Source organism: Sturnus vulgaris, chromosome W, assembly GCF_052056855.1.
Source record: "Sturnus vulgaris isolate bStuVul1 chromosome W, bStuVul1.hap1, whole genome shotgun sequence".
NCBI classification, from domain to species: domain Eukaryota; kingdom Metazoa; phylum Chordata; class Aves; order Passeriformes; family Sturnidae; genus Sturnus; species Sturnus vulgaris.
Genome location: NC_142282.1, coordinates 39,289,395 through 39,353,244, shown reverse-complemented (window position 1 = coordinate 39,353,244; position 63,850 = coordinate 39,289,395). Strand labels below are relative to the sequence as shown.

Below are 63,850 nucleotides of genomic sequence, written 5' to 3'. Positions count from 1 at the left end.
AGTGGAATCAAACAGAAATATCAAAGGGGAGTGTGTGGGAAGTTTAATAATTCTGAATGCTACTTAAAAATTAATGATAATGGTAATTACTAAAATTGCAGAAAAAATAAAACGAATAGCCCATGTACCTGTACAAACCTAAAACTCTATGCTTAATGATAATTACTGGAATAACCTGTTGAGGAAGAGCTTGGGGAAAAAAATTAAAGTTTATGTTAACATGGGCATTATTAAGACTAGTGTTCATCCCTTGTCTTGTTCCATGCTTCATTCAACTAATCCAGTCAGTGGTTCAAAGAATGCGAGTTGCTACAGTACCAATAAACCCTGAGAAGGCAACAAAATTAATGGCAGTAAATGAATTAAATCTAGTACAAAAGGTACTGACAAAATTTGAAACCAGAACACGAATCAATGAAATAAAAAAAGAGAAGTGGGGAAATTGTGACAATAGATAAAAGATTCGTGTTAATCACAAAAGCATTGGGGTTTGTATAACCCAAAATACTAAGCTCTGAAGTGAAGCATGGACACTAGATAAAGAAAATTATATGATAAAATCATTCTGTTTAAAATCACCTTGTTATGGTTCATTATGTTATGTTACGTTATATTATTTTATTATGTTATGTTTTCCAAATAAGTTGTATCAGCTACCAGCTCGCAAAATCAGCCTTCCCAATAGCCCTTCCTGCCTTTGTCTGATCAATGCTGCCTATCTCAAAAACCAGACTTCCAAAACTTCTCTGGTGGTTATCTACAAGAACCAGATGGCTATCTGTGACTATCTCCCGGAGGCTTTGTGAATTTGTGTAAGGATGTTTATTCAACCACCACTTCTTATGACAACAAAAAAACCAAAAATTATTGATTACAACAAGAAACCACAGTATAAGAAGAGGCTGCAAACCAAGGTTCGGTGGAGCGTGGAGTGGGCAGTGACCCCTCACGTCCCCCAGCATGCTGCTTGCTCTTTCTATATCAAATAAAGCAATCTAAATTTTGCTGAATATCGAGACTTTTGTCTCTCATTTATAACAGGGGTAAAACCCAAAAAAATTTGCTTCCGATGTCAGTCTAATGTTCTGAAAAATTCATGATGCCAGAGGTTTAAGTCCCAAAGGAGACAAAGGAGTCCTGCAACTTTATTCGAATAAAGGGAGTCCGCTGAGGCATACCCTGTGGGGTTTCTCTCTCTTGGTTTCGGAGGACGCAGCCTAAACTGCAGGCCGCATGTTGCCCTCCTGTTTTCCCCATTGGCTGAGGTTATAGGAAGGTACAGCCTTCCCAAACCACCTACCACATAATATCCCCCCTTGAACCTATCATTTTCCTCCAAAGTTGAGAAACTCAGGCTTGTGCCGACCCATTTCTCTGTTTCAGGAGTGAAATTGGGTTTTGTAACAAATCTGCGGCTTGAAGTGAGTAGAGACATTGTTATAAATTTACTTACCACAATCGGGTAGGTCAATCGATAAGGCAATTTATTAATTTTTTAAGGAACGGGCAAGCAGCGCTGGGGAAGCGGGGAGTCTACTCTCCACCAACACCTCCATCCTACCCCTGGTCACTGCCCCTTTTATAGGCAGTTTCTGGTGGGGTTGTGTCGTGCTTACTGTGCTGGGGTACAAGTCCGAGCAAGCCCGAGCATGTTGGTTGCCATTCAGGTAGCAGTAGCTACAAGTGCCCACCAGGTCTGGACAAGGCTCGAACATGTCAGGTTAGACTGCTAGCAAGCAGGTAACAGCAGTGACAAGTCTGTTCATGTCCACACAAGCCCGCGCTTCCTTGTACATAAAAAGTGGATACAACTCATAATTATAGTGACAAAATAAAAAATAGATAAAAGCAAAAAGGCAAACAATTTACAGCAAAGTGATTTAAACAAATACAATGAAATCGTTAGATTTTCCTGTGTCTCATTTCCATGCTTTACTTTGGATTCAGTATTCTTGTTTATATTGATCCCATGGTGCATTTTCATAATGACACGAATGTGACATCTCACAATCCCCCATCCTCTTTTTTACCTCATTGATTCGTGTTTGTTCTTTAAATCGAGATAGTGTTTTTTTGTGCGGGGGTCTGTTTCTTTTTATTTGTAGTTAATATCATTAGTCTGTGAGTTTTTTCTGAGTCAATAAGTTCAGGATTAATGGGGATAGCTGAAATTTGCATGCCTTGGATTATTGAGTGTATGAGTCGAGTAAAACATGGAATTAGACATGGAATTAGACATGGCAAAAACAGTAACCCTAGTACTGAACACAGTATCATGAGTCTTAGTTTTTTCCACTAGACTCCATCAAACAATTGGTTCCACCAAGTTCCTTGAAGGATGGAGTTCCATTTCTGAACTGGGACATGCACTAGTCGTTTCATGTCTTTTGCTAGCTGAGTAACAACTTCTCCATTATCATCAATTTGTAAACAACATTCAGAGATGTTAAATTTCCCACAAACTCTACCCTTTTCAGCTAACAAATAATCCAATGCTACACGGTTTTGGTACACTGCTGCTCAGGTTTGAGACATTTGTTTAGCTATTAGTTTTAAACCTTGGGCTGTTTTATTAGTTATTATTTCTATCACTGTTTGAAGTCTAATAATTCTGTTAAGCATATAAATGGGAGTTCTATATCTTCAACTGCCATCTTGTGCCCAAGTAGCAGGTCCATAAGTTTCTATTATACGCTCAGGAGGCCACTGTGTTGGTTTGAAAGAAAAACCAGTGTGAGATTTTAAGTCAGTAATACAATTTAATAGGAAAAAAGAGAAAAAATAAAATACATGCAATAATATAAAAGAAAAACCACCAACAGAGTCAGAATACAACCTGACACCCTGTCAGTCAGGGTGTTGGTAGCAGTTCCATTAAATGGCGGCTGCAGTTCGCATGGATGACAGATGCGGTTCAGTTGAAGCAGTGCTCCTGTAGAAGGTGCAGTTTTCCTCCAAAGGTCCAGCCATGATGTGGAAAAGGTCCGACTTCCCTCTGGGATCCAGTGGAAAGGGCTGTCTTCATGTCCCAAACCCCAGTTTTTTTATCTAGGTAGGAAAGGCTTGGCTCCTGCCCCTGGCTGGAGCATCTCCCAATGGGATGATGTAATCTTATCAGTCACACAATAGGACTTAATGGCCCATTAACGGAATATATCTTCTGGAGGAAGGATGGGTTGTGAAAAGATAACGATGATCATCCCCCTGATTTTATCAGATGACACATCAGCAGAGGATATCTCCCACAGAGATAAGGATCACCACCCCTCCCACATTTCAACAGATGGTGATAGAATACACATTTTTGCATTGTACCCCAGGACAGCCACTCATCATCCCCCCGTTTTCGGGTTCCCCGATGAGATACCTTTTTGAACATACTTCTAGCTGTTCATACAAAGGCCTCCCAAGGGTGTTTCCTTTTGTTCTGGGTAAGAGAAAATCTAGGTTGAATAATTTCTATGGTACAGCTACGGTTCCAATTTGAGGGTAACTGACTATATGCTTTTTCCCCACAAATCCAAAACATTCTGTCTGGAGCTTTCCAATCTCCTACAGTGTCTTGAGGGTTTTCCCAGAATCTTTTTAAAGTGTCTATTCCTTTAAAAGGGTTGGCATTATTCTTACTATACCAAAACAATTTTTTTGTTTCTTTATAGGTACAGTTAGCATTGTTTTGCATACTCCAATACCCATTTAGGCTTTTTGGCCACCACCAGGTAGTGCTTGAATTTGTGGTATACACCCTTTTACATGGGGTTTTGCCTACCCTTTTAAAAATTCTTGATTTTCCTTCTCTGGCTACACATTCTTGACCTACAACTGTGTTAAATGGAATCGAGCAGAAATTGCTGAACAAAGACATAGGCCAGAAGGGTAGGTTTTGATTAAGTATTTGAGTGATATCCAATCCTTTACCTTTTCACAGACATTGTTTGGCCATTAATGCTCCTTCACAAACCCAACAATTGGACATGTTTAGTTCTTCTGCAATCTTTTCTGCTAAGTTTATGAATAAATTCTTTCCTAGAGTGGGCAACTCTATTTTTGAAAGGTATTCCTGTACGTTGGAATATAGGTCATGTATTTTCTGGGGTTTATTATCATCTTGTTTTGCTATTTCTTTTAATCGTTTTGGAACATTTTTTACTAATTGTGCTTGAAATTCGTTCTGCACTCCCCTGTTGTCTGTAAGGCCCCACATGCCTTCTTTTGTAAAGCAAATATACTCTTGTCCCTTGAGACAAGGCAAACCTAGTTGCGTTCCTCCTGGTGCAAGATTTTGGGTTACCCAGAAGGATCGTCCGGCTATGTCACAAGATGCTAATTGATGCCAGTCATAACATACAGAATTCATGTGAGTGTTGGCTGTAAATGTATATTAGGTGTGCCGGCCAATATGTACAAGTTGGTAGCATTTGGAGCAGTCTCCATTAGCTTGTAGGGGTATTAAGCACATTCATATCTACCATTTAAGAGGTCCGGTATGATTTATTCTTCTACTTCCTCAACCTACTGGGTTTCTGCCAGCAGTTGAGTAATGCATCTTCTTGGTAGTAAGAATAGAGGTCAATCCGGTCTTGCCCTCTTGAAATTTATAATGTACTTTTACCCTTTTTTTTTTTTAACCTTGTCCCAATTTTAGCTTAAATATATATATAAATATTTAGGTACTCAATGCCCATTTGAATCACAATCCTAAGTGCTTTTTTAGTCTACCTTATTTTTTTGCTCAGTTTTTCCCATGTACTATATCTATACCACAAATTCTCATATGTAAGACAGTGAAAACATACTCAAAGTTTACAATTACAGTTAAGAGTTCGACAAGTTATTTCCTTGGAATACCTTAAAAGATATTTAACTGGTTGTTGAGATGTGAGCCAACTTTATCAAGGTTGTTTTTTGAATTTTACTTGTAGGTCCCCTGGGATGGAAGCCACTTTCCATTTAGGTTCAGGTGGAGGTTGTATTGGTCCTTTAACTTGAGAGGCGTGTGTCCATCCCTTTTCAGCAGTCTGCACAGCTGTTTTTGTAGTTAAAAGAGTTAAATACGGCCCTTCCCATTTAGGGGTCAAGTTTTCTTCTTTCCACCCTTTTATCAGTACCCAATCTCCTGGTCTGATATTGTGAATGTTAAAACTAAGGGATACTGATTGAGCTAATATCCCTTGCTTTCTTAAATAGTTTACATTCTGTCCAATAGTTTGTATATATTTTTGAATGGTGTAATCTTCGATTACTATAGGGTCATGTGGTATTTCCTGGGAATATGGCATTCCATATAGCATTTCATAGGCTGACAGTCCCGTGTTAGCATTTGGAAGAGTCCTTATATTTAATAATGCTAGTGGTAGGTACTTTACCCATGACATTTTAGTTTCAATCATTAACTTAGTCAATTGTTGCTTTAGGGTTTGGTTCATTCTTTGTACCCTGCCTGAACTCTGAGGATGCTATGGAGTGTGATATTCCCAGGTAATGTTTAATGCTTGTGCTAAGTTTTTAATAATTTTTGAGGTGAAATGCGTCCCTTGGTTTGAATCAATAGCTGTAATCATTCCAAATAATGGTATTATTTGTTCTAATAATATTTTTGCAACAAATCTTGCTGTAGCCCTTGTAGCTGGATATGCTTCTACCCAATAAGTAAGCTGATCTACCACTACTAATTAATATTTCCAGCGATTAACTTTTGGAAGCTCAGTATAATCTATCTGTATTATTTCAAAAGGATGGAATGCTACTTTTCTTCCCCCTAAAGAGGTCTGTCTCATTACTTTTTTATTCACCTTTTGACATGTTAAACACCCTTGGGCTATTTGTTTAGCTATTTTAAATACTCCTATACACCCGTAGAATTTCAAAAATTGGTCACACAAGGCCCTTGTTTTCCAATGGGTTCGTTGGTGTAATTGTTTTAAAATCCCTCTGGTCTGGGATTTTGGAAGTATTTCCCTTCCATTCATTAAATTAAATTAATTCATTAAATTAATTTTCCTTTTTCCTGTTCAGACCCTAATTTTTGAATTATATTTAATTCTTGAGAACTATAAATTAAATGTGTTTCCTTGTCTGGCTTTTCAATCAATACTTGTAATTTAGATATCTCACCAGGTTCCAGGGCTGCTTCCTTTGCTGCCTGATGTGCTAAGTTGTTTCCTCTAATCAGAAAACTCCTTCTCTTCTGGTGGCCTTTAACATGCACTACTGCGATTTCTTTAGGCTCTTGCAAAGCTTTTAAAATCTTTTGGATTAGATTTTCGTGAACTAATCCTTTCCTCTGAGTATTTATTAGTCCTCTTTTTTCCAAAATTTTCCAAAAGTGTGTACTATTCCAAAAGCATATTTTGAATCAGTATAAATTGTCCCCTTTTTTTCCCTTTAATAATATTAAGGTCTTGTATAAGGCATACAACTCGCATGCCTGAGCTGACCAGCTGGGGCTTAAATTCTCCCTTTCACACACTGACAAACTCTGCCCATTAACTATTGCATATCCTGATTTTCGTTTCCCTTCAACAACTCGGGATGATTTATCTACAAAATATTGATACTCTTCCTCAAGTTCTACTTCACTCAAATCTGGTCTAACCTTTGTCTGTAGTTCTATCAAATCAGCACAATTGTGAGCCAAACCCCCATTTTTAATGGGCATTCCATAAATAAACTGAGCCGGATTTTGTGAGGTAGTTACTTTTAACTCCAGCTCGGGAGAATGTATAAGGATAGCTTCATATTTTAGAATTAGACTATCCATGAGCCATTTTTCAGCCTTTTGATGTAATATGCTCCTAACATTATGGGGAGTATACACAGTCATAGGAGCCCCAAAGGTGACTTTTCTTGCTTCTTCTATCAAAAGTGCTGTGGCTACTAAGGCCTGTAGACAAATGGGCCATCTGCGACTAACTGGATCTAATAACTTTGAATAAAATCTTACTGGTTTCTTATTTCCTCCTCAGTCTTGAGTAAGCACCCCATATGCTACCTGATTTGCTGAGCTTACAAACAATTGAAAATTTTTATTTAAATCCAGAAGAGTCAATACTGGGGCCTGTATTAATGCTGCCTTAACTTGTTCTGGCTTATCATCATCTTCATTGTTCCATTTAATAACATGCTGAGTAAGTTTTTTATACAAAAATTTTACTTTCTGACTGTATCCCTCTATCTATTGCCTACAATATCCTAAAAGTCCTAATAATTGTCTAACTTTTCATTTTGTCTTAGGAGGTGATAAGGCTAAAATTTCAGAAACTTGTTCAGGGTCTAGTTTCTTTGTTCCCTTACTTAGCCAATGCCCTAAATATTTCACTTTGGGTTCTGTAAACTGTAATTTGGATTTTGATACCTTTAATCCCTTGTTTCCTAAAAAGTTTAACAACTTTATTGTTGCCTCACGTGCTTCTTCTTGAGTTTTTCCTGCCACTGAAAGATTGTCTACATATTGAACCAATTTACTTCCTTTGGGTTGTTCAAATTCCTGTAACAATTTTTCCAAAGCCCACATAAGTTAGGGGATTCTGTAAACCCCTGTGGCAATACAGCCCATCTTAACTGTTGTTTCCTTCCAGTGTCAGGGTCCTCCAATTCAAATGCAAAAATATTTCGGCTTTCCTCTGCCAGTGGGCATACCCAGAAAGCATCCTTTAGGTTTACTACACTGTACCATACAAAGTTAGGGGGTACTTGGTTAAGCAAGATATATGGATTTGCTACCACAGGAAATCGAGTTAACATTCTCTGATTCACAGCTCTTAAATCTTGGACCAGACGGTAACTGCCGTCTCCCTTTTTAACTGGTAGTATTGGGGTGTTATGGGGAGACATGCATGGTTTTAACGTACCTTGCTTAATCAATTAATCAATTACAGGTTTTAGCCCTTTTCTTCCTTCCATGGAAATGGGATACTGCCTTACCCTTATTGGGAATTCAGGGTTAATAATATTCACAATAATAGGTTCGATGTTTAATTTTCTGATTTCCCCTGGAGTAGACCACACCTTAGGGTGTATTTGTTCCTCATCTTGCACAGTTAATTTATACACTCATACTTTTAGCTCACTGCCTTTGGGGTATTACCCCTAATTCCAATGCCAACATTAGATCTCTCCCTAGCAAATTAAAATCTGCTTTTGGAACTAATAGTAGATTATTTAGAACTATTTTATTTGCTGACTCTATTGTTACATCTTTTATTACCAGGACTTTAAAAGCCTCTCCTTTTGCTCTAATCATATCAACCTTTTCCTTGCTTGGTCTGCATCCACTTGGTAAGATTTGAACTGTAGATTTTTCCGCCCCGGTATCTACTAAAAATTAAAATTCTTCCCCTTGGGGACCTAGCTTTAACTTTAAGAGCTCCTTCGATGTTCTAGTCCCCAAGAGATAGAGCCCCTGACACCCCTATTGTTGTTTTTTAAACATTGTTTTATCTGTTTTCTGTTTTTTGCAGTCTTTCCTTAAATGTCCTTTTTTTTTTTACAATAGAAACAAGTAGGAGAAGGATTACTACTCCTCTTAATTGTCCCATCACTTGGGGAACTTTTTCTCAAGTTATTGTGATTTGGGGTTCCCTTTTGAGTTTCTTTCACTGCTGCAACAAATACTTTTGCTTTGGCTTTTGCTTTTTCCTCATCCCTTCTCACATACACTTTCTGTGCTTCTCGCAAAAGTTCTTGCAATCTTCTATCTTGCCAATCATATAATTTTTCTAATTTCTTCCTTATATCACCCCACGATTTTGCAACAAATTGAGTCTTTAATAATGCTTCCCCTATCGCTGTATCTGGGTCCACCCCTGAATATATCTGTAAATTTTTTCTGAGTCTTTCCAACCAATCTGTGGGAGACTTATCCTTCCCCTGATGGTCACTGAAGGCTTTATTAATATTTTGATTTTTAGGAACTGCCTCCTTGATTCCCTGAATTATTATATTTCTAAGATCTATCATATTTTGCAGATCAGGGGCTGCATTATGATTCTGATTGGGGTCTATGTTTGGCCATTTTTGATCACCTGGTGGCCCCTGCTGGTGTGTCTTTTCCCATACCCTCATTCTAGCTTGCCTAATCATTTGCCTTTCCTCTGTGGTGAATAAAATCCCTAATATAGATTGGATCTCTCCCCAGGCATAGGTATTTGGCCCTAAAAACTGGTCTAACCAGTCTGATATTCCTAAAGCATCTTCCAGCAACTTTCCCATTTTTTTCTTAAATGCTCTCACATCCCCGGTATTGAGGAGTACACTTACGTATCCTATCCCTCCCAAATTTCCTCCTAGAGGGACTTCTCGTAGTGGATATAACTGACCCCCGCTTTCTTCATTACTCATTTCTTCTTTTAATTCCATAATTCTGGCTTTACCTTTCCAGCGAGTTCTTACTACAGAAGGCGTGGTTTTCATTGGGAGAGGGGAGCTTGGAAGGGCCACGGCCTGTGCGGGGTTCAGAGAAGGAGGGGGAAGAGTGGGGCTTGGAAAAGCTGCGGACAGGGTGCTGCTCGGGGGAGAGGGAAGATTATCTAAAGGGTCTCAGGCCTTTATGTCCTTTTCTGCCTCCCTTTTAGTTTTTAAGGGATATAATAGCGACAGCCCGTTCCCCCGCCAACACATTGCATACTCACATTCTTCTCGATTAAAAGGTTTTTTTATGATTTACGTATTTGTTCAGTGCCTGACATATCCAACCCTCAAAAGACCCATACATGGGCCAAAACAAATTGTCAGGTCTTATCATTTCCCTAGTCCATGTAATCATACAGCACTGAACCATTCTTTCCTTACTTTTTTCTCTTCTCTCTTCCCAATAGTCCCAATGTTGTAACATAACCCCCAGCGGACTGTCCTGAGGAATATCTGGTAAAGTGCTCCCTTTATCCTTTGTACCCCGGTTCATATGTGAACCCCTGGTACCTGGGATTCGAGGTTTCTTGCAAACCTGACCTATTTCCAACTGGTCCCTCGGTGCCTCCAACCCCCGACCTTTTAAATAAAATCTCTTCGACAAATGCCTCCGGCCCCTGACTTTATTATAAGTCCTTTCAACAAGCGCTACCAGCGCTACCAGCCCCTGATTTTATTTAAAAGTCCCTTCTTCACTCACTTCGTTTCTTCGCCTGGGCTTCTCTCGAGAGAAGGCGGAACCGAGGCTACAGGAACTCCGCACTCACTTCGTAACAATGTTATGTCTCAAACAGACACCTGGATTTCGTGCACGAGAAATTATGGGTAATTTACTGCAGTCTTCCTCCAGGAGCTCAAATTCGTTGCCCGTGCCCGATCTTTTCCCAGCGGAGGCCAGCAGTCACACGAGGCCACCATCTCAATAAGGCAATTTATTAAGGAACGGGCAAGCAGCACTGGGGACACGGGGAGTCTGCGCTCCATCAACATGTCCGTCCTACCCCTGGTCACTGCCCCCAGCAGCTGAGATAAATAAGGGCAAGGAGACCAGCTCCTCTTTTAATGCCTTTATTGAGAAATCAGCTCTGGGTGGGAGCCCGACGGGTCACACGCACTACCGCTGTTGCTCCCAATGGATGATCCAGAGGAGGAGGAATTCAGCTTTGCTGTGCAGATCTGGGCATTCTATCCTCACAGGAGTCCCTCAGAAGACACTGGCTGACTCGTAGTCTAGGGGTGTCATGTCGATCGGGTGCTGTTCAGGTCATGGTGACAAGGCAAGAGAGTTCTGTTTGGTGATTTCATTTTCTTCACTGTTTTTCTTACTTGGGAGTACCATTTTTAGCTTTCGATGTTATATTGGCTCGTTGTTTTTAGGGGTTTTTTATTACTGAGTTTTGTCCCATAAGCACTTGCGGTTTTCTTATTTGCCAGGCACCATTTTTGGAGCAGCGAAGGCGTTGCGATGGGACGGAAAGAGCACAAGGGCAAGGCAATTCCAGGGAGTGGGAATCAGAACAGAACAACAGCAACAATTAACATAAAAACAGGGTGTTTTCCACAGTTAACAGAACATTAACAGAACAAACAGGAGCTTGTTCTTAACAGTAGCTACAAATGCCCACCAGGTCTGGACAAGGCTCGAACATGTTGTCAGCAAGCATGTCTCTTAGCAAGCAGGTAACAGCAGTGACAAATCTGTTTATGTCCACACAAGCCCGTGCTTCCTTGTACATAAAAAGTGGATACAACTCATAATTATAGTGACAAAATAAAAAATACATAAAAGCAAAAAGGCAAATAATTTACAGCAAAGTGATTTAAACAAATAAAATGAAATCATTAGATTTTCCTGTGTCTTATTTCCATGCTGTCCTGGTTTAGGGCAAATTTTGGGGGAAAACCTCTGGAAGGAGCCCCCAGAAAGCAAACCCCCACGACTCCTCCCCCCCCACCACCGGGTTCGGGAAGAATTTCCTCAGAGAGGAGCGGAAAAAAAAACCTGTTTATTTAACAAGCAAAACCACTCCCCAGCACAAAAAACAACACCAGCTGACAAAAAAACTCTTTCACCGTTCTGAAGGGACGACAAACTCAGAAAGTCTCTCCGGTGAGTGGTCGCCCAGTTATCAGTCTCTGGCGCTGGGGAATGACTGCTGCAGATCACAGAATGCAGACTTCTGGTGTTTCCCAGGTCCCCGTCTGGAACAGTTTCAGATGTGTCCTGAGGTACAATGCAAAAATATGTATTCTTAGTAATTCAAGGAATTTATCTACAATTTGTCTTAAAGGTGTAAGGAATATTTATTCTAAGTACCCAAAGTTTCACTTGAAAGGGTTAAGATGCAAAGTTACCAATAAAGATTGTCTTTATTTAAAACATTAACATAACAGTTAATCAGCAAAACCAAATAAAACGCAAAATTTCAAATTATTCAAGTAAAAATCCCTTTCAGCTTTCACAGGTTGTGTTTTCAGTTTTTTCACTCTTTTCCAGTCATCATAAAGTACTTCAGTCTAGATAGGATTTGATTTTCTGACGTTAGAAATAAGCAAATCATTTAAATATATATTGAGGTCTTTGTTGATAAGTGACACTATCAGTTGTATACCATAAAACAGCAGTATAAAGGAATTAATAATTGGAGTTCTTTTTTTCTGAGAAAACATAAATAATTATATTCTCCTAAAGACTGCCTCACATAAAGTCTGTGGTAGCTGAAGACAAGGGCACCATATAGAGAAATTGCTTCCTTACCTCCTGCATATCCCAGAGTTCAGTTTCTCTTCTGACACCAACATAGAAGCGCAAAAAAGAGACAAAAGAGGCAAAGCTAGTATAGTTATGCTTATTTATGCAAGGAAGCCAGTAGGTTGGAAAATTTCTCTGAGGCAATCTGCTGAAGTTATATAGCTTGCCTTGAGCAGGGGACAGTAGGAAGAAAACTTTTCCTTGTTGTATAGTTCGCTGCTGTTGGAGGTTAGGACTGTTTTTTTTCTCTCAGAGAATTTTCTCCCATCTGTTGCCTAAGAGACAATAGCAACCAGTACTGTACTCAAGAGACAAAAGAAGTGACTAAGATAGGGGGAAGGGTGCAGCTGCACTCTCGTAGCTGAGGGGCTTTATTTTGGAAGGGCAGAGGTATCACGAGACTTTGGCTAGGGGGAGGGGCTGGGCTCGGCTAATCTCTCTCTCGGGATCGGAGGGGAACGGTCGAGTTGCTGCAATCGCGGAGTCCAGCTCGGCGCTGCTCCTTCTTTACCGTGGGTGAGCCTCTGCTCATAAGAGCAGCCGGTGAACTGGGACCTTATTAACACCCTACCTCACAGATAAGGGCCCTTACTAACCCGAGACTCCAGCCCCTCTCCCCTCTGATGGAGCCTCTCCCGGGTGCGTTCGGGAGCCCGGCTGCCGCTGCCCAGCCCCGCCGTTTTCTGCCCCTGCTTCGGATTTTTCACTACACTGTAACCCAGCACCCCAAGCCTGCCAGAACACCCCCCGGCTCCTGCTACAGCTGCGGAGTTTCTGCTACACTTTGTTTGCTACCCTCAGGTGTGCCCACCTCTGCCGTTCCAGCCGCTGCTCCGAGGTCCCTGCTACAGGTTATTTCACCAAACGGAAGGACACCGGAACTAACTACCCCTCTGAAGTTGTAAAGTAAGCCCCTTTTCTATCTCTTCCGCCGGCCTGCTCACCATTAACCACGTGAGCGAGACGGCTGAGCTCGCGCCACAGCGCCCCCTGCAGCCGCGGGAAATCATCTCACTTACCCTACCTCACCGGGAGCCAACAGCGCCCCTGCCAGCTGTGACCATAATTACACTAAAGGGGAAAGTACCTGACAGCTGAGAGAAGATTCTTGTTGGGTTTTCTGGTTTTGTCTGTTGTTGCTGCCGTTGTTGTTGTTTGTTTGCCTTGTTACACATATACATACTAGTAAAGAACTGTTATTCCTTTTCCCCATATCTTTGCCTGAAAGCCCCATAATTTCAAAGCTATAATAATTCAGAGGAAAGAGGGGGTCATATTCTTCATTCCAAGGGAGGTTCCCGCCTTTCTCGGCAGACACTTGTTTTTCAAACCAAGACAACTGCACAACCTGATTACTCAGGCTTCACATAGGCAACTGCAGCTTGAAGGCATACACTGTACACATTGTACTGAATAATGAAATGTGCTAAACTGCAGCTGCCTATCATCTGCTAAAATCTAACCCCAAGCTCTCAAAAAGGATACGAATTTGATGCTGAATTGATTTTTTGCTTTTATATTTCCTTCATATATATCCATAGTTCTATTGTTGTATAGTTCCTAGTTAGCTTCACTACTTTTTCCCTACCCTGATAGGCTGAAAGACAAAACACATTAGAGAGGCTCCAAACCCTGGGGGTCCAAGGCCCCTATCCTATTGTCCTGGGGTACAATGCAAAAATGTGTATTCTTTCACCATCTGTTAAAATGTGGGAGGGGTGGTGATCCTTATCTCTGTGGGAGATATCCTCTGCTGATGTGCCATCTGATAAGATCAGGGGGATGATCATCGTTATCTTTTCACAACCCATCCTTCCTCCAGAAGATATATTCTGTTAATGGCCCATTAAGTCCTATTGTGTGACTGATAAGATTACATCATCCCATTGGGAGATGCTCCAGCCAGGGGGAGGAGCCAAGCCTTTCCTACCTAGATAAAAAACCTGAGGTTTGGAAGGCCAAGGCAGCCCTTTCCACTGGATCCCAGAGTTAAGTCAGACCTTTTCCACATCATCGCTGGATCTTCGGAGGAAAACTGCACCCTTCTACAGGAACACTGCTTCAACTTAATCATATCTGTCATCCAGGAGTACTGCAGCCACCATTTATACAGACTGCTACCAACACCCTGACTGACAGGGTGTCAGGTTGTATTTCTGACTTTGTTGGTGGTTTTTCTTTTATATTATTGCATGTATTTTATTTTTTTCCTCTTTTCTCCTATTAAATTGTATTACTGACTTGGAGTCTCGCACTGGTTTTACTTTCAAACCAACATACCTATCTTGATTCTTCCTGGGACCCAAGGTTGAAAACAGCTCTTTGAGACACATATTCATAAACAAAAGTTTAGTTCCTATCTAAAGGAGGGCTACAAAAGATGTGGAACAAAAATGGGGGAATTACTCCATCACACTTCTAATGGGTGATTCTTGTCAGTTCTGCTAATTTGCTAAACTTATAAAACTGTATTCACTCCATGCGGGGGTGGGCATTTTCCATATCTGCCTCTTGAAGGCCTCCAAAAAGACCAGCCTTTATATTACCTCCTATACTAATATTATCTCAAAAGTGTGCTGTTAAATTTCTAGGTTCTTTAAGGTATCAAACTGGGCTACATTCAAGTTAATATTTATTTAAATGGCTTATATATTTGTTCTTTGCAATAAATTAATTATGAAACCACTAAGTGTACTTAAGAAAGCTTTAACAATATGGGAAGAGCAAGTTTTGAGGACGGAACAAGTTCTATTTTAGTATATAATACAATCAAGCCACCTCTTACTTCAAAATAGGAATTTACAACATTACAGCAATGGTGATAAGGTTTGTTAGGCAAAACCTTCAAGGATTTACAAAATATGCATGGATTACTAAGGTAATTTCCAAATGCATGCATGACAATTCATAAAAAGTTGAATTTTTTGTGGGTTTTGACAAACATGCACAAAACAGATGCACTGCAATATTTTGAAAGTGGATACTTGCCACAGAAGAGCCCTTAAATTTGGTCTTTAAACATATAGAACGTATTGATTTACACTTTTCAAACAGGTACTACAAGGCTAAGAAAGTTTCTTATAAGGAATCTTTGTCCTGAAAAATAAAACTACTTGAGTCTCAAATAATAGAAAGCTCCAACTTCTACTTTGCTGATGACGCTGTATTTCAGGCCTTATTGAGGAATTTGTATTACTCTTCCTTAACAGGGCAAATTGTAAATAAAATCAAAACTAGGAGTTATTTAGAAAAATTAGAATACATCTGGGAACAGATGGAACCACTTCTGATGTTCACATGTTACAAAAATATGTGAAAAATAATGCTATGTGTGTATGGTAATGAAAGAAAGAAAGAAAGACAGAAAGACAGAAAGAAAGAAAGAAAGAAAGAAAGAAAGAAAGAAAGAAAGAAAGAAAGAAAGAAAGAAAGAAAGAAAGAAAGAAAGAAAGAAAAAAAAAGAGAAAGAAAGAAAGAGAAAGAAAGAGAGAGAAAGAGAAAGAAAGAAAGAGAGAGAAAGAAAGAAAGAGAAAGAAAGAGAGAGAAAGAGAAAGAAAGAAAGAGAGAGAAAGAAAGAAAGAGAAAGAAAGAAAGAGAGAGAAAAAGAAAGAAGGAGAAAGAGAGAAAGAGAAAGAAAGAAAGAAAGAGAAAAAGAAAGAAGGAGAAAGAAAGAAAGAGAAAGAGAAAGAGAGAAAGAGAAAGAAAGAAAGTTAAAGAAAGAAAAAGAAAGAGAGAAAGAGAAAGAAAAAGAAAGAAAGAGAAAGAAAAAGAAAGAAAGAGAAAGAAAAAGAAAGAAAGAGAAAGAAAAAGAAAGAAAGAGAAAGAAAAAGAGAGAAAGAAAGAAGGAAAAAGAAAGAGAAAGAAACAGAAACAAAATAAAGAAAGAGAGAAAGAGAAAGAAAGAAAAAGAGAGAAAGTTAAAAAGAAAAAGAGAGAAAGTTAAAAAGAGAAAGAGAAAAAGAAAGAGAAAGAAAGAAAGAAAGAGCGAAAGAAGGAAAGAGAAAGAAAGAAAAAAAGAAAGAAAGAGAGAAAGAGAAAGAAAAAGAGAAAGAAAGAAAAAGAAAGAGAGAAAGAAAGAAAAAGAAAGAGAGAAAGAGAAAGAAAGAGGGAAAGAGAAAGAAAGAAAAAGAAAGAGAGAAAGAAAGAAAGAAAGAGAAAGAAAAAGAAAGAAAGAGAGAAAGAGAAAGAAAGAGAAAGAAAAAGAAAGAAAGAGAGAAAGAGAGAAAGAGAAAGAACGAAAGAGAAAGAAAGAAAGAAAGAAAGAAAGAAAGAGAAAGAAAGAGTGAAAGAAAGAGAAAGAGAAAGAAAGAGAGAAAGAGAGAAAGAGAAAGAACGAAAGAGAAAGAAAGAAAGAAAGAAAGAAAGAAAGAAAGAAACAGAAAGAAACAGAAAGAAAGAGACAAAGAGAAAGAAAGGGAAAGAAAGAAAGAAAGAAAGAAAGAAAGAAAGAAAGAAAGAAAGAAAGAAAGAAAGAAAGAGAAAGAAAGAGAGAAAGAAAAAGAAAGAAAGAAAGAAAGAAAGAAAGAAAGAAAGAAAGAAAGAAAGAAAGAAAGAGAAAGAAAGAGAGAAAGAAAAAGAAAGAAAGAAAGAAAGAAAGAAAGAAAGAAAGAAAGAATGAAAAAGAAAAATAAAACCATCTATACAAATAGATAATGGGATGAAACTGCTTTAGGGGAGGTTTATGTTGGCTATTAAGAAAGGTTCTTCCCCTAGAGGGTGGCTCGGCACTGGAAAAGGCTCCCCAGGGAAGTGGTTACAGCCCCAAGCTTGCCAGAGCTCAAGGAGCATTGGGACACCACTCTCAGGCACATGGTGAGATTGTTGGGATGTTCTGTGTAGAGCCGGGAGTTGGACTTGATGATCCTTGAGGGGCCCTTCCAAGTCAGGACACTCCATGATCCTACTTGTTGCTAGAAATGCCTTGTTACGGTTTAGGGCTTGATATGTTTCAATGGTCTCAGTCCTAGAGGGAGGTTAACAAAGCTTGAGAAGAAGGATGTATTGCTGATAGTGGACACAAAAAATGCAGAATTTACAGACCACAAGGGCATCTGGCATAGCTCCCAAGATAAAGAAGAAACTAATAAAGCCACTGTGCTGAAATCAGCTCCAACTGGGTAAAAGGTAATTCTGGCAGGGGGAGATTGTGGCTACTGATTCACAGACCACTGACTCAAGAAACCCACCAACCCAAAAGAAGTGAAAGACTGATCATGCAGACTAATTAGCATGAGACGCAAGATAATAATTTAACCAGTAGAAGATAGGATACTAATTAATAGAACTATGTAATTTGCAGCCAATTAACATTAATGCCTTTATTTGCTAAAATGTATAAATAGTGAAAAGTTTTGAAAGTCATCGTGCTGGCTTTGTGCATTTGCCACCCAACCCCCTTTTCTGCAGAGGTCTGTAAATAAATCAAACCTTTATTCTGTGGGGGGATTGGCCTTGTGCACACCAGGTGAAAGAACCCTATATTGGGACAACAGTTCAAATGCCATGTTTCTAGACAGCAATTAAATAAACTGATTTTTCTTTTCACTAAATTTTCACCATTCTGTATTCTTGTTAGAGATGAATGCTGACATCTGCTGAAAGGGTTCTTGTACTTTGTTCATCTGTAACAAAAGGTGTGGTCTGTGGATACTGCAGGCTCTTGTCCATAACCTGTCTGTATCAAGAAACCTAACCCTCATGGAGTCTTGTGGCTGGGATATAGAGATTCTGCAGGCTGCACTTCCACATTAAAAATAGAGGAACTACTGAATCATATCTCTCAGCTTTGTTGTTATCTGCTGCTAACAAATTTATATCTGATATAATACTTTTAAAATTCTCCTGGTAAACTATATATTTAGTTAAGTTTTAATTCAATTCAATAGGCTTTATGTGGATTTTATTTTCTTCTATTTTGTGTGGCAAATATCAGCTTTTGTTTTTTGTCTTTTTATGTCATTGTTAAAAAAACATCTTGACTTATGCATAAGATTGTGGTACTAACTTTCCTAATATCTAACACTAAGGGGTCTCAGGATCTTGCACGGACACTTCTTATTTGCTGGTATGCACAATGTTTCTAATGAAATAAACTATCTATAGCAGGTCTCTATTTACAGATGTGAAGAACTTTACATATTTTTGACATTGTTGGAGGTTGAATTATGCCCTTTTCTTTCAGTGGAATTTTCTCCCATTGTTATGCTAAGTAATTGTGGCTACACCTTAAAACGACAGATAATGTTCTCTCGTAGGGGGGTGGCTGGAGGGGGAGGGGGGGGGAACCGGAAAAGGAAAGGTGGGATGGGGGGGTCTGGAGCTGGGCTCTCTCTCTCGCTTGGCTCGTGGAGTGGGAAGACAACCTGGGCTCTGCTCTGGCATCTTCCCCTGCCATTCCAGCACTGAGATCCATGCTCCCTGCCTTTGGACATCGCTCTGCTGCTCTCCTAGCTCACCCTACTACCTCCGGACACTCTGCTGAGCACCACGACCGACACCGTGAGGGGGGAGTAACTTTCCCCATCCCCTCTCACCCCTGGGCCGCGGCCGCCATCACTCCAGCCCTCTTCAACTGCGCGGGACCTGCCCTGCCCCCACAGCACCGGTAACAGCACAGGGAGACGGCCTGCGGCCAGAAGGGACTGGAGCGGAGCTAGACTGTTTCTGTTGCCAATTTTTATAGCTGTTGTTGTTTTTCTGCTTTGTTAGATACCAGTAAAGAACTGTTATTCTTATCCCCATATCTCCTGCCTGAAGGTGTCTGAATTGGACCTAAAATAATTAAAAGGGAGGGGGGTTGCACTCTGCATCGCAGAAAAGGGGCTCCTGCCTTTCCTTAGACCATACCTGTCTTTCAAACCAAGACAGACATGGTATAATTAATGGGAAAATCCAAATCAGAGAGAAGGAAACATGAAGATGAAACAGCAGAAATAAAACCTGTAAATGCTCAGTTCTTCCAGTTGATAATTTGACTCCTCACTGATTTGATTAGGATTACACAGCAATAATTCTTCATATAAAAATTATTACCGATGATTTCACTCTGTAAGGACAAGCATAATTTTGGTCATAGTGATTGTTATAATTCTATTCTGAGGAACTGTATATGTCTCTATAACAGACCAAATGTTTAAATTGTATGGTCTATTTTTGAGTTGTAGTGGGTTGACCCTGGCCAGCAGCTAAATACTCACACAGTCCCTTGTGGGTTCTCCCCCAACACAGCACCAGGATGAGGGAGAAAAAAGGAAGAACAAAAGGGAGAAAAATCATGGGTTGAAAGAGTTTAATAAGTGAAAGAAAAAGATCAAGTGATGCAAAGGCAATCACCACCTTCCAGAAGCAGACTGATGCCCAGACAGTCTCTGAGCAACAGCCACCTTGGAAGACAAAAAAATCCAACCCTCTACACTCATATTTTATTGCTGAGCATGACGTTACATGGCACAGAATAGGCCTTTGGCCAATTCATATCAGCTTTCCCCTCCCAATCTCTTGCCTACCCCTAACCGACTTGCTGGGGGATAACAGAGTGAGAAACACAGAAGGCCTTGATGCTTTGAAAGCACTGATTAGCAATAGCCAAAACGTTGTGTTATCAACAGTCTTAGCCACCAATCAAAACCAGCACCATATGGGCTGATATGAAGAAAGTTAACTCCATCTTAGCTAGACCAAGTATATTAGTACACCCGGGTATTGAGTAAAAAAACACAATTTCATATATATGCGATTCTTAGGAAATCTATTTTTGAGGATGTGGAAGAAACTTTCAACATAAAGTCCACTTTTATTATTTATAGTAGATATGTAGAAAATCTTGGTTTGATCTGATTTCCCAAAAACCACGTCTTTCAGGAAGTGTTTAAGATGCTGAATTCAAAAGGAAAAAAGATAATTTGTCTTCTTAATTTCTTATGCATATAGAAATTAAATAGTGGTTTATAAGTGACCATTTAAAATTATACATGAAAACTGCATTTTTATCAAACTGTGGTTATACCGTTGCTTACACTGAATTAACATAACATAACATAAGGCAGATCCAATTTTTATATGTTTAGCAAATTAGCATAACTGACAAGAATCCCCAATTAGAGACATAGGTGATTAGGTAATTCCCCCCTCGTTCTAGCCTTTTCCAAATCCCCCCCCCTCCCCGACAGGAACTAAACTTTGTTTATGAAAGTGTATGTCAGAGAACTGGTTTCAACCTTGGCTTCCCAGAGATCCTAACCTTGGACCCCCAGGGCTTGGAGCTGCTGGGGAATTTATTTTGTCTTTCTGTCTAATAGAGTAAGTAAAATGCTAGCTATGAATAATATATATGTAAAGAATACAGAGAATATATAAAAGCAAAAAGGCAAAAATAAAATCAGCATCAGCACAAGAGGTCTTCATCTGCATGTGTAAGAAATCAAGCAAGGCAGGCCCGAAACTAGCATGATTGAGCAAGGACCTGCTCTTCAAACTGAGGAGTAAGAAAGAAATGCACAACTAGTGGAAGCAGGGTCATGTCCTGGGAAGAATACAGGGATATGGTTCAGATGTGTAGGGATGGGATCATGAACACTAATGCACAGATGGTACGGGACTTGGCAAGGGATGTGAAGAATAACAAAAAGGGATTCTATAAGTACATAGGTCAGAAAAGAAAGGCCAAGGAGAGTGTACCCCCTAATAAATGAGAAGAGAGTACTGATGACAACAGATATGGAGAAGGCTGAGCTGTTCAATGAGTTCTTCACCTCATTCTTCACTGTCGGTCAGGCTTCCCACATCTCTCAAGTTCCTGAACTTCTAGGTGAGAGCTGGGAGAGAGGTCCCTCCCACTCAATGAAGAGCAGGTTTGAGACTGCATGATTAAACTGAATGTACACAAGTCTATGGGGCCCGATGACATGTATCCAGGGTCCTGAGGGAACCGGCTGATGTTGCCAAGTCACTCTCCATCATATTTGAAAAGTCATGGCAGTCAAGCCAAGTCCCCAGTGACTGGAAAAAGGAAGACTGACTCCTATTTTTAAAAAGGGGAGAAAGGAAGACCCAGAGAACTACAGACTAGTGAGCCTCACCTCTGTGCCTGGGAAGATCATGGAACAGATCCTCCTGGAACCAATGTTAAGGGACATACAAGACAAGGAGGCGATCTGTGACAGCTAGCACAACTTCACCGAGGGAAATCATGCCTGACCAATCTGGTGGCATTCTATGATAGAGTGACTGCAATAGTCAACAAGGGAAGACCAACTGATATAATCTACCTGGACTTCTGTAAGGCCTTTGGAACAGTCCCACAAGACATCCTTATCTCCAAACAGAAGAGACATGAATTTGAAGGGTGGACTTTTCGGTGGATAAGGAATTGGCTGGATGGACGCAGCCAGAAAGTATCGATGATTGCGAAAGAGACGGGGACTACTGATTCGTAATCAGAATCAGAATTTTACTGTGAGCTGCATATGCTTATATAACATTTACAGGAAGGCTAGTAATCTTTTACTACATTCGTTGGGTTAAATATCACAACAGACAAACTTTACATTTCTACTTAGTTAAATCTTCTTTCCTGTCAGCCAGACATGATCCAGTCTTCTTGTAATCTTCAAAGCTCTGCTCTTGCCAAGGCATCTTGGTTATCAAACTGCATATGCTAATTAAATCCAGTGCTATCAGTTTCAGTTACCACATCTCCTCCCTTCCTTTCAACCAAAAATACACTCTTAAGTGACTTGTCCATTAATTTTTTCACACACTGTAAAATACAAGAAATAACTACTACAATACATAATATAATGCCTAACACATACAAGCCTACTTTAACTAAATTCCTAACCCAGCCACTGAGTCCCCAATCTCCCAGGAGTCGATTTAACCAATCATACCCATCATCTACTTGCAGTTTGTTTACATCCTCTTTCAGGGCTTGAATGCTGGCATAGATGGACTGGGAGTGGTCAGAAAGGTTAAGGCAACACATTCCATGGAATTTGTCACACCCACGTCCCTGTGCAAAAAGCAAAATATCTATTGCTGCTCTATTTTGCAAAGTAGCATGTCTAACAGAATCAACATCAGTTAAAAGTCCTGTTAATGCTAAGGATGTAGCATTAGTTTGTTTAGCTAGCCAACAGCCTAATCGGTTAAGTAAACCTAAGGCGTTTGCTGCTGCTACACCAGGGATAAAAAATGATGCTGCCCATTGCTGTCCCCTAGACCAAAAATCAAACTGGTCATCACAATCTTTGTCAAAAGCATGTAAGATTCTTTTAATTCTAGAGGGATATTTATGTTGAAAAATCATGGACATGTTTGGGGTTAAAAGGGATAATCGCCCAAGGCTACATGGTCCTCCTTTAATGTACTAAAAACACTCCAGGAGGTAAAAGTAATGGAGTATTGGTGGACCGAGAAATTATCCCAGATGTATAATTACACCAAGCACTCACATTTTTATACACAGGGTGGTGAGGGGAAACATCCCATGCCTTAGACTGATTTTTCCCATAATAATTAAACCTTACACAAAGATCCATTTTCACTGAGCCCAAAAGTTCTAACTCCTGAGGCTCAAGGCACTCCAGGGAAAGATAAGGGGTCCATTGGTCCCAGGTGTCAGCATGATTGCTGTTTTGCAACATTTTATTTGCCTGAGGCAGGCAAGGCCAATGATCTAGGGGCAGAGCAACAAGGCAGGTTGAAAAGGGGTTATCAGGGGATGCAGTGGCTAAACACAATGTATCTTGGCCTGTAACATTTGCTAAGGTTACCCAGACATTTGGTTTTGGTTGGTTAACAGGCCGGGTCTAAGCACTAGAAACAATTCCCAGTAAATATCATAATATTTGGGAAGTAATTGTTTTTCCTTATTCTCAGTGGCAGTAAGCCACTGCTCTGGAGTAATTTCCAATTGTTCAGGTAAACCAAACTTATACCCACACACTAGCTGTTAAATTTGTGCACTATATAAACCTCCTCACGATGTATGGAGTACCGGTTCTCCCAGACGGGACAACCTAACCCTGTAAACCCTGATACATTTGGGTAATCCAAACCATTTTCCCAAGGGCATAAGTCAGTCAGAGGTTAAACAGGTGCTGATGTAGTGGCCTGCTCACAAGGATCTTCCTCCGATGTTGGTATTAAAGGTGGATCCTCAGGTGATGCAGTCAAGGGTTCTCGAAATGGCTTCACATTCTTTGCTGGAATCCACTTGGGACCATTCTCTGTGGAGACACAAGAAAAGCCTCTTCCCCAGGTGATCAAAGGATAAGGCCCCAATACCTTACCGGATTCTGGATCCTTTACTAAAACAGGGGGATTTTCCTTTTGTTGCAATTGTGAATTACAATTAAAATGTCTAACAATGGGTGGATTTGGGTCCATAAAAGAACAATTCAAAAAGTTAAAAAAAGAAAGGGTTTTCTGCAGTCTCTCGGCAGGGGTGCCCATATCTGCCTCCCCCCCCCTTTTTGTTGTATTAAGAGATGCTTGAGAGTGAGAGGAATGTCAAATTTGTCTTTACAAACGAGCTGTGGATATGCTTGTAGATAAGACTAGCACTGAGAGATAAAAGAAACAATGGGATGGATTCCACTGATTGATGAATGGAAAGAGATATTTGCCTTTACAAACAAACTGTAGGGCTGCTGATAAATGAAATTGGATATCGAAAGATGAAAGAAGCAACAGAGAAAAACTATGAATTCTATAAGAATTAAAAATTAAAAGGGAGGGTTATACATTAGAGGGGAATTTCAGGTATCAGGCGTTCCGGGAAGTCTGTGCCTCTCAAGTACCTCAGCCAATGGGGAAAGAGAGAGGGAAATGCGGCCGGGAAAATAGGATAAAAAGGAGGCTGTGTCCTCCAAAAATTTGAGAGATCCTAGGGGAATGTCCCATGGCCTCTCCCTTTATTTGAATAAAGCAAAAAGGACTCCTCTGTCTCCTTTTTGGACATAAACCTCTGGTGTTTGTGGATTAATTTTCCTGACAAGAGAGCTGTGAGCCTGTTCAATGATAGATTGGCCTGTTGGGGAATGGGGAATACCTCTTTTGTGAGTAATTCCCCATAGGGCAAAAAAGGCAGCAGCTCAGTGGGAAGTACAAGCTGGGCTGTTATATGTTTTCACCTCAGAAGGTATACCAAGAGTTGCAAAAGCAGCAGTAAAGTGTCTACAGACATATTTAACTGTTGCCCCTAAATGGGCTGATGCAAAAAGAGCACCAGAAAAGGTGTCAATAGAGGAATTAATGTATTTTAAATGGTCAAACTCAGAAAAATAAGTAATGTCTGGCTGCCAGATTTGAAGGCTTTGAAGCCCTCTGAGATTAACACCTCCTGCAACAGAGGGAAAAGAGCACCTTTGGCAATCAGGACAAACAGCGATAATCTCTGAAGTTTGGGCTTTAATAATGCCAAAGTTTCGAATCAAAGCAGCAGCATTCTGGTGAAAAAATGAATGGATCAATTTAGCTTGCTCCATCTTATTAGGTAGGACAGAATTTTGTACAGCCATTGTTAAAAGATCAGCCTGCCTGTTCCCTTCAGTCAAAAATCTGGGAAGGGTTGTATTCGATCGAATATGCATAACAAAGTAAGGATATGTTCTATTTTCTAAGGAAAAAACAAGGAGCTGCCACCAATAAAAGAGTTGTGAATTTTCAACCTCTTTCAAAACTGATGCTTCAGCTCTCATCACAATTCCTGCAACATAAGCTGAATCTGTTACCAGATTAAAGGGATCCAAAAATTTTTGAAAAGCTCTGACAACAGCAGCTAGTTCAACTATTTGGAGGGACCCCTCTACTATGGATACATCTGATTTCCAGGTACCAGAATAGGGGTCTCTCCATACCACCACTGATTTATGAGAGCGACCAGAACCATCTGTGAATACTGCTAAGACTTTAAGTAGAACCTCACTTCTCTTTGATTTTTCAATTTTTTCAATTCAAAAAAGGTGTTAAAAGCTTATGTTTTGGAGGGTGTATTGAAATTTGTCTGCTCAATTCAGCAAAGGCCATCTGAATAGCCTCAGATTCCTGAAATATCCAATCCAAATAAAAGGTGATAAGAGACACGAAAATAGTGGGGAAATCCACTCCTGCAAGAGAAGTGAGTCTCTGCCGGGCTTTAACAACCACTTTTGCCATCATTTCATGTTGGATACTGGTAGTTTTGGTCACTTGGTGTGGTAAAAAAATCCAGTGATAAGCAAAGAGTCTGGTGCATTAGGGTTCCATTAAAGGAAAGGTAGTTGAGGTGCCCTCTAAGGCATCACAGATGCCCTGCGGCTCTTGCTGAGCTTGTGAATTGAGTCGTCTAGGTGAAAAAAGGTCTGAGTCTCCTTTTAGCAGTTCAAACAAAGGACTCAGCTCTGCATTTGAGATTCCTAATAAGGAGCCCTCCCAGTTATCCCTCCCAAAAGTTTTTGTGCACCATGTAAGGTGCGAATGTTAGTCTGAATTTGTAGATTTTAGTGAGAAATTGAATGGACTCCAATGTGCCACCCCAAATACCTCCATGGAGGGTGTTTTTTTACCTTTTCAGAAGCAATGCAAAGCCCCGCCTGACTCATAGCTTCGGTGACAAGGGCTAAGACTTCCTCCATGACCTCCTGTTGTTCAGTTGCTACTAGAATATCATCCATGTAATGATACAAAAGAACATCAGACATTTGTTGACGAACAGGATTAAGGACCTTAGGAACATACCACTGGCAATTAGTAGGAGAGTTTTTCATGCCCTGAGGTAAAACAATCCAGTGATATCGCTGTAAGGGCGCCTGCATATTTGTGCTAGGAACTGAAAAAGCAAATTTTGGAGCATCATTAGGATGAAAAGGAATGTACAAAAAACAATCCTTCAAATCAGTGACTGTCAAATGCTAGGAGAGGAGAGCTCAGGCTGCAGGGCTCCCATTTCTTCCATTACAGAATTAATTTTGCGCAGGTCTTGGAGGAAACTCCACTTGCCTGTTTGTTTTTTAATAACAAACACAGGAGAATTCTAGGGCTGGTAGAAGGGACTATATGCCCTTTCTGGAGTTGTGGTTGAACCAATTCTGTTAATGCGAGCAGTTTATGCAATGATAGGGGCCGATGACTCATCCACACAGGCTCAGAAGTTTTCCAAGTCAGTTTGAGGGTGCCACGTGTTCCAGTGACCCCTATGCAAAATTTGACTGCATAAAAATTTCCCACTGAGTCAACACATCCCTCCTCCACAAAACCAGGGGGACAGACAACACAAAAGGTTTGACTGCAGCAATCCGTCCCTCAGGTCCTGTAATCTGTACCAAGTGTTGGCTCTGCAGGCTTTGACTATTCCCCCTCACACCTGAGAGCATCTGAGGCACAGTCGTTAATGGCCAATCACCGGGCCATTGATTTTTAGAGATAACAGTTATGTCTGCACCAGTGTCAATAAGGCCTGTTAAGACTATGTCCCTGCCTTTCAGTCACTTTGCATTGGCATGTGGGATGTGATACGTTGTGTCCAAAGAATCTGTGGGACTCCTGTGGAACCAAACCCGCCTCCCCTCTGTTCAGCTATTGGGGGTGCAGATAGGGATGCTGCCGAGAAAGTTATGAGTTGGACTGTATTGGTCCCGACTGGGACCACATGGGGCAGGTGGGGGGTCAAATTCATTATCTTTATCTCCCCAACCGAGTCAGTCAATGACTCCTGGCAGCACAAACAATCCTGTAATCGAGGTAGATGATCTACCTATGAGCAAGATGTGGTAACCGGGTTCCAACGGTCCATAGATTCCTGTAGGGAGACAAAAAACTGTGCAGTCAGACAACGTTACTGTGTTACTGGTTGATATGTCCACTCCTGCTCTGCCTAGGGTGGCTGCACGTAGGTCGGTGATGGTCCAGTGGGTGGGGACAGGGCCGGTTGAAAGCTGAAAGTTGCTCCTGGTTGCTGCATCGGCTGTGGGATTTGTTTCTGCACAAGTTGCAGCACCGCGTTCTGAAAGAAGTTTCCCTGTTGTAAAGGCTGGCCATTCTGGTGAAACTTAGAGCGGCATTGACTGGCAAAATGAGGGCCTTTCTGACAGCGAGGGCACATATCTGGGGTCTTCGATTTTTGTATTCATGCTTTTTTGCAGTCTCTTTTAATGTGCCCAGGTTCCCCGCAACCAAAACAAACCAACTGCTTTCAGGGACTAATTTGAGGGCAGCAAAAGCCTCAGCTATGCCTTGCCCCACAGCCTCATAGGTGACTGCCGTGGTGTGCTGCAATGTTCCCAAGCAGTTACAGACTTCTATCATTTGAAGCAATGTGGGCTCAGGTTCAGGGGGCAGGGATTTCAAGAGATGCTTACAGTCTTCATTTGAACTTTCTATAGCCAGTTTGAGGAATACAACCTCCCTTGCTTGATCATTATCAATTTGTCTCTCCAGTGTTTGTTTTAATGTGTCCACAAACTGCATATAGGGCTCCTGGGGAGCCTGTTTAATATTTGTGAAGGACTGTTGCAGGGATCTCCCTCCATGCAGGAAGCATTTATAACTCCGGCTCATGGCCAGGGAGAGTGGACAGGTCGTAGAGCAAAATGCCGACTTTGTCCCAGTAGCAGAGGGTGACAATAGAAGAAGGAGTGGTATTGGGAAACATGCGTGACACCCATTGTAAAAGTGACTTAAGGTCGTGCTTGGGGATGGGGGGAGCAATGCTTCCCCAGTGTCACAATCTACTGTTAATACAGGCAGGGGCGGTGATGGTTCGTTTTGATCTCAGGGGTGCAAAAGACAACAGCAAGGGACAAAATCAGTTTGCTCACAGCAAAATGCACTTTATTGAGTGTCAACAACTCAGTTTTGTGATAGAGGGAGAGTTAGAGGAAACAAAGTAAAGAGAGAGAGAGAGAAAAAGGGGGGAATGGGGAATAGCTACCAACAGATGAGATGGTCATCCTGTGGTCTGGTCAATAGACTCCGGTGTCCTCATGGTCCCAGCCAATAGACGTGTCTTCTGTGGGGAGATCTCAAAAATCTTCTTCAGAGAGTCACTTTTATAGTCCTTTTCCAAAGCAAGTGGTGTCTGGCCAAGAGGTGGGGAGATTTATGGACTATTGTGAGGGTTGCTCCAAGAAACAGGTGTACAGAACCTGCCATTCCAGCTAGTGCCTGCTCAAGAGCAGTGTACCATGAAGCACAGCAAGCACCTGCAAACAGTCCCTTGGCAAGCACCCACCTCGACCAGGCCAGAAACTCTTGTCCAAAGCCAACCAGGCCAGAACTGGGTGGGGGGTCCTCGGGGTCTTAGCCTCTATCCTTGCAACTGTTGTGAGGCATATGAGGGAAAAATTCTGGACCGACTCTTACATCCAGATCAGCGAGCATGGTTTTATAGACATCTCTCTGTCCCATAGTTCAGTTCCCCCAGCTCACCTGTCATGTCACAGCAGGACAGATGATTGTTGGCCCAGACGCAGTTTTCTCACTGACACGATCAGTTCCAGGGGCTTGCCGATTGCCGTCAGGTAGGCTGGTTCTTCTCCTCACAAGGGAGCACCAATTATCGACGATTGCGAAAGAGACAGGTGCGGAGGGAGCAGAAAACATTCCCAAAGTAGAAAACCTCTCTGTGTCCCTAGAACAGGCCCCATGGAAGACGATATCTTAAAGATAAGAAACTGCTTGCTTAGTGACAAATACCAAAAGGCATCCAGCCCCCCCCTTGGTAGACCCCTCTGTTATCTTTCTGTAATATTAGTGATTCATTTTCCTTTTGTATCTATAGGCTAGTTTTGAATCTAAAATCCTTCGTGGATTGGTTAGTATTTAGAACTCCCTTGGTAATTGGTGCAAAATGTAAGACCCCCCAAAACATATAAAAGGCCCTTTAGAAACCCCACCCATTGAATATGCTAGACTGGATACCTTCATAGAATAAACTATGGAATTGTGCCTCTCTTCATGTTCCGATCTTTTCACTCTGCTGGCCTGAGGGCATGCTGCAAACCAGATTCTATCTGGGCAAGGCTTGGAAGCGTGCCCTGTCGCTGAGGACTGCTGAGACAGTCTTGGGGGGTCTCTCGGAGACCCAAATCCCACCAGTGACAGACAGGGACTACTAATTCGTGATCAGAATCCAAATTTTACTGTAAGCTACATGTGCTTATATACCATTTACAGGAAGGCTAGTAATTTTTTACTACATTCATTGGGTTAAACATCACACAGACAAACTTTACATTTCTATTTAGTTACATCTTCTTTCCTGTCAGCTAGACGTGATCCGATCTTCTTGTAATCTTTAAAGCTCTGTTTGCTCTTGCCAAGGCATCCTGGTTATGAAACTGCATATGCTAATTAAATCCACAGTGCTGTCAGTCTCAGTTACCACAGGAGAGTTGTGGTCAATGGCTCTATGTCCAAGTAGAGGCCAGTGATGAGTGGTGCCCCTCAGGGCTCTGTCTTGGGGCTGGTGCTCTTTAATATCTTTAACACAGAAAGTGAGATAGAGTCCATCCACAGCAAATTTACAGGTGAAATTAAGCTGAGTCGTGCAGTTGACACAACAGAAGGAAGGGATGCTATCCAAGGGGAGCTGGACAAGCTCAAGAAGTGGCCCCAAGGACCCTGTGAAGTTCAACAAGGCCAAGTGTAAGGTGCTGCATCTGGGTCAGGGCAATCCCAAATATGAGTACAGACTGGGAGAAGAACTCATTGAGACCAGCCCTGCAGGGAAGGGCCTGAGGGTTCTGGTGGACACAAAAGTGGACATGAGCCAACAGTGTGTGCTTGCATCCCAGAAGGCCAAATGCGTCCTGGGCTGCATCAAAAGAGGTGTGCCCAGCAGGTCGAGGGAGGTGATTCTCCTCTGAGCTGCCCTCATGAGATCTCACATGAAGTACTGTATCCAGCTCTGGGATCTCCAGCACAGGAAGGCCATTGACCTGTTAGAGTGCATCCAGAGGAGGACACAAAGATTATTTGAGGGATGGAGCACTGTTGGTGATGAGTTTAAATGCAAAGGAAAATCTAAATATAAAAATATATATATATCAACCATGAAAATAATACACTGATGCAGTATAATAGTGTTTGGCTTGGCAGGTGTTATCTTTCTCCTTGTCTCTGTCTTTTTCTTATGCAAGTTCCCTTTTATTTAATTTTGTTACAGATAAACAATCACCTTCTCATTGGTCTCTATGATGCTAAAATAATTTTTACTTTTATATATTCTTCATATATATTCGTATCTCTGTAGACTGTTATTATATAGTTATATAGTTTCCTAACTTCAGTACTTCAGTACTTTTCCTATTAGATAAACAAATTCGTGATCTCACTTTTTATGGGAATCTAGGACAAGACACCTTCCCAAGACAATTTCCCATAAACAACTAGCAAGAAAGAGGGACTTCAGAAAGGGGTTGAACCAAGAGGGGGAATTACTTCATCATCTGCATTTATTGGGGATTCCTGTCAATTATGCTAATTTGCTAAACTTATGCCTTGATTTGAAAGACAGGTGTCTGTTAAGGAAGGCAGAAGCCTCCCTTGGAATAGAAAATATGACCCCTTTCCCTCCAAATTATTATAATTTTGAAAATAAGGGGCTTTCAGTCAGAGGTATGGGAAAAGGAATAACAGTTCTTTACTAGTATATATAAGAAGAAAAAACAAACAACAACAATGGCAACGACAACAACCAGAACCAGAAACCCAGTAACAGCCTTCTTGGCTGCAGGCACTTTCCCCTTTGGTGTAGCTATGGTCACAGCCAGCAGGGGCCCTGGCTGGCTCCTGGTGGGCAGAGCGGAACCATGCGGTAATGGCGGGGCGCAGCCGGTGGGATGATATGGAGGAGGGGTTTCCTTTATGAACCTCCGGGGGTGTCACTGGTGGGGTTTGGGGTCCCTTTGGGATCCCTGAGGCTGCTTTCGCAGCCCTCAGCGACGGAGCAAATTCCCGAGCCTTGCCCAGATAGAATTGTGGCTCGCGGTGAGCTCTCAGACCAGCGGGGAAAAGAGATCAGCATATGCAGAGAGGCACAAATCCATAGTTTATTCTATGAAGGCATCCTATCTAGCATATACCAACGGCTATTGTTTTACAGGGGTTTTGATAACTTTTGAGGGTTTTACAATTTGCACCAATTACCAAGGGAATTCTACTTTCTGACCAATCCCTGAGGGATTTTGCATTCAAAGCTGGCCTATGGATACTAAAAGAAAATGGACCACTAATATTAAAGACAGATAAGAGGGTCTTCCAAAGGGGGGAAGCTAAATTCCTTTTGTATTCATCATTTCACAATCCATTTCTTATCTCTAAGCTATGATTTTTTCCAAGGAGGTTGTTCTGAGGATGCAGGGAAACTTTCTTCTGTGTTTTCTGCTCCCTCCACACGGGGGCAGCCGATCCCAGTGCCCTCTCGATAGCAAAAGGAGCTGTAGCAGGAAACTCAGGAGAAGCAAGCTGGAATGGCAGGATCTCTTGGCAGGCAGAGGGTGAAAGGCTACAGTGTAGCACAAAGCTGGAGCAATGGTGGAGGTATGGTGGGGGTTGGGCACTAGCAATCTGGTTCCCGAATGCAGTATGGAAAAAGACTCCTCGGGCTTTTCTCACCGTCACTGGCTGGTCCTTCGGATCCGGGTTGTGTAGAGGGTGGGGCCAGCCCCCTGGTGGGAAAGGAGGACAGTCCCAGCTCCTGGCGGGGCACACACTGGCTCTGGGCTTCCCTACAGCAGAGCAGCAAAAGAAGCCCAACTGAGAGGAATGTTGAATTTGTCTTTACAAATGAGTTGTAGATCAGCCTATAGATAAGGCTAGCACTGAGAGATAAAAGAAACAATGGGATGGATTCGACTGATTGATGAATGGAAAGAGATATTTGCCTTTACAAACAAACTGTAGGGCTGCTGATAAATGAAATTGGATATCGAAAGATGAAAGAAGCAACGGGGGGGGGGGAAACTATGAATTCTGTAAGAATTAAAAATTAAAAGGGAGGGTTATGCATTAGAGGGGAATTTCAGGTATCAGGCGTTCCGGGAAGTCTGTGCCTCTCAAGTACCTCAGCCAATGGGGAAAGAGAGAGGGAAATGCGGCCGGGAAAATAGGATAAAAAGGAGGCTGTGTCCTCCGAAAATTTGAGAGATCCCAGGGGAATGTCCCATGGCCTCTCCCTTTATTCGAATAAAGCAAAAAGGACTCCTCTGTCTCCTTTTTGGACATAAACCTCTGGTGTTTGTGGATTAATTTTCCTGACAATTTTGGGGGCTCGTCCGGGATCTTTCCACCTTCCGGGGCGGCGGGCGGCGAGCGGAGCTGAAGGCGCGCCTCACCCAGTTTCGGTGATCAGCTCCCCTTGGTGCCGGCCGGCACCGGGCGATTGATTGGGTTCCCGAGACTGTCCAGGAGACAGACGAGTGGCGGACCAGGGGGGTCCGTGAAGAGTCCGCAGGGAAGGACCACTGAAAATCTCACCGGTGAGTAAAATGGGATCTTCGGGGAGCAAACCTGGGAGGGCACCCATGGTGGGTAGCACAGGTAAAACGGGGCACCCAGAGAGGGTTGGAAAGGTGAAGCCGCGAAGGGGCCCCGGCAAATGGGATGACGATCCCATAATACCCCCGGAGAGTCCCTTGGGGTGAATGCTGAGGTCTTGGGAGAGATTGTATATTCACCCAGAAGTAACTATGGAAATTATGGTAAAATATTGTTATTTTGTGTGGCCAGAGTATAAGTTGGCAAGGGGACTTATATGGCTACTTATAGAACAGATAAAATTCATTTGTGTCGAATTTTGTGAAGGTATTTAGAGGAAAGTGGTGAGGATTGGAATGTTTTTCAGCACCTTCCCCCGTCTTGTCCTCCAGTGTTGCTAGCTGACCCAGAGCCAGCTGCAGGTCGTCTGTATCCTCAACTTTCAGAGCAAGGGGATCAGGGAAATGTTATTCCTACAGCCTCACCTGAGAAGGATGATGGTGTAGGGGGAGGGGAGCAGCATGTTGTATCATCCCCCAGAACTAGAAGAGGAACTCAGTTTAGGGCATCAGAAGCCCCCCAAGAGACTGGGGTACACCAGATGCCACTCTGTCAAGTTCCTTTGGGGGGTCAAGGGGGAGGATTTGGGTTTATAATTGTACCACTTACTACCCAGGATACAAGAGGGTTGAAAAAAGAATTACCCCCATATTTGAATGATCCCATAGGGGTGGGGGAAAAGATAGAGGAATATTTGGGAAATGCGGATTATACATGGAAAGATTGGGATTTTCTTTTGGGAATTTTGTTTGGGTCATCAGAGAAACGAATGATTTTGCAGAAAGCTCGGCAGCTGTGGGAGGATGAACATCCACAAGCAGCAGGGGGGGCTGGACCCAATGCACCTACGGTGGATGATGCCATCCCCCAGGCAGACCCCCAGTGGGACCCAAATAACCAGGCCAGTCTGGCTCACCGTGATTACCGTGCTTATTTGATTAGGGCAATCAAGTCAGTGGCTCCCAGAACTAACAACATAGCTAAGGCTATGTCGTTAGAACAGGAGAAACAGGAAAGCCCTCATTGGTTGGAGAGGATTAGAGATGCCTTGAGGAAGCACGGGGGGATGGATCCTGAAGGGCCAGCCTTCAACACATTGCTTAAGGTGCAATTTGTTACTAAAGCCTGGCCTGATATACGGAAAGGAGTACAGAAGGATGAAGAGTGGCAGAATAAGCCTCTAGAGGAATTGGTTAGAAAAACACAGCAGATATATGTAAGAAGGGATGAGGAAAAGGCAAAAGCTGAAGCAAAGATGATGGCAGAGTTTTTGCAGCCCCGGAGGAAGAAATCACAGGGTCCAAGGGGTCCCCAGGGACAGAGGGGACGGGGTCGGCCACAAGGAAGGGGCAGAGGGATTCCCTCCTCGGCAGGGGACAGCCGACCCAAACAGCGGCCGGTGAAGAACCAGTGTGCTATCTGCAGGGCAGAAGGGCATTGGAAAAACGAGTGTCCGCAGAAACAACTGGACCCTCAGGAGGAGGAAGTCCAGAGGATAATGGAAATGGATTGTTAGGGGTGTCAGGGGCTCCTATTATACCAAGGACCCACCACTCAGGAGCCCTTGATAACTTTTAAGGTGAGTCCGGATCGAGAGGAGGTGTGTTTTTTGGTAGACACGGGGCCTCTCGGTCCACCTTAAATTTTATACCTAAGGGGGGGAAATTGTCAAAAAGATCCTTGGTTATTCAAGGAGTGAGCGGGAAGGATGAGCGAGTGCATTTTATTCAACCGCTGTTAATAGATGTGGGGGACAGATTTGAACTGCGTGAATTCTTGTTTGTTCCTAATTGTGATTGTAATTCACTGGGAAGAGATTTGATGGCTAGAATGGGAATGCAAATTAGCCTTGTAAGAAGTGACACTGAGTCTGAAACTGTGATATCTTTGTGTAAAATGTCTGAGAAGGCTTATGCTAAAATAAATCCGGAAGTATGGGCAGCTCCAGGGAAATATGGGAAACTGGACATAGAGCCTCTCCAAATTACTTTGAAGCAACCAGGACAAGTGGTGTCTAAAAAGCAATACCCTCTTTCAAGGGAGGGAAAGAGAAGGGGTTACAGCCTGTTATTGAGTCCCTGCTAAAAGCAGGTCTTTTAGAGTCGTGTATGTCTCCCTATAACACTCCTATCCTGCCAGTTAAGAAACCAGATGGAACCTACAGAATGGTGCAGGATTTAAGAATAATAAATGAGATTGTCAAACCAAAGCATCCCACAGTTCCAGATCCATACACAATCCTGAATCAAATCCCTTCTTCACATCAGTATTATTCTGTACTGGATTTGAAGGATGCTTTCTGGGGGTGTCCAATCACAGAAGATAGTAAACAGTATTTTGCTTTTGAGTGGGAACAGGAGGAAGGAGGGAAAATGATAAAACAACAATTGACATGGACAGTACTCCCTCAAGGATATACAGAGTCACCAGTTCTGTTTAGGCAAGCTTTGCAGAAAATATTAAGAGAGTTTACTCCACCCTTAGGAGTCAAGTTGTTGCAGTATGTAGATGATTTGCTCTTATCAGGGGAACAGGAAAAGGTGGTTGAAGAGGCTACTGTAAAGCTGCTTAATTTTCTTGCAAAAAAAGGGACTTAGAGTATCCAAAAAGAAAGCACAGTTAGTAAAAAAGAAGGTCAAATATTTGGGACACATTCTGTCCGAAGGGTTACGGTGTATTGATCCAGAAAGGATACAAGGGATTTTCCAGGTACCATTACCCCAGACTAAAAAGGAGTTACGGCAGTTTTTAGGGTTGGTGGGGTACTGTATGTTACCGTATGGACTAGAAATCCTGAATATTAGAATATAAAGTGTATAAACCATAATAGTAGTAGTAATGCTAAGGCTTGAAGACTGCAGTTCCCAGAGTAGGCCCTGGGAAACTAACTTAGGAATGTGCTGTGCTGAGAGCATGCAGAACCGTTAGTGATAAGGTTAAAGTATAAACATAAATAAAGTACTGGTGGTGGGCAGTGGCATAAGAGAGAGATTGAGGGGGAGAACACTATAGTCCTAAGATAAGCAACCATGTAAGATTTATGACGCAAAATGCTATCTTCAAGGTGAATGTATCTATAGAAGAATGTGTACTTCTGCACATAAACCATTTGTAAAAAGGGTATAAAAACCCTCTAAAGAGGGAACCAGTGGGATCCTGACTTGGGACGCGAGTCCGCATGTCCCCGGGCCCTGAATAAAGCACCGCATAAACTGACACTCTGTTAGTTTGTGTTTTACTTGGGGTTTCGGGCAGCAGTTTTGGCGACCGCGGCAGGACTCCGGGGGCGACAGGGGCGGTTCGCGAGCTGATCTACTCCACGCCGGCACCAGGTGATTTCTGGGGAGACATCAACCCGTGCCCGACCCCGCGCCTGACGGACGACTGTGAGGTAAGCCCGCAAGGTGCTTTATTCTTTATTGAAAGGGAAAGCCCACCGATTAAGACGGGACGGTGATCCCGCACCGGGGGCAAAGGACGTCTTAAAGGTTGTGGAAAAGGAAGCCTAGGCGCTGGTCGTCAGACGCAACAGTGATTGCGCAGATCCAGCACTTGCCACTCGCGGCGACGAGAAAGGCAAGAATTGTGGTAAAGGGTGTGTGAGTGTGGAAATAATAGTAAAGTGTGTGAGTGTGAGTGTTATGATGCCTTTTAAAACCTTTAAAGCTCTGGCTAGTTCGGGGATGGAAATTCCGAATGATTCACCCTTGGGCTGTTTGTTGCAACATTGGAAGGTGGGGAAATTTGGTCAAGAACTGAGTAAAAAGAAATTGATTGATTTTTGTAATCATGTGTGGCCCCAATACGAACCTGAGGGTATGCAATGGCCCAGAAATGGTACTCTAAATCCTGATATTATAACTCCTCTTATGCACTTCTTACAAAATAATGAGAAATGGGAAGGAATTCCGTATCTTGATTTGTTTTATTGTTTGAAAAATAAGCCAGAATGGCAGAAGGAGTGTGGCATTATGGTCTTAAAAACAGCAACAGATGGTTGTGCGGGCTGCAAAGGGTGGCAAAAAGGGAAGGAGTATTCTGTTAAGTTGTCAGACCCTGAGGAGGATGTTTCTCTGTTGGTAGCACCTAGTGCCCCCCCCCCCGAAGGAGAGTGAACCGAGTGAGTCGGAAGAAGAGGTGAATGGGGAAGAAAAGGGAGGGGATTTAGAGAAAGGAAAAGTCGTTGATAAGCCGCGTGCTCCTCTATGTGAAAGGACCCGTAGCGGGCGGGAGAAGAAGGGAAAAAGGGGTGCACAATTGATGGCTCCGTTGCGGGAAGCGGTTGGACCCCACGGGGAACGAGTAATGGTGAAAGTTCCTTTTTCTCCTAATGATTTGTTAATTTGGAAGCAGTCTGCGGGGGCTTATCGGGAGGATCCTGAACGGACGGCAAGGGTAGTGAAAATGGTGATTAAAACACAGAATCCAGACTGGAATGATTTACAGGTCTTACTGGATACAATAATGGACTCTACTGAGAAAGAGATGGTGTTTAAAGCTATGAGGGAAAAGGCACGAGAAATGATTAGGTTGCAAATAGCGGACGGTACATTAAATGATTTGGTGCCGCGGAAGGATCCAGAGTGGAATGTTAATTCAACAGGGGGTTACCATAGACTTAAGGCTTATCAAGAATTGTTGATAGAAGGAATACGGAGCGGGATACCTAAGACGTTAAACTGGTCCAAGTTGTATTCAGTAAGGCAGGAGAAAAATGAGTCCCCGTCAGCTTTCTTAGAAAGGCTTAAGGAAACTGCTCGAAAATATACCAGTTTAGAAATTGAAGGGGAATCAGGGAAATTGCAGCTAGCTTTAATTTTTATGGGACAATCCCAAGAGGATATTCGGAAAAAGTTGCAGAAATTAGAAGGGGAAGATACACGGAATTTGGATAAACTTTTAGAAGTTGCGTGGAAGGTGTATAATAATAGGGAAAAAGAGACTGCTAAGAAGCAACAAGCTAGTATGTTGGCAGTACTACAGCAGATAACGGGGAATGGTATGTGGGGAGGTGGCCGGGGGCGCGGACGGGGGCGAGGAATGGCTAGGGGAGGAATTTCGATGGGTGGAAGGGGATTCCCAAACCAATTACAAATGGGACAAGGAAAAATGAGATTGGGATTGGATCAGTGTGCCTTGTGCAAGAACAGAGGACACTGGAAAAACGAATGTCCACTTAATCAAGGTATGGGATTCGGGCTGAATAGCAGGGAGGGGTTGATAAATAATTCAAGTGCAGTTCAGGGAGGGCCACAAGGTGTCGCCCAAGCCTTTATGATGGGAAGCTACCAGAATCAAAGCTGACTAGATCGGGATCTGAAGGTAGTTTTAGAAGTAGACGGGGAACCATTGGAATTTAGAGTAGATACGGGGGCTACATATTCTGCAATTAACACCAAATTAGGACCTCTAAGTGATTCTACCATTCGGGTGGTAGGGGTTACAGGACAGGTGGAAGAAAGGGCATTTTTACGTCCGTTGGATATAAAGTTTGGGGGGAAAGAATTTGATCATCAATTTTTATACATGCCAAATAGCCCAGAATCATTAATGGGGAGGGATTTGTTATCAATGTTAGAGGCAAAAATAATCTTTGAAAAAGGAAGAGTAAAATTAGAAATTCCAGAAGATAATATAGCCAAATTATTTACAGTGAAAGAAGTAGAGGCAACAGAAATCCCCACAAAAATAGAACAGGCTGTGGTACCATGGGTATGGGAAACAGGAATTCCTGGAAAATCAAAAGCAGCACAACCGGTAGTTGTGGAATTGAAGGAAGGAGCACAACCCGTACGGATAAGGCAGTACCCTCTGAAACTAGAGGCTCGGAAAGGAGTAGCACCCTTAATAGATCAGTTTGTTAGTTTAGGGATATTACAGGAATGTGAATCAGAATTCAATACCCCCATATTTCCGGTAAAGAAGTCCAATGGTAAGTACAGGTTAGTTTAAGATCTGAGGGCAATCAATAATATAACAAAGGATATTCATCCAGTAGTAGCAAATCCATATACATTGCTAACAGCTGTCTCGGAGAAATTTAAATGGTTCACAGTAATTGACTTGAAAGATGCATTCTTCTGTATCCCTTTGGCATTTGAAAGTAGGAAAATTTTTGCTTTCGAATGGGAAAACCCTGCCACAGGACGGAAAAGACAGCTCACCTGGACACGTTTACCACAACGATTCAAGAATTCTCCAACCATCTTCGGAAACCAACTAGCCCGGGAACTGGAAGAATGGAGACTAACCCAGGTAAAGGAGTCACCTTTCTCATTTATTCTTCTACAGTACGTAGATGATATTTTTCTAGCCTCAACAGAAGAAGACATCTGTCGAAGACTCAGCATTGAACTCCTCAACATGCTTGGACAAGCTGGATACCGAGTGTCAAAAGAAAAGGCCCAGCTGGTAAGAACACAAGTCATTTATTTGGGATGCGAGATATCACAAGGAGTTCGGAAATTAGGGGTGAACCGGATCCAGGCAATATGTGCTATACCGACACCTCGAAATCCACAAGAGTTAAGGTCCTTTTTAGGAATGGCAGGGTGGTGCCGGTTGTGGATTCCAGAATTTGGACTAAAAGCAAAACCTCTGTATGAGGCAGTCAAAAATCCTGAATTTAAATGGAATAAAATACAAGAAAAGGCATTTCAGAACTTGAAGCAAGCTCTAAAAGAGGCACCTGCATTAGGGTTGCCAGATCTCACAAAACCCTTTCAACTATATGTAAATGAGAGGCAAAGACTGGGGATTGGGGTGCTGACACAAAAATTGGGAACATGGAAGCGCCCGGTGGGATACTTCTCAAAACAACTGGATCCAGTAAGCGCTGGATGGCCTGGCTGCCTTAGAGCTGTTGCTGCAACAGTGCTTCTGATACAAGAAGCTAGAAAACTAACTATGGGGCAGAAAATGGAAGTGTTTGTCCCACATATGGTAATAGCAGTTTTGGAACAAAAAGGGGGGCATTGGCTCTCCTCTAGCCGTATGCTGCAATACCAGGCAATCCTTAGAGAACATGATGATGTTGAAATAAAGGTAACTAACCATCTCAATCCGGCCGAATTTCTTAGAGCCACCCAAGAAGAAGGCAACCTGGTACACGACTGTGTAGAGACCATCGAACAGGTATACGCTACCCGCAAGGATCTAAAGGATGAGCCCTTAGACGAACCTGAATGGGAGCTGTATACCGATGGATCTAGTTTCGTGGAAAATGGAACCAGGTACGCCGGGTATGCAGTGGTAACTCTAAGACAGGTTATAGAAGCCAGAGCCTTGGCTCCCGGAACATCAGCACAAAAAGCTGAAATCCAAGCCCTCATCCGAGCCTTGGAATTGAGTCAAGGGAAAAGAGTAAATATTTGGACTGATTCTAAATATGCATTTGGGGTAATACATGTACATGGGGCATTATGGAAGGAGAGAGGACTATTAAATTCACAAGGTTCGTCAATTAAACACCGAGAACAAATTGTGCAACTACTGGAAGCAGTACATAAGCCCCAGGCGGTAGCAGTAATGCATGTAAAAGGACACCAGCAGGGAGAAGAAAGAGCATTCCAGGGAAATCGTCTGGCTGACAGAGCAGCCAGACAGGCTGCTCGCGAGGTATGGACCCAAATGGCGTTGCTACCAGCACGTACCAACCCTGCAGAAGCTTTTATGGACGAAGTACCAGTATACCTACCAGAAGACGAAAAATTAGCACGGCTAGTACAAGCTAAGAAGAATGTGGCCGGATGGTATGTAACTGCCGTAGGACAAGTGATATTGCCAACAAAAATAATGAAAATTATATTAGAAATTGAACATAACAAATGCCATTGGAGAGCAGAAGCTTTAGTGCAATTTCTAAAACAAGAAATAATCTCCAATCAGATGTTAACAATGGCCAAAAGGATCAATGCAATGTGTCCAGTTTGTATTAAGAACAACCCAGTGACACGTAGGCAAGTGCAAATGGGAAAATTGCAAATAGGCCCACAGCCAGGAGATTATTGGCAGATAGATTTTTCAGAATTACCAAAAGCACAGGGGTATAAGTATGTTTTAGTCTATGTATGTACCTTCTCAGGCTGGCCAGAGGCATTCCCATGTAGAACAAACCAAGCAAAAGAAGTGATTAAAACTTTACTTCGAGAGATCATCCCTAGGTTTGGAATCCCACTAGGGATGTCCTCAGATAGGGGACCTCATTTTGTGGCAGGAATAGTGCAAGAAGTGGCTAAGGTACTTGGGATAACATGGAATCTCCATACACCTTGGAGACCTCAGTCTAGTGGACAAGTAGAAAAGATGAATCAGACACTAAAAGGCCAAATTAAGAAAATCTGCCAAGAAGCAAAGATACAATGGCCTCAAGCATTACCTTTAGCTCTGTTAAGGGTCAGGATCAAACCTAGAGACAAGGTAGGAGTAAGTCCGTATGAAATTTTATACGGCAAACCCTATCATGCTGCAACTTACAAAAGGGACCCGAATGTGGTGGGAGATCAGGTACTGTTAAATTACATTTTGTCTCTCAATAAGACTCTTACAGCACTACGGGGGGCGTTGCAGTGGAATCGACCTTTGCCTCTGGAGAATCCCGTCCACGATATACAGCCTGGAGACCAAGTCTACATAAAAAACTGGAATGTGGAACCACTAAAAGAAACATGGGACGGTCCCCGACAAGTGATTATGACTACATACACAGCCGTAAAGGTCCAAGGGATCGACAATTGGATACACTACACCCGAATCAAGAAAGTCCCGTCACGATGGGAAGTCCAACCTTTAACCGACACAAAACTGGTGTTCAGGGCAAGGCCTTGATTGCGATGTTAATGTTGAGCATTGCTCGTATCGGAGATGCCTTTGTTAAAGTTACTGTTCCTAAACCAACAGTGATTGTACCACAAGGGGCAAATGTAAATCTAACCTGTTTGTTTTCTGATGACCAGGGAGCTGGATTCGATGAAGTAAAGACGAAATGGAAATTGATCACTACAAATAAGGTATTTTCAGAAGGGATTGTGACAATTTGGGATATGAAACAACAGAAAGGTAATACTACCCTAATGATCTCACACTTGCAAAAAGCTCAGGGTGGTCAATTTTCATGCATGGTATGGATCAGGGAAAGCTTCGATTATGGGAACTTAGATGTAAAAATTTTGGCGGAGGGTTTTAAGACAAAAGGGCATTCTTATCCAATACAAGTAACACCCACAAGTATGAGAGTTGACATGTGGGATGGTCCTTCATTGAGAATCAATTGCACTCTCAAATTAGGGAATCTTTGCAGGATGAGAGAAACTAGAACGGTCCAACAAGCAAAAGAAATGTAAAATGTGAAACAGGAATTGAGGCAAGAGAATTTGGTAGTGGGATTAATTAGGGATTTTGGGAAAATGCAAAATGTAACAGCGATAACAGCGTGTTTGCCCTTGCCAAAGGCAGCAAGTGACCCTATACCGTGGGGAATCATCCCATTAGGAGAAATGCCCCCAAAAATAGTAAATAGAACGAGAAAATGCCACAGAGAGCTACGAAATCGCACTAGAATAGTAGAAGAGGTTTATACCTATGGAAGACGATGGTCAACCCCAGGGCAAAGATGGGAATGTTTAAAATTACCAAATTCTGTATTTACTGAAATAGGTCAATACAAAAATGTTGGGTGGTGCACATTTGAAGTAAATCAGAAAAGGAGAAAACCTGTAGTAGATTATTATCATGAGATAGTGTGTCAAGAAGGGAAAGAAGAATGGGAGCAATGGAAAGCAATTTGGGGTCCTAGCCTACGGGAACCCTATAGTTATATTGGATCAATACACTGGTGTATCGAGTGGTCAAGAAAACAGGAACATCCAGGGGTCCTCGGAGCTGAAACAGTGCACCACAACAGACTAGCCCAAATATCAGGTTGGAACTGTAATAAAGTCATAACCTGTGATACCCCAAAATCCCAAATTGGATTAGTACCCGTCCGGGTGTTGTTAAAATGGGGATGTGAATGTCAGAGATACAACCATACAATAACGGGAGAATTAAAAGGAGCTCGGAAAAGATTGTCAATCAACCACAGTACGAAGCCCCGGAAATTCAGTCTGGGTAATGGGACATGGCCAATGGACTACACATTTACCGATAGGTGGTCCGATTACTCAAATAACGTTAGGGATACCAACCTTATGCCCATTTTGGAAACAGTCCAAATTAACCAAGGAAGACCAAGAGAAAAGGGCGAAAAGAGGATTAAGCCCTAAGACAGTCGAAACAGTAAATCTAGAGAATAAATGGCACGAGCCAGGGGAAAGTGTAAAATTCGGTTGGATGCTTGAATCTTTATTTGCACCTGTATCTACATATAGAAACCGGGAAATGTTATATAAATTACTAGAGCAGATGGAAAGATTGGCAGCAGTAACAAAAAAGGGATTTAGAGATCTTAATCTACAATTACAAGCCACAACCAGGATGACAATCCAGAATAGAATGGCATTAGATCTGCTCTTATTAAAGGAACACGAAGTTTGTGGATATTTACAAAGAAGGGATGATCACTGTTGTGTACATATCCCAAATGTCACGAAGGAAGTAGAAAAGGATATAGGTCAATTGGAGCGAATTGAATTAAACATACATGAAGTACAAAAGGATGCAGAACATAATTGGGTTGGAGCTTTATTCAGTTCTTTGGGAATCCAGGTCTCTGGTTGGTTATCCTCAATTATTCAAAATGGAATAATGATTGTAATAATCATTGTAGTAATTGTGATTATGTATAGATGTCTTTTAGGAATAATTGCTAAAGAAGGAACACACACACGGCAAATCATGAAGGCCCTGACTCGAAAAGAAGTGATTCAACCAACTTCCTGAAACAACCCTCCACCATCATATCTAGAAACTATCACTTGGAAGAATGGAGCATCCTTGCAGAAGACTCTGAAGAATGCTCAAAAGGGGGGAGTTGTTACCGTATGGACTAGAAATCCTGAATATTAGAATATAAAGTGTATAAACCATAATAGTAGTAGTAATGCTAAGGCTTGAAGACTGCAGTTCCCAGAGTAGGCCCTGGGAAACTAACTTAGGAATGTGCTGTGCTGAGAGCATGCAGAACCGTTAGTGATAAGGTTAAAGTATAAACATAAATAAAGTACTGGTGGTGGGCAGTGGCATAAGAGAGAGATTGAGGGGGAGAACACTATAGTCCTAAGATAAGCAACCATGTAAGATTTATGACGCAAAATGCTATCTTCAAGGTGAATGTATCTATAGAAGAATGTGTACTTCTGCACATAAACCATTTGTAAAAAGGGTATAAAAAAACCTTCTAAAGAGGGAACCAGTGGGATCCTGACTTGGGACGCGAGTCCGCATGTCCCCGGGCCCTGAATAAAGCACCGCATAAGCTGACACTCTGTTAGTTTGTGTTTTACTTGGGGTTTCGGGCAGCACTGTAGAGCATGGATCGAGGATTTTTCTGTGGTGGCCAGACCCTTATATAACTTTTTAACCCAAAACAGTCCTAATGTCGTGGTATGGACACCAGAAGGAGAGAAAAGCTTTAAGAAATTAAAAGACAAATTGGTTAAGGCCCCAGTCTTGGCTCTTCCAGATGCAGAAAAAGAATTTCAGCTATATGTGGATGTCAAACAGGGTCATGCTAAAGGAATTTTGGTGCAAGAGCATGGGGGAACACGGAGGCCTGTTGCCTGTTTTTCTAAGTTGTTGGACCCGGTGGCCAGAGGCTGGCCCCATTGTCTGCAGAACTGTGCAGCCACAGCTCTGATGGTGGCTGAGGCCCGAAAGCTGACAAGGGGAGGGTATCTCATTGTTCAAGTCCCACATCAGATTAAAGCTTTGTTAACTGAAAGAGCCTCTAAGTGGATGACGAGTGCTCGATTATTACAGTATGAATCTTGTTTAATGGAACAGGAGGATTTAGAATTTAAAGGTGGGGAAATTTTTAATCCAGCCTCTTATTTAAATGGCCCTGGAGAAAAGGGGGGCCAGGAAGAAATCCATGATTGTATCCAGGTTATAGACCTCCAGACACGGGCTAGGGAAGATCTACGGGATATTCCCTGGCCTGAGGGAGAGAATGTGTTCATTGATGGGTCCTCCAAGGTGGTAAAAGGGAAACGATTTACAGGATACTCTATGGTGAATGGAAAGCAATTAATGGAAGGGGGGAGGTTACCAGCCACCTGGTCAGCTCAGACAGCAGAGCTGTACGCGCTTGTGAGAGCCTATGAATTATACCAGGACAAGACAGTAAATATCTTTACTGATTCTAAATATGCATATGGGGTAATACATGCATTTGGAAAACTATGGGAAGAAAGAGGTTTATTAAGCTGCAGAGGAAAGACATTAGCTCACGAGAACTTAATCTCTCGCCTATTGGAGGCAGTGAATTTACCAAAAAAGGTGGCGATAATCCACATTAAGGGGCATCAGGCAGGATGGTCGGAGGAGGCAATAGGAAACCGACTAGCTGATGAAGAAGCTCGCAAAGCTGCATTGTTGCCAGAAGTCTCTAAGATCCTGCCTATGCTCCCAGTAACTGCACCGCTGCCAGAGAAACTCTCTTTTCCACCAGAGGAACTTGAGATAATTAAAAAGAGTGGGGCAGAGGAAAGAGAAAATAATTGGTTTACAAGGGATGGTAAGCAGTGGATACCAAAAGCTCTAGCCCTACAATTGTTAAAACAACTTCATGAAGGGAGTCATTGGGGCTCCCGAGGACTGGCAGAAGCCTTCCTCAAAATGAACGCTGCTGTTGGTCTCTTTAGCCTGGCAAAGCGAGCTATTGAATGTTGTTTAACTTGTGCTAAAACCAACAACAAAGTTACAAAGAAACTGGCCAGGGGAGGGAGGCGTTGGGCAGTACGTCCCTTCCAGAGATGCCGGGTGGATTTTACTGAAATACCTCGAGTGGCAAGATTTAAATATCTTCTGGTAATAGTATGTCAATTAACCGGGTGGCCAGAAGCATTTCCAACTGTGTCAGCAACTACAGGATCAGTTGTTAAAATATTTTTGGAACAAATAATTCCAAGATATGGGATGGTGGAAGCGATAGATTCAGATAGGGGAACTCATTTTACAGGAAAAATTCTTCAAGGAGTTATGACTGCTTTAGGGATACAGTGGAACCTCCATATCCCCTGGCACCCACAAAGTTCGGGCCAGGTTGAGAGGATGAATGGAGAAATAAAGAAACATCTCCTGAAGCTGGTGATAGAAACTAAAATGCCATGGATACGGCTCCTGCCCCTGGCTTTAGCAAGGATAAAAGCCAGACCCAGGGGAGATATTCAGTTATCTCCCTTTGAATTGATGTTTGGAATTCCTTCCCTTGTAATTCTCAGCGGAGTGGGGGGATAAAGATAAGTGATGTGTATTTAAAACAATATGTGGCTCGGATACTGTCTCTTGTGAAATCTCTTCGACAGGAAGCTCAGCTGGCACAGACCCTGCCTTTGGACTTTGCTGTTCACAACATCCAACCGGGAGACTGGGTCCTGGTTAAGGAGTGGAAAGAAGCACCACTGGTGGCCAAGTGGCGTGGACCTTTCCAGGTGTTGCTGACCACAGAAACAGCCGTCAAGACAGCTGAACACGGGTGGACCCATCACACTCGGGTCAAGGTCTCTGCAGCCCCAGAGGTTTGGACATCTCAGCTGGAGGAGAAGGACGGGAAGCCGCGACTGACACTCCGCAGGAGTGGACTGGAGCAGTAGCCAGTGCGTCGACATCGGGGGAAGCCTCGTGTGCCTACCCACAGAGTACCTGCTGAAATAGTTTGTGTGGGCATCCCTCCTCTCAGATCTCCAGTCACTGGAGGCCAACCCTTGCTGTCATTGTTTTCTTTATGTTAAGCTGTTTCTGTGCCTTCACTCGCCACAGGTGGTGTGAAAGACAACGTGAAAGTAAAAATTAAGTTAGGAAATTAGATTACACAATCAGAATGTTTCTCTTAATAATGTTACCTTTATATTATCAGTTAGGTTGGGGCCAAGAATGGGAAAATAATTTTTTGACCTTAGGAGAAGAAGTAGCAAAAACCTTTAACCTTAGCAATTGTTGGGTCTGTGGAGGGCCAGGGGGATCTGAAAACTGGCCATGGGTAGCCAGCCCAGTTGAACCTAAATGGTGGATTAGCACCCTGAGTGAGGTCCGTAATGAAACAGGATTTTGGGATGAAGAAGGAAGTCCATGGCGGCTTCATTCTTCTGAAAGAGGCACTTACTGTCTAAATAGGACAGGAAGCATATATATGGGAAAAAGCGTTTGTGACTGGACTTTATCTTTGGGTTTAGATTGTTGGACCCCCAACTGCCTTCCTTATGATTGTTCCAGATATCAAGGCAGATGGAATCAAACACATGTTAAGCTCACAAATGGTAGCTGGGTAAAGTGCTCCTACCATAATTACCAGAAAGATTTAAAAGGCTGTAAAGCAGTGGGGAAGGATAAGTTTTTTGACCCCTTATTTTTAAGCTGCCCCCCAGATAATTCCACAAGTAGCACACATGTTATCCGTGACTACCAGTGGAAATGGCAACATCGAAATGGAACTCGAACCCTTTTTAATAAGTTCTGGTCCAAATCTAACAAAACAGATCTGGGATGTAACTGCAGGTGGAAACCTCATGTGGGAGCTTGGAAATGCAACTACTGTGATTCTTATGGTGGGGTGACCATTGTTGGGGGACCACTGGGCCCAGGAAGTAAGCTGTATTTTGACTCTCCAATTGACCATGAAAATTGGGAAGGTCCCTTTGTCAATGGGACCTGGGCTTTAAAGGGACATTACTGGATTTGTGGACAACATGCATATCGCAGGTTACCCCCAAACTGGTCAGGAATATGTTATGTGGGGTATATCAGACCACTGTTCTTTCTGCTACCACAGGTTCAGGGAAATCACTTAGGAATCAAGGTATATGATGATCTAATTAGAGAAAAGCAGTCAATTGATGTATCCCTGGCTGGAGGGAGCACTCAAAGATGGGGTGAAGATGAATGGCCACCTGAACGAATCATACAACACTACGGACCAGCCACTTGGAATCCTAATGAATTAATATCAGGTGCCAGAGAACCCATTTATAATCTAAACCGGATAATTAGGTTACAAGCTGTCTTTGAAATAGTAAGTAACCAGACAGCTACAGCTCTTGACCTTCTTGCTGACCAGTCTACTCAGATGAGAACTGCAATATTTCAACACCGGATGGTATTAGACTATTTATTAGCAGAAGAAGGGGGAGTGTGTGGCAAATTTAATGACTCAAACTGCTGTTTGCAAATAGATGACAATGGAAAGGTGGTGAAGCAAATAGCAGAAGAAATAAGAAAATTAGCTCATGTGCCAGTCCAAACATGGAAAGGATGGGAATGGGACATGTTTTCTTGGCTACCTGGTGGACTATGGGTTAAACAACTACTTTTTTTCCTCTTATGTGCTGTAGCAACTCTAATATTTTTACCATGCATGATCCCTTGCTTAGTACAACTTATTCAACATGTGATCAAAGGGATGCAGGTAATAGCCACGCCTACTGATCCAAAGATGGTTACAAAAGGACAGAAATTGATGTCACTCCAAATAATTACAAAACCAAAAAGAACTCAGGAACAAGAAATTAAGTCAATGATAGCTAAAGTTTGTAAAGACAATTATTAAACAATAAAAGAGGAGGGATTGAGAGGAATGTTGAATTTGTCTTTACAAATGAGTTGTGGATCAGCCTATAGATAAGGCTAGCACTGAGAGATAAAAGAAACAATGGGATGGATTCGACTGATTGATGAATGGAAAGAGATATTTGCCTTTACAAACAAACTGTAGGGCTGCTGATAAATGAAATTGGATATCGAAAGATGAAAGAAGCAACGGGGAGAAAACTATGAATTCTATAAGAATTAAAAATTAAAAGGGAGGGTTATACATTAGAGGGGAATTTCAGGTATCAGGCGTTCCGGGAAGTCTGTGCCTCTCAAGTACCTAAGCCAATGGGGAAAGAGAGAGGGAAATGCGGCCGGGAAAATAGGATAAAAAGGAGGCTGCGTCCTCCGAAAATTTGAGAGATCCCAGGGGAATGTCCCATGGCCTCTCCCTTTATTCGAATAAAGCAAAAAGGACTCCTCTGTCTCCTTTTTGGACATAAACCTCTGGTGTTTGTGGATTAATTTTCCTGACGCTCCTCTCACTCCACAGGGAGCCCTGTGGCCAAAAAGGGACTGGAACTGAGCTATACTGTTCTGTTTTGTTGTCAATTTTTATAGCTGTTGTTGTTTCTGCTGTTTTGCCTTGTTAGATATCAGTAAAGAACTGTTATTCCTATCCCCATATCTTCTGCCTGAAAGCCTCTGATTTGAAAATATAATAATTAGAAGGGAGGGGGTTGCACTCTGCATCTCAGGAAAGGGGTTCTCACCTTTCCTTAGCAAAATACCTGTCTTTCAAACCAAGACAGGGTGAATCATGAACAGAGAGAAAGATGAAGAGAACCTTTGCTTTTAAACAGTTCATTCTTAAAAGTAAATACCCATGAGTTTAACATGGACCATAAGCACAGTTCTGGGAAGGTTGTGAAGATGGGAGGAGTTTTCACAATTGCAGATTCCTGGGCGGCTGTGGTTAGTGGAAAGTGAAGCCATGAGAGGACTGCTTTTTCTTCTTGTGAAGAAGTCCCTATAGCCTGACAAGGGGAGACTCCTCTCCCTAGAGTGAACTGAAAAAGATTATTTTTAAATTGGTAACTGACTGAAGTGTTTCTGTATGTTGTTGTTACGAAGAAGAGGGTGTGAGAGAGGGGAGGAGGGGTGGTCTGAAGGTTTTATTCTGAATTTATTATTTCTTTATGTCTTTAATAAAGTTTTTCTTTACACCCTTTAAGTTTTAGGCCTTCCTTGTTTTTGCTCCTAATCCTATCTCACAGCAGGAAATTATTATATTGAAATTGGCCAAATCTAAACCACTACACTAAATTATTTCTGCCCTGTTAGCGAACTGAAACCAAGACACAGTGGCACATCCATCCTCAGAGTCATCAGAGAGTGGCTCTGCTGGACATGGTGGAAGCTTTTAGCAGCTTCCCACAGAAGCCACCCCTGTGGCCCCCTCCCACTACCAAAAACCAGGCCATGCAAAACCACTACATCAGGCAATTAATAATATAATGGAACCTATACATACAAATATCCATGTATTTTTAAAATTATGTCAGGCCACATGTTTAACTTCTGATTCACATAGCTTCTTCCTTGTCCTGCTCTTTTCTATACAAAATTTACATATGAAAATAAAATCTCAGTATGAATACTCCATTTTGTGGGTTTATGTAGTCAGTAAAATACTGGATTCATTGTAGCAAATCATGACTTGAGCTGATTTCTAAGAGGCCAGAGATTTTGCCAGAGTTCTTAGAGTAAAAGTTCCATTATTATGCTATTTCTGCTATTCTAAGGTTTCATCACTTCTGCTTTCAAAAGCCTTATTTTAACCTTTTATGAAAGACCCATTTAGATAATAATGATCTATTTATGTTTATATTAAAGAGAGAAACCTATTTAAAAACCCAGTATGGAAAAACTATCCTGTACCACTTAAATTAATATTCCTTGCAGAGCTGAACAAATTCTGACATAAAGACAGAAATAAACAGCAGGTAAATTACATGTTGATATCCAGTGCCTTAGAAATTTAAGCAAAAAATCAGTTCCCAGATATAATTTTTCCTTCCATATTAATACTCCTATATACATATGGCAGGACGTCTATCTCCCCCCCTCAGCCCCATAGTTGGTGCATAAAGAGATAACCCAGGCGGAAAGGCCAAGCAAGGGTTCATCTCTGGCACCAAAAGAGCTCAGGCCTCAGCTAAGAATCAACATCTTAGTCTGAAGAGCAGATATGGGAAGAGATAAAATAAATATTCTTGACTGAGAGACACTGTTTTACAAACTATAAAAAACACTAGTTATCACAGAGGCAGAAGCCTCTTACACTCTGAAGCGTTCGAGACTTCTTGTGTTTGGACACAAATTCTGTGGTTACTTTCCTGGGGATTGAGGGAAAGAATCTCGATGTGTGCCCCACCAATTGGATGGTAAGATACATTGAATCCTTAGTTATATTATTTCTTCTCTAGCTGTAACATTAATAGGTACCTTTAACCCCATTCTGTATTTATTTACTAGTAGTCTCTTTTTGTCCTTATTCCTGTGTAGTATTGGTTTGTTTTAAGTCTTATGTCTGTTAGTTTTTTGTCTATTAAATAAATAATTCATTCTATAATATACTGCATCAGCCATTATTAAAGAACTTGTGAATGAAAGTGGGTTTTGGGGTGCTGACTGCCTCAATTAAGCTACTGCCTGCTGCCAGAGGCCTAGGCAAAAGGCAAGGACTTATCTAAACCCCCATATCCATTTGTAACAATACAATGAAAATCCTACAGGATTTATAAGCAAAATAAAAAGAACAAATGAAGAAAGAAAAATCTCTATGTAAAATTAAAAAAACCCAAAGGGTTTGCTTATAATAAGTGGAATATTTATCCCATTAAATTGTTTTCTATGGTTCAGCTGCAGAATCCATTTATTATAATCACTTGATCTTACCAATGTGCATGTAAATACTCACGTATGTAAGAAAAGGTTCATTTCCTACAAAAAGCAAGGTTATTAGGTTTACTTACACCTGATAAAAAATTTAATAATGAGATATGTACTGAATGTTCAATCAGATGTCCCAAAATGAAAATTTTGCAAGCTTACACATATTTTATCCCACCAGTCTATGGGACTACCTAAGTATGAAAGGTACTGGGGCATATTTAGCAACTTGCTATATAGGGGTGAAAAGGAGTTCTATCTTATTCAGCCAAGAATCTTGAGGTCTCATGAATTTTGCAAGGAGCTGTGCTTAGGAAGCTACGGAATTTTTTTTTACATGGTTATTTTAGATGTTCTCGGTTTAAATCTGTATTTAATTTAGTGTCAGTAGAACGAGAGCAAAACCCTGAGAAAATTAAGGAGTAGCTGAATATGCACCTGTAGGGAGTAACTCCAGAGGCCTGTACACCTGTTGACGGTTAGGTTTCTTCAGGGAATTTTCTTCTCATTTGTTATCATGGAAATGGCAAATGAGCCTTGATTAAGAGACAGAAGATGTAGCCAATGCCTTGGCATACTGTTGGAATGGTTCTGAGGGAGGGAGGTGGGGGGAAAGCAGTGTGGTTTTGGCAGTTTCTGTGCTGGGGGTTATTTGGTCTTTGCCTGGCTTGGAAGGGAGATGGTTGTGGTCTTTGGGGCTGGACTTCTGCCCAGAGGACTTGCTGCTGTTGCAGAACTTTCCTTGCTGTTTCTTCTTGCCATTGGTAAGCCACTGCTCTCAAGAGTGACTGGTGGACTGGGACTTTTCAGCAACTGCCCTCGCTGGGAGAGAGAGCCTCACCATCTGTGTCAGTGTTTCAAGGGAAAACTGGGCCTCCACCTCCTCCCTCTCTCCAGAGAGATCATCTCCGGGCTGCACACTGGAATGTTGGCTGATGCCATCGCTAGGATAACGCACCAGACACGTTAGAGCAAGGGGAAAACCAAACCGCTCCACCACCACCTTCTCTCTCTCTCTCCCCGAGGCCTCCATTACCCCCTGGGGGGGCTCAGGGCTTGGAATAGCCACCCTCTGAAACCCCCTGAGCCAACAGCACCCCCTGAAGCTGTGGGGGAGTTAATGCAGCCTCTCTGCCTCTACACAAGCCAACAGTGCCCCCTGCCAATTATGGTTGTAACTACACCAAAGGGGAAATGGCTTGATGGATGGGAAAAGGCTGTTATTGGGTTTTCTGTTGTTGCTGTTGTTGTTTGTCTTGTTTTATATATATATATATATATATTTCTAGTAAAGAACTATTATTCCTTTTCCCATATCTTTGCCTGAAAGCCCCATAATTTCAAAGTTATAATAATATGGAGGGAGGGGGTAATCTTTTCCATCCCAGGAAGGTTCCCATCTTCCTTGGCAGACACCTGTCTTCTAAACCAGGACAACACCCCAGAACACTTAATCAATAGAAGACTGTTTAATTAGAGGAGTAAATTCGATAAAGTATTTTTTGGTCAAGACGAGGTTTGGGTTATCTTTTAACTTAAGATAAATGAACTGTCTTAGTAGTAACTAGAACAATAAGATAAAAAACTTTGGACTCAGCAGAAGTGAACTATGCATGTGCTGCGAGTTATCAACATAAAAGGTCATCTAAAAGATAAGTGATGAAGAAGATAGATGATGAAGCATTGATGCCCCCCAAATGATATCAAGGAAAGGACACTAGATGGCAGTCTTTCTCCACAAAAGAGCAGCAAGACAAAACGAGAGACCGCATTCGTGACATAACAGACTGGGGTAGGACTAGTAATACCGACTTGGCCAAGACGGGAAGAGATGGAAGAGAGGCTTTGCTTCACAAAGGCCTGGGGCAGTTGATCCCGGTGCACAGCAGGAGTCCTGGCTGCAGCAAGTTGTATCAGCAGGCAGGGGGTGCTGGGCTACAGTGCTGAGAAAACTAGGAGCAGTGCTGAAGAAGTAGCGGGGGCAGGGCAGCTGCAGCCCAACTCCCAGCAGGGAAAGGAGCGGTGAGCTCAGGATCCCAAGTACCCGAGCAGAAGGTCCCTCTTTTAGTGAGGTAGATGTTAATAAAGTCTTAGTTCAGTGGCTGCTCTCAGGAGCAGAGGCTCACCCCACAGCAAAAGAAGCAGGACCAGGCTGCACTACGGCCGTGGCAACGAATTCCCCAAGCAGGAGCTCCGACCGTCCTCCTCTGAAGCCGAGAGAGTGTGAGAGAGAGCTAGCAGCTGCCCCAGACCCGTCCTTTACATGCCCAATTCTCCCTGTATCTCTCCCCTCAGAGAGAAACTCCTAGATAAGAGAAATGCAACCAGATGTCCTCCTCCCCTGAGGCTTGGCCATTTCTTTTGTTTTCTTAAGTACCCAGTTGTTAATGTTTCCTAGAAACTTATGGGAATAAATTCTATAAGTAAAAAGGAACAAAAGGAAAGAAACCTAATCCCCAACAGGCATGTAAGAGAGCTTCCAGTGACGCCTTCAAGACCAGTTGTTACATGGTCACTGGACATACTGCTTGCCTGCAGGGGCCCTGGCTTGGCTTGGGACAGTACAGGGTGTTCCCCTAGGAATACACATCAGACCCTAGATGTACTCAACAGTTTAAGAGCTCACTTGAGGACACTTCTTAGCTGATGTGTGAATGGGTTTTGGCACTTGATGCATAGTCGGGACATATCCATCTATCTTAATCCAGTTATAGTTGCATTATATGTCTGAAACTGGGCAATAGAGTCATAAAGTCCTTTTTAGAAGGCTACCAACAAGGTTAATATAGATGCCAAAAATAGACTGTAAGTATGTCTGAACTTTGAACTACTTATGGTAGAAGCTGGGGTGCACAGGAGACAAGCTGCTGAAAACAGTGGTATTAGTGACAACAGTCAAGTTCAGGATCTCAGATAATGAAATCTCATTTTATCTTTTTATAAATCAAATCAATAGTAGGGGCTTCTGGCATCTTTTGAGACAGCAACAAACTGTTTTCCAAAGAAAAACAAATTAATTCAACATTCGTAATTGCTGGGAACAAAGTCAACAAAACCATATAATGACTATCTAGTTTATGATTACAGCTGATCAAAGTAGTTATTATTGACAAAAAGTTCTTGGATTTTTGATGTGGAAACTTCCAGTCCGGCCTTTTGAACTTCTGCAATCACGTTGTCAAGAGACTCTTGCATTTCTTTCTGCGTTGGAGCTGCAATGAGATGATCATCCATGTAATGTATGATCATCGCCTGCCGATGTTTCTCTTGCTCTGGAGACAAGGCTTGTGCCACAAACCATTGGCAAATCGTTGGAGAATTTTTGAGTCCTTGAGGAAGAACCACCCAATGATATCTTTGCAAAGGCTCTTCTTTGTTGATGCTTGGGATAGAAAATGCAAATCGAGGAGTGTCATCTGGACAAAGTGGGATGTGGAAAAAACAATCTTAAATCAATAATTACAAGTGGCCACTCTCTCGGTATCATTGAGACAGATGGAAGTCCAAGATGAAGTGGTCCCATTTCTTCAATGACCTCGTTGATTTTTCTGAGGTCATGGAGCAATCTCCATAAACTTGAAGTTTTATGGATGATGAACACTGGAGAATTCCAGGGACTATTTGTTCATTTGATGTGGCCTTTCTATAGTTGTTCTTCCACTAGTTTTTTGTGAGCACTCAGTTTCTCTTGTTCCAGGGGCTACTGATCCACCCAGATGGGACTGTCTGTCTTCCAGGTTAATTTCAGGGTGGTGAATGCCTCAGTGACCCCCATTAAAGATCCATTTCTATTCTGATTCCCCAAAGTGACAGGACGTCTCTTCCCCTCACTGTTATTGGCTTCTGTACAACGAAGGGACAGATGATTGCTATCTTTCCTTTTGGTCTTGAAATCATGATTGAGTTTTCACTTTGCAGACACACTGTGGATCTTCCAATTCCTGAGAGAGATTTTAGAGGTGTGGTCAAGTTCCACTCTCTGGGCCAAAAGATATAGGAAATGACGGTCACGTCTGCACCAGTGTCCAACATACCTGTGATTGTGATTGTTTTGCTGTTAAGTGTCAAGTCACAGGTTATTTGTGGTTGATCTCGGCCTATTTGTTTCACCCAGAAAACATGCATCTCCATGTCTTCACTTCCAGATGGTGCCTGCTCATTCATGATTGGCATGACTTGTGGTCCAATTGCATTGGTTTGTAGAGCAACGGCCTTGGCTATTGGAGTATTTTCTGAAATGATCAATGGAGTCTGCAAGGCCTGAGCTAAAACTGCTAATTCTTCATTATGATTTGCTGAGATGACTGTTGGGTAGACTATGAGCCCTTAAAATACTGCTTCTGTCTTTGCCTATAATTAAAAATTCTTGCCTTTTCCATGATGTCCCATTGATTCCTGTGGATAGCATTGCATGACTCTTGTTTATGAAGTAGGTCAATTTGGAAGCTGCCAATTCACATTGCGCCCCTGGGGGTAACAGGTCTGGGTCACTGGAGAAATGGCAAATTGTCCTGCATAGGGAGTCTGATTTGGGTTCCCCACATACTGTATGTCTTGATGGTCCCCTGGCTGCTGTCCCACCGTCATCACTTGTGTCATCGCGCCATGGCAAACCATGCTCTTCTTGGAGTTTCCCGGCAAGGGCAAGGGTTTTCCATCCACATCAGTCTTTGAACAACACTGACTTGCAAAGTGCCTTCCTTTTCTGCATCTTGGGCAACGATTTGGTGCTTTTGCATTCTCTTCCGATTCTGGGCAATACTTTTTTACGTGTCCAAATTTTCCACACTTGAAACATGATCTTTTGACAAATTCTGTTGCCATTACTTCTGAGGAGGTGTCATGTTGAGGAGTTACATGAAGAGCTGTGAGGGTTTTCTGTAATCTTTTATCTGCAGCTTCTAAAAGCTTTCTGAATTGCTCTCCCAAGGCATTTGCATGGATTGTTGCCACATGTTGAGGAGTGCCTATCTTGCTGCATGCCTCTATCATTTGAGGCAAGGTTGGATGTGGATCAGGCAAGGCACTAATTATGTGTTTGCATTCATCATTGGCATTCACAAAAGTCAAGCTTTGAAGCAGATGGGGATGTGCCACTTCATCACTGCAGTGTCTTTCCACTGCTTGAGTTAGGTGATCTATGAAAGAAGTGAATGACTCAGATACTCCCCGCTTCACTTCTGTATAAATTCTCTCTGGAACTCCAGTAGGTTGAATTTGCATGATGGTCTTTCGAGCTGCTTCCTTGATATCACAGAGCAGGTCTTGAGGCAGGGCTGCTGCTTGATCTTCTGGTTTATCATTTGGAGCTTCTCCTGTTAATTGATCCAATTTGAGGTTTCTATGTGGACCTCTAGCATAAGACTCTATTAATTTGGTGAGAGCTCTCTTCCATTTGACTTCCCACAACATGAATTGTGCATCTGTTAAAATTGTCATAGCAATATATCTGCAGTCAAAAGGTACCAAATCATAATTATTGAAGGTGCCTTTCAATAGTTGCTTAAAGTATGGAGAAACTAAACCACTCTCTTTCCAAGCTTGTCTCAAGTCTTTAATTACATCATGTGTCAGGGGTGCCCATTTGGGATGTACATTTCTTCTTCCATAACTGACTGGCATAGCCCTTAGCTGTGTTGATGCCATGTCAAAATCTCCTTCTTTTAATGCCTTTCTTCTGATCTCATACCAATCTGTAAGCATGTCTCTTGAAGATTTTTTTGTTTTCTTTTTTGGGATGGCCTCTGTTTCCAAAGGAAATGGGATTAATTCTCTGCTTATATTCTGTGAATTGTCTGTATTCTGTGTGTTTGGGTCCTGAAAAGATGCTCCTTCTTCCTGCTTCAAAGCTGTATTCATGCCTTCATTCACTCCCCCTTCTGTGAAGTAACTTGAGGTTTTCATTTGCTGTTGTAGTGTATTTGAGGGTGCAGTAATAGACACGGCCAGAGGTGGCGCTGCAGCAGGAGGTTTAACGTCTTGTTGCTCACAAAATGATGTCGGTGGAATGCATGTCGGTATGCATTGTTTACGGAAGTATAGAGGGCGCTGACATTTTGTCCTACTGAAGACGAGCACATGGCTCCGCCATTTTGTTGTACAGACAGTGTCCACATGGTGTCACCATCTTGTGGCATGTGAAGATCCTGTACAGTGTCCCGAAGTTGGAATAAAAGATCTCTGAGAAATTCCTGCTGAATTATATTATGGTATGTAACTGTCTGGACAAAGGGAGGGTTGATCGGCGTGGCTGAGATGTCTGAGGGGTGCCAGGGACCAGGAAAAATCTGTGAACGCTTGATTGTTCTGTCTGCTATTGGGAGAAAGCTTGCAAAAAAGCTGGCAAAGCGGTGAGTTTTCGTGCAGCAGTTTTGGGAATTAAGGAACTGCTGTTCATATTTTCTGAGTCTGTGTTTGCAAGCTCTGATCCAGAGTCTGACTCTTCTTCTTCTCCCTTGCTTGTCCCGAGTGAGCTGCGCTCTCCCTCAGCATCTACCTGTCCCTGGCTCTCCCCTGCCGTGCTCTACGGGCTGGCTGAAGGCAAAACCATGCTTGTTATGTTTAAAATCTTCATCAGAACTGCTCCATGAATTGCAGGCACCTGTGCAGCCAATTCCTCCACTCTGCGTGGCTGCAGGAGCTGCTGAAGCTGCGGCAGCTGCGCTAGTCCTGGCCCCCCCTCTGGGGGCTGGCCCACTCTCCCCAGTCCGGGCGTCAGTGGTTCCGTTCCCACCGCTCTAGGCAGCTCTCCTCCGACTGTGGTAGCTGCTGGGGCCGCCTCTATCACGCCAGGAGGCAGCTGTGCTGACCTCAGCTCCTCAGCTTGCAGCAGGGATGTTTTTTGCTTTCTGCTCCCCGAGCTGCAGCGGCTGTGTTCCCTGCTCTGTGAGCAGTGGCGGCGATGTAGGTGCCGACAGAGCCTCCCTGCCAGCTCCGGGCGGCAGCGCTAGGACCACTGCACTTGTGTCTGGCAGTGGCGGTGATATTTAAACCATTGCCAGCTGCGCGGTCTGTGCTGAGTGGGGTTCGGGTGTCGCTGATTCAGGGCTGTTTCCCAGGGATTTCGGAGGTCCCTTTCCTGTCGGGAGTGACTCTGCAGGAACAGAATGCACCCTGTCCCCTGGCTGAGGTTTTATCTGTGATTTTTTAGGTTTTGTCCCCACTCGCGCTGGATCGGGAAGGGGAAGGGACATTCCCTGCATTCTGTCCGCTCCCTTTGTCCCCCCGCGCGGGCTGCATTTCAGGGATTTTGGTCATGGGAATCATCTCTTTGCTTTCTGCTTGTGCTTGCAATTTGCATTTGCTTGCAATAACTTCATATACTACTCTGAAAGCAGGTAGGAGTTTTGCAGCTGCTGGATTTCCAAGCGTGGCTGCGTTGTACAATCTGAGATTCAGAGCGTCCCAGAGAAATGGATTAAACAGATTTTTTGGGTCCTCATTCAGAAATTGTTCCTGGACCCATTTTTAAAGATCCTTTAATTCGTCTCTTGGTACACTAATAGGATGGTCCTTTATCATTAACTCTATTTTTTTCCAGAGCATCCTTTTGAGATCTGGACATTACGTTTCCCGTTATATAGATTACCCTGAAGATACTAAGTTCCTCCTACTTGAATGGCAGTCAGCTTCTTCCTCCGATCCCTCTTTTTCCGTGAGTGACCAGCACCACGGACTCCTGGTTCACCTTTCACCAGCGTCTAGGGATTCTCCGAGCTCCTTTTCACCCCGGGGACTTTTCCAGCTTCCAGTTGCTTGCTTTATCTCTTTTTCTTCAGTGAGAGGAATGTTGAATTTGTCTTTACAAATGAGTTGTGGATCAGCCTGTAGATAAGGCTAGCACTGAGAGATAAAAGAAACAATGGGATGGATTCCACTGATTGATGAATGGAAAGAGATATTTGCCTTTACAAACAAACTGTAGGGCTGCTGATAAATGAAATTGGATATCGAAAGATGAAAGAAGCAACGGGGGGAAAACTATGAATTCTATAAGAATTAAAAATTAAAAGGGAGGGTTATACATTAGAGGGGAATTTCAGGTATCAGGCGTTCCAGGAAGTCTGTTCCTCTCAAGTACCTAAGCCAATGGGGAAAGAGAGAGGGAAATGCGGCCGGGAAAATAGGATAAAAAGGAGGCTGCGTCCTCCGAAAATTTGAGAGATCCCAGGGGAATGTCCCATGGCCTCTCCCTTTATTCGAATAAAGCAAAAAGGACTCCTCTGTCTCCTTTTTGGACATAAACCTCTGGTGTTTGTGGATTAATTTTCCTGACAATTTGGGGGCTCGTCCGGGATCTTTCCACCGTCCGGGGCGGCGGGCGGCGAGCGGAGCTGAAGGCGCGCCTCACCCAGTTTCGGTGATCAGCTCCCCTTGGTGCCGGCCGGCACCGGGCGATTGATTGGGTTCCCGAGACTGTCCAGGAGACAGACGAGTGGCGGACCAGGGGGGTCCGTGAAGAGTCCGCAGGGAAGGACTACTGAAAATCTCACCGGTGAGTAAAATGGGATCTTCGGGGAGCAAACCTGGGAGGGCACCCATGGAGGGTAGCACAGGTAAAACGGGGCACCCAGAGAGGGTTGGAAAGGTGAAGCCGCGAAGGGGCCCCGGCAAATGGGATGACGATCCCATAATACCCCCGGAGAGTCCCTTGGGGTGAATGCTGAGGTCTTGGGAGAGATTGTATATTCACCCAGAAGTAACTATGGAAATTATGGTAAAATATTGTTATTTTGTGTGGCCAGAGTATAAGTTGGCAAGGGGACTTATATGGCTACTTATAGAACAGATAAAATTCATTTGTGTCGAATTTTGTGAAGGTATTTAGAGGAAAGTGGTGAGGATTGGAATGTTTTTCAGCACCTTCCCCCGTCTTGTCCTCCAGTGTTGCTAGCTGACCCAGAGCCAGCTGCAGGTCGTCTGTATCCTCAACTTTCAGAGCAAGGGGATCAGGAAAATGTTATTCCTACAGCCCCACCTGAGAAGGATAATGGTGTAGGGGGAGGGGAGCAGCATGTTGTATCACCCCCCAGAACTAGAAGAGGAACTCAGTTTAGGGCATCAGAAGCCCCCCAAGAGACTGGGGTACACCAGATGCCACTCTGTCAAGTTCCTTTGGGGGGTCAAGGGGGAGGATTTGGGTTTATAATTGTACCACTTACTACCCAGGATACAAGAGGGTTGAAAAAAGAATTACCCCCATATTTGAATGATCCCATAGGGGTGGGGGAAAAGATAGAGGAATATTTGGGAAATGCGGATTATACATGGAAAGATTGGGATTTTCTTTTGGGAATTTTGTTTGGGTCATCAGAGAAACGAATGATTTTGCAGAAAGCTCGGCAGCTGTGGGAGGATGAACATCCACAAGCAGCAGGGGGGGCTGGACCCAATGCACCTACGGTGGGTGATGCCATCCCCCAGGCAGACCCCCAGTGGGACCCAAATAACCAGGCCAGTCTGGCTCGCCTTTTCGATTACCGTGCTTATTTGATCAGGGCAATCAAGTCTGCGGCTCCCAGAACTAACAACATAGCTAAGGCTATGTCGTTAGAACAGGAGAAACAGGAAAGCCCTCATTGGTTGGAGAGGATTAGGGATGCCTTGAGGAAGCACGGGGGGATGGATCCTGAAGGGCCAGCCTTCAACACATTGCTTAAGGTGCAATTTGTTACTAAGGCCTGGCCTGATATAAGGAAAGGGGTACAAAAAGATAAAAAGTGGCAAAATAAGCCTCTAAAGGAATTGGTTAGAAAACCGCAGCAAATATGTGTAAGAAGGGATGAGGAAAAGGCAGAAGCTGAAGCAAAGATGATGGCAGAGTTTTTGCAGCCCCAGAGGAATAAACCGCAGGGTCCAAGGGGTCCCCAGGGACAGAGGGGACGGGGTCGGCCACAAGGAAGTGGCAGAGGGATTCCCTCCTCGGCAGGGGACAGCCGACCCAAACAGCTGCTGGGGAAGAACCAGTGTGCTGTCTGCAGGGCAGAAGGGCATTGGAAAAACGAGTGTCTGCAGAAACAACTGGACCCTCAGGAGGAGGAAGTCCAGAGAATAATAGAAATGGATTGTTAGGGGTGTCAGGGGCTCCTATTATACCAAAGACCCACCACTCAAGAGCCCTTGATAACTTTTAAGGTGGGTCCGGATCGAGAGGAGGTGTGTTTTTTGGTAGACACGGGGGCCTCTCGGTCCACCTTAAATTTTATACCTAAGGGGGGGAAATTGTCAAAAAGATCCTTGGTTATTCAAGGAGTAAGCGGGAAGGATGAGGAAGTGCATTTTATTCAACCGCTGTTAATAGATGTGGGGGACAGATTTGAACTGCATGAATTCTTGTTTGTTCCTAATTGTGATTGTAATTCACTGGGAAGAGATTTGATGGCTAGAATGGGAATGCAAATTAGTATTGTACGAAGTGACACGGAGTCCGAAACTGTAATATCTTTGTGTAAAATTTCTGAGAAGGCTTATGCTAAAATAAATCCGGAAGTATGGGCAGCTCCAGGGAAATATGGGAAACTGGACATAGAGCCTCTCCAAATTACTTTGAAGCAACCAGGACAAGTGGTGTCTAAAAAGCAATACCCTCTTTCAAGGGAGGGAAAGAGAAGGGGTTACAGCCTGTTATTGAGTCCCTGCTAAAAGCAGGTCTTTTAGAGTCGTGTATGTCTCCCTATAACACTCCTATCCTGCCAGTTAAGAAACCAGATGGAACCTACAGAATGGTGCAGGATTTAAGAATAATAAATGAGATTGTCAAACCAAAGCATCCCACAGTTCCAGATCCATACACAATCCTGAATCAAATCCCTTCTTCACATCAGTATTATTCTGTACTGGATTTGAAGGATGCTTTCTGGGGGTGTCCAATCACAGAAGATAGTAAACAGTATTTTGCTTTTGAGTGGGAACAGGAGGAAGGAGGGAAAATGATAAAACAACAATTGACATGGACAGTACTCCCTCAAGGATATACAGAGTCACCAGTTCTGTTTAGGCAAGCTTTGCAGAAAATATTAAGAGAGTTTACTCCACCCTTAGGAGTCAAGTTGTTGCAGTATGTAGATGATTTGCTCTTATCAGGGGAACAGGAAAAGGTGGTTGAAGAGGCTACTGTAAAGCTGCTTAATTTTCTTGCAAAAAAGGGACTTAGAGTATCCGAAAAGAAAGCACAGTTGGTAGAAAAGAAGGTCAAATATTTGGGACACATTCTGTCCGAAGGGTTACGGTGTATTGATCCAGAAAGGATACAAGGGATTTTCCAGGTACCATTACCCCAGACTAAAAAGGAGTTACAGCAGTTTTTAGGGTTGGTGGGGTACTGCAGAGCATGGATCGAGGATTTTTCTGTGGTGGCCAGACCTTTATATAACTTTTTAACTCAAAACAGTCCTAATGTTGTGGTATGGACACCAGAAGGAGAAAAAAGCTTTAAGAAATTAAAAGACAAATTGGTTAAGGCCCCAGTCTTGGCTCTTCCAGACGCACAAAAAGAATTTCAGCTATATGTGGATGTCAAACAGGGTCATGCTAAAGGAATTTTGGTACAAGAGCATGGGGGAACACGGAGGCCTGTTGCCTATTTTTCTAAATTGTTAGACCCGGTGGCCAGAGGCTGGCCCCATTGTCTGCAGAACTGTGCAGCCACAGCTCTGATGGTGGCTGAAGCCCGAAAGCTGACAAGGGGAGGGTATCTCATTGTTAAAGTCCCACATCAGATTAAAGCTTTGCTAACTGAGAGAGCCTCTAAGTGGATGACGAGTGCTCGATTATTACAGTATGAATCTTGTTTAATGGAACAGGAGGATTTAGAATTTAAAGGTGGGGAAATTTTTAATCCAGCCTCTTATTTAAATGGCCCTGGAGAAAAGGGGGGCCAGAAAAAAATCCATGATTGTATCCAGGTTATAGACCTCCAGACACGGGTTAGGGAAGATCTACGGGATATTCCCTGGCCTGAGGGAGAGAATGTGTTCATTGATGGGTCCTCCAAGGTGGTAGAAGGGAAACGATTTACAGGATACTCTATCGTGAATGGAAAGCAATTAAAGGAAGGGGGGAGGTTACCAGCCACCTGGTCAGCTCAGACAGCAGAGCTGTACGCGCTTGTGAGAGCCTGTGAATTATACCAGGACAAGACAGTAAATATCTTTACTGATTCTAAATATGCATATGGGGTAATACATGCATTTGGAAAACTATGGGAAGAAAGAGGTTTATTAAGGTGCAAAGGAACGACATTAGCTCACGAGAACTTAATCTCTCGCCTATTAGAGGCAGTGAATTTACCAAAAAAAGGTGGCGATAATCCACATTAAGGGGCATCAGGCAGGATGGTCGGAGGAGGCAATAGGAAACCGACTGGCTGATGAAGAAGCTCGCAAAGCTGCATTGTTGCCACAAGTCTCTAAGATCCTGCCTATGCTCCCAGTAACTGCACCGCTGCCAGAGAAACTCTCTTTTCCACCAGAAGAACTTGAAATAATTAAAAAGAGTGGGGCAGAGGAAAGAGAAAATAATTGGTTTACAAGGGATGGC

At 42.7% G+C, this 63,850-nt stretch overlaps 1 protein-coding gene and 2 long non-coding RNA genes across 3 annotated transcripts; 1 reads left to right on the top strand and 2 right to left on the bottom strand.

The window, feature by feature from the left end:
- Positions 1 to 10,327: 10,327 nt before the first annotated feature.
- Positions 10,328 to 13,133, bottom strand: LOC148220157 (uncharacterized). The gene is made up of 3 exons (XR_015799013.1): positions 12,972 to 13,133; positions 12,167 to 12,197; positions 10,328 to 11,632 (listed from the first exon to the last, which is right to left on the bottom strand). It is a non-coding gene; the product is annotated as an uncharacterized LOC148220157 (long non-coding RNA).
- LOC148220156 (uncharacterized) lies at positions 12,491 to 14,400 on the top strand. The gene is made up of 2 exons (XR_015799014.1): positions 12,491 to 12,676; positions 12,962 to 14,400. It is a non-coding gene; the product is annotated as an uncharacterized LOC148220156 (long non-coding RNA).
- Positions 14,401 to 21,815: 7,415 nt separating this feature from the next.
- LOC148220155 (uncharacterized) lies at positions 21,816 to 55,912 on the bottom strand. Its single transcript, XM_088155792.1, is given in 5 exon segments — positions 21,816 to 22,524; positions 22,526 to 22,960; positions 28,843 to 28,880; positions 52,155 to 52,257; positions 55,860 to 55,912. Coding segments are annotated over 5 exon segments (1,338 nt in total).
- Between the last annotated feature and the right edge of the window lie 7,938 nt (positions 55,913 to 63,850).